This window comes from Natrix helvetica (assembly GCF_964273705.1).
Source record: "Natrix helvetica genome assembly, chromosome: Z".
In the NCBI taxonomy this organism is placed as follows: Eukaryota; Metazoa; Chordata; class Lepidosauria; order Squamata; family Natricidae; genus Natrix; species Natrix helvetica.
The window spans coordinates 3,512,495-3,577,867 of NC_138554.1; the positions used below are offsets into that span (position 1 = coordinate 3,512,495).

The 65,373-nt window shown below is 46.7% G+C and overlaps 1 protein-coding gene across 1 annotated transcript; it reads right to left on the bottom strand.

Moving 5' to 3' along the window:
• Nucleotides 1–12,433: 12,433 nt before the first annotated feature.
• On the bottom strand, nucleotides 12,434–50,869 carry LOC309381844 (copine-6-like). The gene is made up of 17 exons (XM_081933130.1): nucleotides 50,666–50,869; nucleotides 37,643–37,803; nucleotides 34,274–34,462; nucleotides 32,957–33,031; nucleotides 31,524–31,598; nucleotides 25,363–25,446; nucleotides 24,011–24,100; nucleotides 22,235–22,333; nucleotides 20,960–21,046; nucleotides 20,178–20,237; nucleotides 18,956–19,089; nucleotides 18,247–18,301; nucleotides 18,094–18,145; nucleotides 16,233–16,366; nucleotides 15,869–16,102; nucleotides 14,736–14,914; nucleotides 12,434–12,647 (listed from the first exon to the last, which is right to left on the bottom strand). The coding sequence occupies exons 2-16, from the start codon at nucleotides 37,793–37,795 to the stop codon at nucleotides 14,792–14,794; spliced, it is 1,644 nt and encodes a 547-aa protein (XP_081789256.1). The 5' UTR covers nucleotides 37,796–37,803; nucleotides 50,666–50,869; the 3' UTR covers nucleotides 12,434–12,647; nucleotides 14,736–14,791.
• Nucleotides 50,870–65,373: the final 14,504 nt, after the last annotated feature.

Consider the following 65,373-nt stretch of genomic DNA (forward strand, 5'->3'; position numbering starts at 1 on the left):
TGTGAAAAGGATCTTGGAGTCCTAGTGGACAACCATTTAAATAGGAGCCAGCCGTGTGCAGCAGCGGCCAAAAAAGCCAACACAGTTCTAGGCTGCATCAACAGACGGATAGAATCAAGATCACGTGAAGGGTTAATACCACTTTACAATCCCTTGGTAAGGCCACACTTGGAATACGGCATTCAGTTTTGGTCGCCACGATGTAGGAAAGATGGGGAGACTCTAGAAAGAGTGCAGAGAAGAGCAACAAAGATGATTAGGAGACCGGAGGCTAAAAGATAGGAAGAACAGTTGCAGGAACTGGGTATGTTTAGCTTAAGAGAAAGAAGGACTAGGGGAGACATGATAGCATTATTCCAATATCTCAGGGGTTGCCCCAAAGAAGAGGGAGTCAAGCTATTCTCCAAGGCACCTGAGGGTAGAACAAGAAGCAATGGGTGGAAACTAACCAAGAAGAGAAGCAACTTAGAACTGAGGAGAAATTTCCTGACAGTGAGAACAATTCATCAGTGGAACAGAAGTTGCCTCCAGAAGTTGTGAATTCCCCAACACTGGAAGTCTTTAAGAAGATGTTGGATAAACATTTGTCTGTTCCTCCCTCCTTCCCTTTTCCTCTCTCCCTCCTTCACTTTCTTCCTTCTTCATATCTTCCTTCCTCCCAGCTTCTCTCCTTCATTCCACTTTCCTCCCTCTTTCCCTCCCTCCCTTTCTTGTTTCTTTCCTTCCTGTCTTCCCTCCCTCCCTGCCTTCCTTCTTTTCCCCCCTTCCTATCTTCTTTCCTTCTTCCCTCTTTCATTCCTTCCATCTTTCTCCCCTCCCTTCTTTCCCCCTTTCTTTCTTCCCTCTTCCTATCTTCCTCCCTCCTTCATTCCCTCCCTCCCTTCCCCCTCCTCCTCTTCCTTCCTCCTCTTTCTCTCCTTCGTTCCCTCCCTCCCTTCTTTTTCTTTCTTTCCTTCTTATCTCGCTCCCTTATTCCCTTTTTCCTTCCCTCCTGCCTTCCCCCCGTCCTTTTCCTCCCTCCCAATCTTCCTTCCTTTATTCTTTCCTTCCTTCTTTCCCTCCCTCCCTTTCCTCCTTCCCTTGCTTTCTTCCTTCTTCCTCCCTCCCTCCCACAACCCTCCCCCCTTCTTTTTCTTTATTTCTTTCCTTCCTTTGAATCTTCCTTCCTTATTCCCTTTTTCCTTCCCTCCCTCCCTCCTTTCTTCCCTTCCTTTTCCTTCCTCCCAATCTTCCTTCCTTTATTCCTTCCTTCTTTCTTTCCCTCCCTGCTATCTTTCCTCCTTCCCTTGCTTTCTTCCTTCTTCTTCCCTCCCTTCCTCCTTTCTTTCTTTCTTTCTTTCTTTCTTTCTTTCTTTCTTTCTTTCTTTCTTTCTGTCTTCTTTCTTTCTTTCTTTCTTTCTTTCTTTCCTTCCTTCCCATCTTCCTTCCTTATTCCCCTTTTCCTTCCCTCCCTCCTTCCTTCCCTTCCTTTTCCTTCCTCCCAATCTTCCTTCCTTTATTCCTTCCTTCTTTCTTTCCCTCCCTGCTTTCTTTCCTCCTTCCCTTGCTTTCTTCCTTCTTCCCTCCCTCCCTTCCTCCCCTTTCTTTCTTTCTTTCTTTCTCTCTCTCTCTTTCTCTCTCCCCCTCCTCTTTCTTTCTTTCTTTCTTTCTTTCTTCTTTCTCTCTCTCTCTCTCTCCCTCCTCTTTCTTTCTTTCTTTCTTTCTTTCTTTCTTTCTTTCTTTCTTTCTTTCTCTCTCTCTTTCTCTCTCTCTCTCCCTCCTCTTTCTTCTTTCTTTCTTTCTTTCTTTCTTTCTTTCTTTCTTTCTTTCTTTCTTTCTTTCTTTCTTTCCTCCCTTCCAATCTTCCTTCCTTCTCCCCTTTCTCCCTCCCAAACAGAAAAGATAAGTGATGGACGTCGAGGAAACCTATCCCCCCTGGAGGCCCATGGTCCACTTCTGAGATGCTCCCGGCACGGCCACAATTCCAGAGACAAAAACACTTCCCCCCCACCCCCCCTGCCCGCCCCACTGGCTCTGCCTCCCAAGACATCTGCTGGATAAGCAGCTTCTCCATCAAAGAAGTCAGCAAAGGGATTTGTGCCAACAGTGGAGAACTCCTCCATTAATGGCCGAGGAGGGGAGGGAGGCTCTTCTGCTGAGCTGGCTGGCAGGCTGATTGTTAGATCTGGGCAACGAGAGACAGACTGCGGACACGAAGTAACTCAACAGCTCATTTTATTAGTGGTAGTAGTGATCCAGCTTAACCTGTGGTCGGAGGGTTCCCCTTTTATAGGGATGAGGCACGCCCATTGACCAATCAGATGAATACCTGTTTCCCGCTGTAGGAGCGGACCTGAGGGAAGACTTATCTCGATATATGCTAATATCTAACACCCCTCCCCTCCTAGATGGGACGTTGCGGTAGGTGACATAGTCCTTTAGGTAGGTGGGTGTTTGTCTTGCTCGGGAGGAACGTCGGAGTTCAGGTTGCGTTGAAGTACTTGCAGGACTGGTTTCCTGTTGGTTTGAAGTGGTTGCAGGATCGGGTGCTTTTTCTGTTTCTGGAGGTCTTGCGTTTTCGATGCTCTTTTCCCTGGTATCTTGTTCGGCTGCGATGACGGGGGGTTGCTCAGCGGCTGTGATGACGGGGGGTTGCTCAGCTGCGTGCGTGATGTCCTGTCCCCCGCTTAGCTCGCCGGTGTCGTCGTTTCCTGGGATGAAGTTTCCCTGCGGTTGTCTTTCTGTGGACAGGAAACTTTCGCCCTCATCCCGTAAGTTGGATTGTGCTAGGCGACCTCGAAGCTGATCGATGTGCCTTCTCCAATTCCGCCCATCTTCAAGCTCTAACAAATACGATCGAGGGCCCATGATGCCAATGACCCTCGCCGGTATCCACAATGTCCCCCCTGTGTAATTTTGAGCATAAACAGTGTCTCCTTCTCTAAAAGATCTGACCTTACTTGTAGAGTCTGGGGGAGCCGAGGTAGAATAATTCGGGTGGAGCCTGTCCAGGTGAGACCGTAGGCGGCGACCCATTAGTAGTTCAGCGGGGCTTCTACCCGTCGTTGCGCTCGGGGTAATGTGTTGAATGAGGAGGTAATGGTCAATGCGTGTTTGCCAATCCCCCGGGCCCATCCTGGCGAGGGCCTCTTTCGCGAATCGCACCATTCTTTCTGCCTGACCATTGGACGCTGGATGGAATGGCGCGATGAGGGCGTGTCTGATTCCCAACCCTGCTAAAAATGTTTCGAACTGCATGGCCGTGAATTGGGGCCCGTTGTCCGATACTAACAGATCTGGTAGACCATGGGTGGCGAAAAGCCGCCTAAGAACCTTTATAACTGCCTCTGCCGTGGTTGATGTCATTAGGACTACATCTAACCATTTAGAATAAGCATCTACAACTATGAGGAAGGTTTGACCCTGGAATGGTCCTGCAAAATCAATATGAATGCGTGACCAGGGTGCCTTGGGTTTCTCCCATTCTGTGGCGGGCGCTTCCGGGGGTGCTGGTCTCGACTCCTGGCATGGGTCGCAAGTGGCCACCCACTCCTCTATTTCTTTGTCCATATTGGGCCACCACACATAACTTCTCGCTAACGCTTTCATTCTCACGATCCCCGGATGACCCATATGTAAAGCATTCAATACCTTTTTTCGTAGAGCAAAAGGAATAACAACTCGATCCCCCCACAACAAACATCCCTGTAACACGGAGAGTTCGTCCCGTTTAGACCAAAACATTTTGAATTCCGGGCCCACATTTCCCTTCGGCCACCCCCTCCATACCCAAGTTTGCACTTGTTTTATTAAATTGTCCTTCGAGGAGAACCTTGCGACATCGTAAGAAGAAACCGGTCCCGAATCCAAACAGTCAATGAGCAATACCGGTACTTCTGGAGTGGGGTCTGGCAAAATGTCTGGTAATGGGCAACGGCTGAGCGCATCTGCGTGCCCTAGAGTGGAGCCCGGTCGATGAATTAACTTGTAAGAGTACGCAGCCAGGAAAACAGTCCACCTGGTCATACGTGGAGAAAGGGAGACCGGAGTGGGGCGATTTCCCGCCAAAAGTCCTAACAGCGGTTTGTGATCAGTAATGAGTTCAAAATCGCGGCCGTAGAGGTATTCATGGAAACGTTTCACACCTGCAACGGCAGCCAATGCTTCTCTGTCCATTTGGCTGTAGTTCCTTTCGGCCGATGAAAGAGTTCTGGAGTAGAAAGCAATGGGTGCTTCTTTCCCGTCGGGCATCCTGTGGCTGAGGACTGCTCCAACCCCGAAAGGCGATGCGTCGCAGGTCAATACCAGCGGGAGGGTTTGACTGTATTGCACAAGTAGTGAGTCAGTGGTGAGCAGGCGCTTTACCCCGGCGAATGCTGCAGCTTCGGCTCGTCCCCATCTCCATGGTGCGTTCCTCTGGAGTAGACGGTGTAGTGGCTCAGCAACGGTCGCCTTCTGTCTCAGAAAAACGCTGTAGAAATTAAGTAGTCCGAGGAAGGCCTGCAACTCGGTTTGATTTCGTGGTGTGGGGGCGTCCTGGATTGCCTTAATTTTCTTTTCAGTGGGGTGAATTCCCTGACCATCAATTCTATAACCCAGGAATTCTACACTAGGCACGTTAATTTGGCATTTTTCTTTTTTAAGGCGGAGGCCCTTCTCTCTGATTCTGGCCAAAACAGATCTGACTCTTTTGTTTAGTTGCTCCTCGTTTGCAGCGGACACCAAGATATCGTCAAAATATGGGACGACTCCCGGTATCCCTTGCAACAGTCGTTCCATGACGCTCTGGAACAATCCTGGAGCAATACTTACGCCGAATTGTAGCCGGTTGCATTTAAACGCTCCTCTGTGCGTCACTATAGTCTGGGCCTCCGCTGTGGCGCTATCTACTGGCAGTTGCTGGTAAGCTTGTGCCATATCTAACTTAGCGAAAACCTTTCCTGGCCCCAATGAGTGCAATAGGTGCTGTACTACGGGCACCGGATATGCGCTCTGTTGTAGCGCGACATTAATTGTGCATTTATAGTCTGCGCACAAGCGGACTGATCCGTCTGACTTAACTGGGGTCACGATAGGTGTCTCCCAACGCGCGTGATCTACCGGCTCAAGGATTCCTTGTTCCACTAACTTATCTATCTCTTTATCTATTTTTGGGCGGAGTGCAAAAGGCACTCGTCTCGGTTTAAGTCGGATTGGCGCCACATTTGGATCTAAATTGAACGATATTGGTTTGCCCACATACTTACCAAGACCGGAGCTGAACACATCCTCGAACTCCTTAAAGATCTTTTCAGCGCTGCTGTTTCTCACGGCGTTGATTCCGGTGACTTCTAATCCCAGGGCTTCAAACCAATCAAGCCCCAGGAGGTTCTGCAATGGCGCGCTGGAGATGGTCACGGGCAGCTGGGCTTCGATGTCCTTAAACTGGATGTGGAATGTGCCTTGGCCCACGATGGGGACTTGGTTCCCCTGGTAGTCTCGTAGCAGGACGTCAGGAGCGCGCAGTTGGCTCTTTCTGAGGCCGGGAATGGCCTGTTTCATGGATGCCCATGAAATGATCGTCAGGGTTGATCCTGTGTCAACCTCCAGCTCGCAGGGTGAGCCCTCCAAGAGGACTGTGACTTTCAGCCTTTTGGGCCGCTTAGGGCGGACCTGATGTATCGTGGTGAGATACGTTCGCAACTCCTCTCTCTGGGTCAACTCTATCTCATCGTCTATATCCTGAAAATACTCTCGTTGAGCGTCTTGGTAGAACGCTCTTTCGGCTCTCTGTGTGAATTCTCTCTGGGGATACGCTCGCTCACTTTCTTGTGAGTAATCTCTCTGGGAATACGCTCGTTCAGCTCTTTGGGGAGTTTCTCTCTGGGTAAACACTTGTGGATTTCTCTCTGGGCGCCCTTTTTGATTTCGCCAAGCCCCTGGGTTGGGCTTCTGTTGGCGGTACATGGGTGGCTGCCGTGAGGCAGGGACTCCGCTCCGGCACACTCGTGCGATGTGCCCAAGTTTGTTGCAGTGCGAACAAACAGCGTTCCTGAACCTGCAAGTAGACCTGGGGTGATTCCCTCCGCAGCTTGCGCAGGGCGGCAAGCGGGATCCGGGTTTCCCCCCAGGCCTCCAGTGACTGCTCTGCATTAGGTGACTGTCCTCGAACTCGGGATCCACGTAGTCGGGGCTTGCGTCTTCGTAGTGGACTCTGGTTTGTCTCGGTGCCGGCTGGGTTTCGTTGACCCTTCTTTGTATGGTCACTGCTGATTTCTCCGCTGATTCCGACGCTCTTGCTTTGTTCAATGCTGACTGTAGGGTTAGATTCGGGTTGGCTAACAGTTTCTTTTGCAACGAAATGTCTCTTACCCCACAGATGAATTGCTCTAAGATATGCTCTTCCAAATCCCTGTATTCACAGTGGGCTGCTATTCTTCGTAGAGCTGCAACAAATTGGTTAATGGATTCTCCCGCCATTTGAGTCCTCGTGTTGAATTCTTTGCGGCTGACATGGCGGGACGGTTTTGGCGCGTAATGTGTTTCCAAGGCTTGTTTCAGCGTCGCCCACGGTACTGCTTGTATTGGAGTAGGCGCGGTGAGGTCTCTGGCCGTATTGAAGACTTCCTTTCCGCAGTAGCCGAGGAAGATATTTTTCTTTCTTGCATCGGTGATCCCCGTGTACTCATTTGCTTCGAGGAAACACTCGAAGCGAATCATGAAGGCTTCCCATTCGTCGGTTGCTGGGTCGAAAGGAGCGGGGGGAGCATGCATCGCCATTTTCTCAGTTTGAATTTGCCGCGCTGCGGTGATCTGAGATGGCTGCCGGAATTTCTGCCGAATTCCTGGGCTGGATCAAATCCGGAGATTCTTGAAGTGCGCTCTTCGTCCTATCTGTCTCTCAATCCCATCCTCGTCGCCAATGTTAGATCTGGGCAACGAGAGACAGACTGCGGACACGAAGTAACTCAACAGCTCATTTTATTAGTGGTAGTAGTGATCCAGCTTAACCTGTGGTCGGAGGGTTCCCCTTTTATAGGGATGAGGCACGCCCATTGACCAATCAGATGAATACCTGTTTCCCGCTGTAGGAGCGGACCTGAGGGAAGACTTATCTCGATATATGCTAATATCTAACACTGATGCCCTCAGCAGGAGCAGCCGAAGATGGACCCTGTTGGCTCGGACCCCAGATGGGGGCTGGGAAGCGGGGAACGGGATTGGCCAAGCAGGACAGGACCGACTGGTTATGGGAAAGGTGGACGACGGAGCCGGATTGTGTCTGATTTCACCACGGTGAGCTTTGCTTACCCACGAGCTGAACCAGTTGTTGTCCAACCTTGGGACTCTTAGGATAGGTGGACTTCAACTCCCAGAATTCCCTAGTCAGCATGGTGGTTAACAACCTTAGTGACTTTGAAAGGGGTGGACTTCAACTCCCAGAATTCCCCAGCCAATATGGAGGTTAGTAACCTTAGTGACTTTAAGATGGATGGACTTCAACTCCCAGGATTCCCTAGTCAGAACTGGAATTAGAATTCTCAGCAATTTTAAGATGGATGGACTTCAACTCCCAGAATTCCCCAGCTACCATAGGAGTTAGCAACCTTACTTAGTGAGTTTAAGATGGGTGGACTTCAACTCCCAGAATTCCCCAGCCAATATGGAGGTTAGTAAGCTTAGTGACTTTAAGATGGATGGACTTCAACTCCCAGGATTCCCTAGTCAGAACTGGAATTAGAATTCTCAGCAATTTTAAGATGGGTGGACTTCAATTCCCAGAATTCCCCAGCTACCATAGGAGTTAGCAACCTTACTTAGTGACTTTAAGATGGGTGCACTTCAACTCCCAGAATTCCCCAGCCAATATGGAGGTTAGTAAGCTTAGTGACTTTAAAGTGGGTGGACTTCAATTCCCAGAATTCCCTAGTCAGAACTGGAATTAGAATTCTCAGCAATTTTAAGATGGGTGGACTTCAATTCCCAGAATTCCCCAGCTACCATAGGAGTTAGCAACCTTACTTAGTGACTTTAAGATGGGTGCACTTCAACTCCCAGAATTCCCCAGCCAATATGGAGGTTAGTAAGCTTAGTGACTTTAAAGTGGGTGGACTTCAATTCCCAGAATTCCCTAGTCAGAACTGGAATTAGAATTCTCAGCAATTTTAAGATGGGTGGACTTCAACTCCCAGAATTCCCCAGCTGCCATAGGAGTTAGCAATCTTACTTAGTGACTTTAAGATGGATGGACTTCAACTCCCAGAATTCCCCAGCCAATATGGAGGTTAGTAAGCTTAGTGACTTTAAGATGGATGGACTTCAACTCCCAGGATTCCCCAGCCAATATGGAGGTTAGTAAGCTTAGTGACTTTAAGATGGATGGACTTCAACTCCCAGAATTCCTCAGCCAATATGGAGGTTAGTAAGCTTAGTGACTTTAAGATGGATGGACTTCAACTCCCAGGATTCCCTAGTCAGAACTGGAATTAGAATTCTCAGCAATTTTAAGATGGATGGACTTCAGCTCCCAGAATTCCCCAGCCAATATGGAGGTTAGTAAGCTTAGTGACCTCAAAATGGGTGGACTTCAACTCCCAGAATTCCCCAGCCAATATGGACGTTAGCAACCTTAGTGACTTTAAGATGGGTGAACTTCAACTCCCAGAATTCCCTAGCCAGCGTGGGGCTTAGCAATCTTAGCCATTTTAAGATGGGTGAACTTCATAGTCCGGCTGGGGCATTCTGGGAGTTGAAGTCCACCCATCTTAAAGTTCCCGGTTTTGAGAAACATCGATCTGCAATGTTTACAAGGATGGGCTAAACCAGGTTATTTTTTTCTTAAAAGGGAGTTTGAACGGAGTTTGCCGGGGAGAAGCACGGCCTTCCTTCTCCACGGTTTCACCACCTCCCATGCCTCGCTCTTTTGAGCTCTCTCGCGCCCGCCTCTTCCCTGCGCCAACAAAAGCAGCCGGATTAATAGCGCTTTCTGAACCTTGGCCATAAATGAAGTGCCAGGGAACGCCGCAAAAGGAAGGCAGGGGGAGAAACCACAGGAAACGTTTGTGGAAGGAAGAAAAAGCCGCCAAAATTGACCGAAATTAGCTTTTGGGGTTTAGCAAGAAAAAGAAAACCGCGTGATTCGCACCAGGAGCTGGCTGCAAAATTTGTTAGTGTTTTAAGTTTTTCTTCAGTGGTCCCTTGGGTGAGGTGTGCTTAGGATGGGTGGCCACTGAAGTGGGAATGGGATCCCCTCTGCCTATGCTCAGAGGTATTGCCGCGGAGGGTTGAGCCCCCATAACGAAGGACAAGCTGAGAGGCCAAAGTTAGATCATGGTTTAGAGCTGGCCTAGTGCTTCCAGAAACACCAACTTGTCATATCCTGGCTAGATTAGGATCACCAAGATCTAACTTTTTTAAAAAAATGTAGTCTCCAATGTAGTTCAAGGTCTCCCAGATGGCTTTCTTGACTAGTCTAGAACTCCCCGTCTCCTGGTGATTGGCCGAAAGTCACCCAACTGACTTTCATGCCTAAAGTGGGACTAGAACTCCCAATCTCCTGGTGATTGGCCCAAAGTCACCGAACTGACTTTCATGCCTAAAGTGGGACTAGAACTCCCAGTCTCCTGGTAATTGGCCCAAAGTCACCCAGCCGCCTTGCATGCTGAAGGTGGGACTAGAACTCCCCGTCTCCTGGTGATTGGCCCAAAGTCACCCAACTGACTTTCATGCCTGAGATGGTGCTAGAACTCCCAGTCTCCTGGTGATTGGCCCCATGTCACCCAACTGACTTTCATGCCTAAAGTGGGACTAGAACTCCCAGTCTCCTGGTAATTGGCCCAAAGTCACCCAGCCGCCTTGCATGCTGAAGGTGGGACTAGAACTCCCCGTCTCCTGGTGATTGGCCCAAAGTCACCCAACTGACTTTCATGCCTGAGATGGTGCTAGAACTCCCAGTCTCCTGGTGATTGGCCCCATGTCACCCAACTGACTTTCATGCCTAAAGTGGGACTAGAACTCCCAGTCTCCTGGTAATTGGCCCAAAGTCACCCAGCCGCCTTGCATGCTGAAGGTGGGACTAGAACTCCCCGTCTCCTGGTGATTGGCCCAAAGTCACCCAACTGACTTTCATGCCTGAGATGGTGCTAGAACTCCCAGTCTCCTGGTGATTGGCCGCATGTCACCCAACTGACTTTCATGCCTAAAGTGGGACTAGAACTCCCAGTCTCCTGGTAATTGGCCCAAAGTCACCCAGCCGCCTTGCATGCTGAAGGTGGGACTAGAACTCCCCGTCTCCTGGTGATTGGCCCAAAGTCACCCAACTGACTTTCATGCCTAAGGTGGGACTAGAACTCCCAGTCTCCTGGTGATTGACCGAAAGTCACCCAACTGACTTTCATGCCTAAGGCGGGACTAGAACTCCCAATCTCTGGGTAATTGGCCCAAAGTCACCCAGCCAGTTTTCATGCCTAAGGCAGGACTAGGACTCCCAGTCTCCTGGTGATTGGCCCAAAATCATCCATCGGCTTTTGTGCCTAAAGCTAGACCAGAATTCACCAACTCTTGGTGATTGGCCCAAAGTCACCCAGCTGGCTTTCATGCCTGAGACAGTACTATAACTCCCAGTCTCCTGGTGATTGACCGAAAGTCACCCAGCCGTTTTTCATGCCTGAGGCAGTGCTAGAACCCCCAGTCTCCTGGTGATTGGCCGAAAGTCACCCAGCCGTTTTTCATGCCTGAGGCAGTGCTAGAACTCCCAGTCTCCTGGTTTCTAGACTGATGCCTTAACCGCCACACCGAACTGGCTCTCGTGTTGATTTGTACAACCCATCATCCTGGGGACGATGGGTATCCCAAAAGCAAGCCTCCGGGGTCAATAGTCCTGGGCACCACCCTGTAAATGTTCGGCATCCTATTGGCCCAAGTCAAAACTCCAATATTAACGGAAAATCACGATTAACTATTAAAATCACGATTAAATGGGTTTATTTATTTCTATTTTTTTAAAAAAGAGCTAAAATACTGTTTTTCAACCTGGGGTACGTGAAGACTTCAACTCCCAGAATTCCCCAGCTAACCAAGGTTGAGAAGCATGGACCTGAACTGCTTCTCATCCCGGCCAGCATTAAGGGTAAACTAACCAGGTTATGAATTAACCAATTTAGCCTATCTCTGCATTTGAGATCCCGATTAACTTTTTACCAATTTTTATCTTACGCCAATAGTCAAATTTGGGAATAAAACTCCCTTTGAGAATAAACATTTCCACCACCAAGTCAGTGAAAAGGGATAATAATAATAATAATAATAATAATAATAATAATAATAATAATAATAATAATAATAATAATAATAATAATAATAATAATAATAATAATAATAATAATAATAATAATAATAATAATCAGTTTTTAAACAGCTAGGTAGTCCTCACTTTACGACGGAAATAACTGGCTGGAATTTCCTCACCGTTGAGCCAAGCGGCGGCTAAACGACTCGCCCCTGATTTTATTTTATAACCCTTCATTGCTAGTATTCTTCAGCAAATCACCACAGATCGCCGTTAAGTGAACCTGTGGTCATTAAGCGAATCCGGATGTCCACCATTGACTTTGCTGGTCGGAAATTGGCTGGAATGGTCGTGAATGGTGATTATACGACCCCAGGGACACCGCACCCATCCTCAACGCATGCCCGTTGCCAAATACCTGGATTATGGTCATGTGATTGTGGGGGAAGGCCGCGAGGGTCATAAATATGAGGACCAGCTGTCGTAAGTGGGAGGATCAGCTGTAAGTGCGCAGACTGGCTGTTGTAAGTGTGAGGAACGGCCATAAGTGCAAGGACTGGCTGTAAGTGCAAGGACTGGCTGTAAGTGTGAGGACCGACTGTAAGTGCAAAGACCAGTCATAAGTGTGAGGACCGGCTGTTGTAAGTGTGAGGACCAGCTGTAAGTGCGCAGACTGGCTGTTGTAAGTGTGAGGAACAGTGATAAATGTGAGGAATAGCTGTTGCAAGTGTGAGGACCAGATGTAAGTGCGAGGACTGGCTTTAAGTGCAAGGACTGGCTGTAAATGCAAAGACCAGTCATAAGTTCTAGGACTGGCTGTTGTAAGTGCAAGGACCGGTTTATAAGTGCAAGGACCAGTCGTAAGTGTGGAGGTCAGTCATAAGTATGAGGATCGGCTGTAAGTGTGAGGACTGGCTATAAGTGTGAGGACCAGTCATAAGTGCGAGGACTGGCCATAAGTGAGCACCGACCCTAAGTCAGTTTTTTCCAGTGCTGCAGCAACTTCGAACAGTCACGTAACTGAACGGTCGTATGTCGAGGACTCCCTGTGTCTCCGTCCGGCAAGGAGCCTAGGCAAAGAATCGAGAATCTCAGGAGGATTTCACGGTGTTTATTAAAGGATGTTGGGGTCAGTCCCGGCAAGCTATTTTGGGGGGAGGGGGGGTTTCAGGCAAAGATCTGGGAAGGCAGAGAAGGGGGAACATTGGGGGGAGGGGGTGCCCGATGCCCGTGGTGCCAGCTGACGTCCTGAGTCGCTATTGGGAGGCCTGATGCCGCAGAAGATGGAGGCAGCTCCCCGTTCGTGCAATCTCTTTTTCCCCCCACCCGAAGGGACCGTGGGTAGGTTTCCGAAGGGGCCGGAGACTGGAAGACGGAAGTGTGAGGACAGAGAAACAGGCACCTGGTGGTGGGAGAGAGAGAGAGGGGGAGTGGAGGAAGGGAGGGAGGGAGGGAGAGAGAGAGAGAGAGAGGAAGGGGGGAGAGAGAGACAGGGAGGGAGGGGGAGAGGGAGGGAGGCAGGGGAGATAGAGAGGGAGAGAGGGAGAGAGGGAGGGGGAGAGGGGAGAAAGGGAGGGAGGGAGAGTGAGCAACAGAGAGGGAGGGAGGGAGTGGGAGGAAGATCGAAAGGGAGAGGGGGAGGGAGAGAAAACGAGACGGGGGAGACACAGAGGGAGGGAGGGAAGGACAGGGAGGGAATGGGAAAGAGAGGGGGAGGGAGGGAGAGAGGGAGGGAGGGGAAGGGAGAGAGAGAAAGGGAGGGGGGAGAGTGAGCAACAAAGAGGGAGGGAGGGAGTGGGAGAGGGAGGAAGAGGGGGAGGGGGAGGGAGAGAGAAAGCGAGACAAAGAAAGAGGGAGGGGGAGACACACACACAGAGGGAGGGAGTGGGAGAGTGAAGGGGAGGGATGGGGCGAAGAGAGAGAGACAAAGAAAGGGAGTGAGGGAGGGGGAGGAAGAGGGGGAGGGAGAGAAAGAGAAAGTGAGACAGAGAGGGAGGGGAGACACACACACACACAGAGAATGGGAGAGAGAGGGGGAGGGATGGGGAGAGGGTAGGGAGGGTAAGGGAGAGAGAGAAAGGGAGGGAGGGAGGGAGTGGGAGAGGGAGGGAGAAAGCAAGACAGAGAGAGAGGGAGGGGGAGACACACACACAGAGGGAGGGAGTGGGAGAGAGGGAGGGAGGGATGGGGAGAAGATAGAGACAGAGAGAGGGAGGGAGAGAGAGGAAAGAGAGAGAGGAAGAGAGGAAGAGGGAGGGAGGGAGAGAGAGAATGATGCACAATGGTCACTTGCAAAATTTGCCGATTCACACAATCCACTAACCCGGGTTCTTGCTGTTGTGGGAAAGCTGGGCCTCTAAGGTCCCCAAGAGTCTCCCAAGTCTTTTCTTTTTAAGATTTGCCTCATGCTTTGATGCCCTCCTGACGGTTCGCACAACCCACAAACCCACCGATTCGCACAACCCCTTATCTCTACACCTGAGTTCTTGCACAGATGACCTCTGGAGTGCCCAAGGCGTCCCCCGTTTGGCATTCTCCCCCGTGACTGTTTGCTCTCCTGTCCTCTATGAGGATCGTGGGGTGGTTTCCCCGGGGTTTTTCTCAGCAAAACGCTGAGCTTGCGATCAGAAAGGTCGGCAGTTTGGTGGTTCGAATCCCTAGTATAGATCTCCTGCGTGAGCAGGAGGGTTGGACTAGATGACCTCCAAGGTCCCTTCCAACTCTGTTACTGTTAAGAAACGGGGGCAACAGACCAGGTTCAAGATGGTGGCTCTCTCCTTTCCCTTCCAAAGGGAAGGGAGAACTGCAATTCCCAGCATTCCGGCCATTAGCGAGGCAGAGGAACAGGGGGAGCCTGTTCCCAGTGCATGCATGCGCAGAGCTGCCAGAAAGCGACTCGGGCGTACGGCTTGGAGATGATTGGCCCCTCCCATAAGACATAAAAGAGGAGCGAACGGACGTGAGCTTTTGCAGGAAGCAACTCGGTTCGTTTTGGTCGGTTTTAAACTCTGAAGCTCCGTTTTGACTCTGTGCTCCGTTTGGCCTTGCAAAACCAATTGGCAATTAGGGAGAGAAAGGCGGGTGCTTATCAGCCTTCTCCCGAAAGACTTTGGCAGACTTCTGCCGGACTCTTCACAGACTCATTACGGGCTGGGAATGACCATAATCCACAGCCGTTGAAAAAAAAAAGAGGGTTTGGGGGACTAAGCGTCTGCTTTTTACTGCCTCAGGAAGCCTAGGCCAAAACAGCGCCGCTCGGCATGCTGGGAGTTGAAGTCCCCGCCATTCTGAGGCCTTCTCGAGTTGGTGCAGCCCTCGGACTCTATTTTTGCTCATTCTCACCCATTTTTTTTCATCTCCCTCCACCCAAAATTTATATCTCTACCTCTCCCCTCACCCCCCCCCCCGCCCCCAAACCAGCCTCTTGGCAACTGGAAGTCCAGCCTTCTCCGAGCCGTCATGTTTGAGCACCGTTGCTTTGGACACTCACATTTAGGTGCTGGACAGATCATGCCCACAGGGGGGGGTGTACTTGGGGGGTGGGTCTCACTGGGGCAGTGGAGAGGAGGATTTCTGTGTCCCCGGAGGGATTCCTTTGCTCCCATAATATTCCACCACTTGTTTGGGAACTTCAGCCAAAACGGTCTTTGCCAGGGCATTGGGGCCAGCCTGGGAAGAAAAGAAAGAAGAAGTGTGGGAAGGAAGGGAGGGAGGGAGAGAGGGAGGAAAAGAGAAGTAGAATGAAAGGAAGAGAGGGAGAGAAAGAGAGAGGAAGGAAAAGAAAGGTAAGAAAAGGAAGAGGAAAGGAAAAGAAAGAAGGAAGGGAGGGAGGGAGGAAAAGAGAGGTAGAATGAAAGGAAGAGAGGGAGGGAGAGAAAGAGAGGAAGGAAAAGAACGGAAGGAGGGAGGGAGGAAAAGAGGTAAAATGAAAGGAAGAGAGGGAGGGAGAGAATGATTGAAAGGAAAAGAAAGAAGGAAGGAAAAGGAAGTGGAAAGGAAAAGAAAGAAAAGATGGAGGGAGGAAGGAAGGAAGGAAAGAGAGGTAGAATGAAAGGAAGCAAGGGAGAGAGAGAAAGAGAGGAAGGAAAAGAACGGAGAGAGGGAGGAAGGAAAAGAGGTAAAATGAAAGGAAGAGAGGGAGGGAGAAAGAGAGAAAGGAAAAGAAAGAAGGAAGGAAAAGGAAGAGGAAAGGAAAAGGAAGAAAAGATGGAGGGAGGAAGGAAGAAAAGAGAGGTAGAATGAAAGGAAGCAAGGGAGAAAGAGAAAGAGAGGAAGGAAAAGAATGGAGGGAGGGAGGAAGGAAAAGAGGTAAAATGAAAGGAAGAGAGGGAGGGAGAGAAAGAGAGAAAGGAAAAGAAAGAAGGATGGAAAAGGAAGAGGAAAGGAAAAGAAAGAAAAGATGGATGGAGGAAGGAAAGAGGTAGAATGAAAGGAAGGAAGGGAGAGAGAGAAAGAGAGAAAGGAAAAGAAAGAACGGAGGGAGGGAGGAAGGAAAGAGAGGTAGAATGAAAGCTCCAAACCTTTAACCTCTCTTGGCGGCCGGGGTGTCTTCCACCTACCTCCCCCCCCTTTCTTGCCCAGCCGAGCCTGGCACAGCCTGGCAGCGCCCGTCCCGTCCCTCACCTTCTTAAACTCCCGGACGGGCACGAACTGCACGATATCCCGCACGGCTCGTCCTTCCTCCGTCTCCAGCATCCCGCGGTCCCCGTTCAGTTCCCGCATGTCGGAGAAGTCGGCGTTCCCGATGCCCACGATGATGATGGAGAGGGGCAGGCGGGAAGCCCGCACGACGGCATCGCAGGCCTCGGGCATGTCGCTCACCACCCCGTCGGTCAGGATGAGCAGCACCCGGTACTTCTGCGGGAGAGGGCAGAGGAGGGGGGGTGTCTCAGAGCCCACAGGGGCCACACACGGGACGAGAGATCCCCCCTCCGCCTCTGCCCCCTTCGGGTAGGTCCTCTTAGATGGTCCAGCCGGGTCCGCTTACTGTGGGCATCCCGCTTTTCTCCTCCTCGGCTGCAGGCCCTGCCACCTTGTTGATGATGGGTGCCACGTTGGTAGGGCCGTATAGTTCGATTTGGGGCAGGCAGCGCTTGTAAGCTTCGATCACCCCGAGAATCTCTGCCAGGGAAGGAAAGAAAGAGATCTGGAATAGGTTAACTTCCTTCCTTCCTTCCTTCCTTCTTTCCTTCCTTCCTTCCTTCCTTCCTTCCTTCTTTCCTTCCTTCCTTCCTTCCTTCCTTCCTTCTTTCCTTCCTTCCTTCCTTCCTTCTTTCCTTTCAATATTTCCTCTTTTTTAAAAAAAACTTCCTTCCCTTCCTTTCTTCTTCTCCCTCCTTCGTTATTCCTTTTTTCTTTTCCTTCCTGCCATTCCTTCCTTCCTTCCTTCCTTCCTTCCTTCCTTCCTTCCTTCTTTCCTTCCTTTCTTCCTTCTTTCCTTCCTTCTTTCCTTCCTTCCTTCTTTCCTTCCTTCCTTCCTTCTTTCCTTCCTTCCTTCCTTCTTTCCTTTCAATATTTCCTCTTTTTTTAAAAAAAAATCTTCCTTCCCTTCCTTTCTTCTTCTCCCTCCCTCGCTATTCCTTTTTTCTTTTCCTTCCTGCCATTCCTTCATTCCTTCTTTCCTTCCTTCCTTCCTTCCTTCCTTCCTTCCTTCCTTCCTTCTTTCCTTCTTTCCTTCCTTCCTTCCTTCTTTCCTTCCTTCTTTCCTTCCTTCTTTCCTTTCAATATTTCCTCTTTTTTAAAAAAAAACTGCCTTCCCTTCCTTTCTTCTTCCCCCTCCCTCGCTATTCCTTTTTTCTTTTCCTTCCTGCCATTCCTTCCTTCCCCCCTTTTTCCTTCCCCCCTCTCTGTTCCTTTCTTTATCCTTTTTCTTTCTTTTCCTCTCTCCCTCTTTAATATTGTATCTTTTTTAAAAATTCTCCTTTTTCTTCCTTCCTGCCTTCCCTCCCTCCTCCCTCTCTCCTTAATATTTCCTCTTTTTTTTAAAAAAAAAAATCTCCTTTTCCTTCTTTCTTTCCTTTCTTCCCCTACCTTTCTGTTCCTTTTTTCTTCCTTTCCCTTCCTTCCTTCTTTCCCTCCTCCTTCTTTCTCTCATCTATTTCTTTTTAATCCCTTTCCTTTCCTCCCTCCCTCCTTAATAGTTTATCTTTTTCAAAATTCTCCTTTTCCTTCCTGCCCTCCCTCCTCCCTCTCTCATTATTTCCTCTTTTTTTAAAAATTCTCCTTTTCCTTCCTTCCTGCCTTCCCTCCCTCCTTCTCTCCTTAATATTTCCTCTTTTTAAAAAAATCTTTTCTTTTATTCCTTTTCCTTCCTCTATTCTTTTTCTTCCCTTCCCTTCCCTCTCTCCCTCCCATCTCCCTCCCTCCTTAATGTTTTCGTTTTTTAAAATTCTTTTTCCTTCCTTCCTTCCTCCCTCTCTCCTTAATATTTCCTCTTTTTAAAAATCTCCTTTCCTTCCTTCCTTCCCCTCCCTCTCTATTCCTTTTTTCTTCCCTTCCCTTCCTTCTCTCCTTCCCATCTCCCTCTCTCCTTAATGTTTTCGTTTTAAAATTCTTTTTCCTCCCTCCCTCTCTCCTTAATATTTTCTCTTTTTAAAAATCTCCTTTTCCTTCCTTCCTTCCCCTCCCTCTCCATTCCTTTTTTCTTTCCTTCCCTCCCTCCTTCCCACCTCCCTCCCTCCTTAATGTTTTCGCTTTTAAAATTCTTTTTCCTCCCTCCCTCCCTCCACCCAACTCCACCGTCACTTTGCCTTGCCCAGGGTTTTCAATCCCCCAAAACTTTCTTTAAAAAAAAAAAAAAAGATCCCAGAATTCCACCCCCTCCAAAAAAAGATCACAATCCTTCCTACTTTCGCATTCGGGGTTCTCCGGATCGAAGTTGATGGCGAAATCGTGAGACACCTGTCGGAGAAAAGAAACATCAAATAAAACAGGAACGAAGACTCGAACTCGGAGCACAAAAACGGAAACGATTCGGCTTCCTCGGATCACAGGGCTCGTACCTCGAAATCGGGAGGGGTTCGCGCTCCAAAGCCAAAGGCCGGGAACCGTTTATCGCTGGAAGAGAAAACGACGTTTAGTTTTTCCATCCGGACTGGGGGGGTGTTCTGACCCCCCCTCTTTATTTACCTCTTGTGAATTAACCCACCGAAAAGCCCAGGCAAGAGTCCTTCAAGGAGTGAACTGCAGCACAGACCTTATCAGTTCCTTGCGATCATTGCAAGGCCCTGAGCTCCCAGCTGAAATTAAGTTCTGGCAAGCAGTCTTTGAAGCATGAAACACGATGAGCAAAATCTTCAGAAATACGAACTGTTGTCTCCTACGACCACTAATTCCCTTTGCTTCTATTTATCCCCGAGCCGGGGAGAGGTTATTCAGCATCCACGTGTGCTTTGCTCCCTGAGTCGACTCCTTGTCCTCTGTTGTTCTTCTCTCCTAACTGCTCTGCGCATATGTGCATCTGGAGCAGGCCCCAGCTGTTCTTTCTCCCCACTCCTAGCAGCCTCCAAAGGCAGCTGCTGCCTCTCCGGCGGCTGGGAAATGTCGGACGACCCTGGCTGTATCTCAGCGTCTGACGTCATCCCAGCCTTCCCCAGACACTAGAGCTGGCCCAGGTTCCTCCCCAACCCCCTCATCGTCCGAGTCTGGCAAGCCACAACAGGGACAGGGGAGTTATAGTTTTGACATTCCAGGCGCAAACGTATCCTGTACCTGTCGTAATCCTGGCAGATCTCGCCCACCGACGACAACGTTTTCAGGTACTCGTTGGGTTCCCGGGGGTTGATGAAATGGAGGGAATGTTCACTTCGGGGGTCACCGTTGGAGGCTGTGAAGTCAATGGCTACCTGGGCAAGGGAGAGAGAGGAAGAGAGGCAGCGGTGTAGCCGAGGGGTTATAGCATCGGCGACGTCAAACCAGCAGCCTGGCATTTTCCGAGTCTCCTTTAAGGCACGAAGCTCTCCACGCGCGTTTCAAAAGATGCTCAGAAGGAGAAGCTGGAGGAATGATGGCTTATTGTTACAACAGTTAAACTGTTTCGGTCAAATACAGCTAAGGAACATGAGCGGGCGGGCGGGCCCTCCGAAGCACCGTACCGGGGCGTACCGGCTGAAACCCAGCACCCAGCTGAAGCAGGGTGCTGGGCTAAATGACCTCCAGCTCTATTCCATTCCATTCTACAATTCATACAGGTAGACAATAAATTATAATAATAATTGATAAGAATAATTAATAGTACCAATAATTGATAAGTAATAATAATAAATAATAAGCAGTAACAATTACTAACAATAATTAACAAGTAATAACAAATAATAATAATAATAATAATAATAATAATAATAATAATAATAATAATAATAAATAGTTAATAATAATAATCAATGATTAATAATGATTAGTAATAATTAATAATGAGTAATAATGATTAAATAATAATAATAATAATAATAATAATAATAATAATAAATAACAAATAATAGTTAATAATAATCAATAATTAATGATGATTAATAAATAATTATTATCAGTAAAATTAATAATTAATAATAACCTATAAGTAATAATGATTAATAAGTAATATGATTAATAAGTAATATGATTAATTAGTAATAAGTAATAATGATTGATAATGATTAAAAATAAATACTAATAAATAATAGTTAATAATAGTTAATAATAGTTAATAATAATTAATAGTTAATAGTTAATAATAGTTAATAGTTAATGATGATTAATGATGATTAATGATGATTAATGATGATTAATGATGATTAATGATGATTAATGATGATTAATGATGATTAATGATGATTAATGATGATTAATAATGATTAATGATGATTAATAATGATTAATAATGATTAATAATAAATAGACAACAGCATGTCTAAAGATCCCTCCTTTGTCTTAATTCTTAATTTTAAAAATTTACCGTGAAGGAGATCTGTAATCCACCCATGATATAATCCAGGAAAGTGTGGACTTTCTCCATCTGTAGAGAAAACAACGATCAGTAAGGACGACAGGGGCGACGGTTAGCCGTCTTCCGCATCTTCGCTTTCTCCCAAATAGTAATACAGCTAGTCCTCCACTTACAACATTTCTCTTAGCGGCCATTCAAAGTTACAACGGCAATGAAAAAAGGACCGTTTCCCACACAGCATCCTCCTAGTAAATCCGGAAGCTTGACAACCGATTTACGACAGGTTGTTACGGAATCCCGGGGATCAGGTCGCGATCCCCTTTTTGCGACCAGCAATGTCAACGGAAAGCTGGATTCACTTAACAACCGTGGGACTAATTTAACAACGGCCGCGATCCTCTTAATGATGGTGGCAAGGAGAGTCCCGAACCAATGAAGGGAACTAATGGCCTCCTGCAAACTCCATTCCCCAGGCGCTCCCTGTTTTCTTTCCTCTGGGAGGAGCAATTCCTCGTCCACCTGTAGCTTTATTCCCAAATTGATTATTATGCCTTTCCAGCAATTGAAGCCTGACAGGTGATCCATAACCTTGGAAACTTTTTCCCCCCCAAGCATAGGAATATTTTTTTATAATTGGAAGATTGAATTGCTGAGCCGAGCAATAACTGGCATTTCCCGTGGGAGAATTTCAAAGCGGAAAAAACCCGGAATTTAAAAAAAATCCTTTTTCATAATAATTCTTACCTAAACCGGGCCAGAAATACGGGAACGAGGACTGCGAAAAAGCTCACCTTGCACTGAGTGAGGACGATGTAGCCCGAATTTTTGTAATTTTTCTTCTTTTCTTGATACTTGTGGTTAATGCACTCCCATTTCACCTGCCGAGAAAAAAATAACAACATTTTTTAAAAAATCAGATTATCATGCAAATTCTGGCTGGACTAAGAATTTTTTTTTTCAACTAACCCCAGCAGTAAAAAACAATTTTAAATTAGATATTTTGGAAAATATATAAATTCCTAAAGGTTGATTTTCCCCACAATATAAATTATTGACGGTATATACTACCTCCACTTATGATCATTATTAAACCTTGTTCCTTCCTTCCTTCCTTCCTTCCTTCCTTCCTTCCTTCCTTCCTTCCTTCCTTCCTCCCTCCCTCCCTCCCTCCCTCCCTCCTTTTCTCCCTTCCTTCCCGCCCTCTTCCCTTTCTTTTTCTTCCTTCCCTCCCTCCTCCCTCTTTCTCTTTTTGTTCCTTTCCTCCCTCCCTCTCTCGCTCCTTTTCTCCTTTCCTCCTTCTTCCCTCTTTCCTCTTTTTCTTCCCTCTCTCCCTTTATTTTTTTTTCTTTTTCTTTTTTGGCCTTTTTCTTTCTTCCTCCCTTCTTTTTCCTTGCTGCCTATCCCTTCCTTTCTTCTTCTGTTCCTTTATTTTCTTCTACCTTCCCTTTCCTCCCTCCCTCCTTTCTTTCTTTCTTTCTTTCTTTCTTTCTTTCTTTCTTTCTTTCTTTCTTTCTTTCTTTCCTTCTTTCTTTTTCTTTTCTGTCTTTCTTGCCCTTCTTCCTTCTTCCTTTCCTCCCTCCCTTTCTTCTTTTTCCTCCTTCCCTCCCTGCTTCCTACCTCCCCTGTTCCTTTATTTCTTCTTCCTTCCCTCCCTCTCTCATTCCTTCCTTCCGTCCTTCCTTCTTCCTTCCCTCCCTCCCCCTTTCTTTCTTTCTTTCTTTCTTTCTTTCTTTCTTTCTTTCTCTCTTTTCTATTCTTTTTTTCAAGCCCTTCCTTCCCTCTCTCCTTCCTTCCCTCCCTCCTTCCTTCTTCCCTCTCTCCCTCCCTCCTTTCTTTCTTTTTTCTTTCTTCCCTCCCTCCCTCCCTGCTTCCTCCCTCCCTCCTCTGTTCCTTTATTTCTTTCTTCCCTCTCTCCTACATTCCTTCCTTCCTTCTTCCCTCCCTCCCTCCCTCCCTTTCTTTCTCTCTCTCTCTCTCTCTTTCTTTTCCTTTCTTTCTTTCATGCCCTTCTTCCTTCTTCTCTCCCTCTCTCCTTCCTGCCTTCCCTCCCTCCCTCCTTCCATTACCTCTTTGCCGGAGGATGCCTGCAGCATCTCTTGAAAACTTGTGCTGAACTCCCCGATGTAATCGTGCTTCCCGCTGGAGTCGTGGTCGTAAACCACACACTGGAAAAGAGAACGGGGAGAGTGACAAGATGCCAGAAATACAGGACAGCATTTGCTCCGCCTGGTTCCTTCTGAAGGAAACTGCCTTCAAATCCAATTAAAAGTCAGGTTTCATGGGAGGGGGGTTCCCCCTCCTCCAGGACCAGAGAAATAAAAACAGATGGAAAATGGGTTCTGCTTACTGAATCGCTACCTTGGTTCTTCCTAATTGTTCATTGTAATTTTGGGATTATTTTCAGATCTAACGGAGTTTTTCTCCAATTTACCAAGTTGAAGGCTGGTGGACTTCATCTCCCAGAATTCTCCAGCCAGCACTGGCTGAGGAATTCTGGGAATTGAAGTCCACCAGCCTTCAACTTGCCAAGTTGGATCAACACGGATGGAAATCCTTTTATATCGTTCTCTAGAATGAAACAAACTTTTTTCACACAGGCAACCCTTTTATTTATTATCCATCATCTATCTATCTATCTATCTATCTATCATCTATCTATCTATCTATCTATCTATCTATCTATCTATCTATCTATCTTCTACCTACCTACCTACCTACCTATCTAGCTCTATCCATCCATCCATCCATCCATCCATCCATCCATCCATCTATCTATCTATCTATCATCTATCTATCTATCTATCTATCTATCTATCTATCTATCTATCTATCTGTTATCTATCATCTATCTATCTATCTCCATCCATCTATTATTTGTCCATCCATCCACCCATCCATCCATCTGTTATCTATCTATCTATCTATCTATCTATCTATCTATCTATCTATCTTATCTATCTATCTCCATCCATCCATCCATCCATCCATCTATCAATCTATCTATCTATATCTATCTCAATCCATCTACTATCCATTCATCCATCCATCCATCCATCCATCCATCCATCCATCCATCCATCCATCTATCTATCTATCTATCTATCTATCTATCTCATCCATCCATCATATCTATCTATCTATCTATCTATCTATCTATCTATCTATCTATCTATCTATCATCTATCTATCATCTATCTATCTATCTATCTATCTATCTATCTATCTATCTATCTATCTATCATCTATCTATCTCCATCCATCTATTATTTGTCCATCCATCCATCCATCCATCCATCCATCCATCCATCCATCCATCATCTATCTATCTATCTATCTATCTATCTATCTATCTATCATCTATCTATCTATCTATCTATCTATCTCTCTTATCTATCTATCTCCATCCATCCATCCATCCATCCATCCATCCATCTATTATTTGTCCATGCATCCATCATCTATCTATCTATCTATCTATCTATCTATCTATCTATCTATCTATCTATCTATCTATCTATCTATCATCTATCTATCTATCTATCTATCTATCATCATTATCTATCTATCTATCTATCTATCTATCTATCTATCTATCTATCTATCTATCATCTATCTATCTATCTATCTATCTATCTATCTATCTATCTATCTATCTATCATCTATCTCCATCCATCTATTATTCGTCCGTCCATCCATCCATCCATCCATCCATCCATCCATCCATCTATCAATCCATCAACCCAGCCAACCCTTTCAAAATCGCTATTTCTCACTCAGTTCATCCACCCCTTCCTTAATTTTTTTTTTTAAACACGGCTCTGAAGAAAAAGAAAATCCTTACCCGTATTGGCCGGTCGGGATCACAACTGCACAACGATTGCAAAGAAATCCGGAAGGGTTGCCACTGAGGACTGAGGTTATTCTTGACCACCTGGTACACAAAACAGAGGAACAGAGTCACATGGGACCTTGTAGGTCATCTAGTCCAACCCACCCACCCACCCAAACACCGGTTGAGAAATGTCCAAAAACCATGAGAAATTGTCTTTTTTTTTTAACCCTTAAACCTTAAAGCCCCTGTCCCTTTGGCTGTCCTCTCTTCTTCTAAGCTTAGCTTCACGGACTTTTTGGTGGTGGCTCTTAAAATCACCACGTTTCCCACGGCAAAATCTGAAAAGGGGCCTTGTCTAAGCAAGCCTTCACATTTATATTTTCCTCTGATGATGATGAGGCAGCTGGGTTTTTGCTTTTTATTATCTCTTTTCCGTTCCGGCTCGCTTCGCTTGAGGTTTTCCTCATAATACAATACAATACAATACAATAGCAGAGTTGGAAGGGACCTTGGAGGTCTTCTAGTCCAACCCCCTGCCTAGGCAGGAAACCCTACACCGTTTCAGACAAATGGTTTATCCAACATCTTCTTAAAGACTTCCAGTGTTGGGGCATTCACAACTTCTGCAGGCAACTTCTGTTCCACTGATTCATTGTTCTCACTGTCAGGAAATTTCTCCTCAGTTCTAAGTTGCTTCTCTCCTTGATTAGTTTCCACCCATTGCTTCTTGTTCTACCCTCAGGTGCCTTGGAGAATAGCTTGACTCCCTCTTCTTTGTGGCAACTCCTGAGATATTGGAAGACTGCTATCATGTCTCCCCTAGTCCTTCTTTCTATTAAACTAGACATACCCAGTTCCTGCAACCGTTCTTCATATGTTTTATCCTCCAGTCCCCTAATCCTCTTTGTTGCTCTTCTCTGCACTCTTTCTAGAGTCTCCACATCTTTTCTACATCGTGGCGACCAGAACTGAATGCAAATATTCCAAGTGTGGCCTTACCAAAACATTATAAAGTTTATCATTTTTGTTTTGAACAAATTTTATTGAGTTCTAAAGTACTAGCTGGCTACCCGTGCTCCGCTATGAAACTATGTTTTTATGAAACTATGATTTTTAAGGAAAGCCTTAAAATCGCAAAAGGCGAATATATTTCTAGAACATTAATGAGATCGCACGGATCTATTCAGCTAGCCGGTTAACCCATCGGCCCGCTCAACGGTTTGCAAAGCGTCTCCTGGCTCCTCTTCGTTCCAGCCTGTTTTAATTTTTTAATATTTTCAATTCCCCCCCCTTCAAACAAACAAACAAACAAACAAACCCCTCCCATCAATTTTTCCGGAGGGCCCTTGTAATATCCTCACCTCTGTCCTCCAAACCAAATTCTCCGACTCGCCAACGCTAACTTTATATATTTCCAGGAAAGGATCGGATTTGCTGAAGAAATCCTGGAAAAGAGAAAAAAAAGGAGAGCATATTTTTCAAAGAATAAACGGCAAATCAGCAATTTTGTGACACCCCGGGGAGGGGGCGGCGAATCACCACAATCCAGATGTTATATTACACCAGCTGTTCTCACACGACTCACCAGAGGTTCTTTAAGGTCCTCTAACAAACCCTTGCCACCTTTCTAAAGGCGGTCCTCGATTTACGACCACAACAGAACCCCCATTTCTGTCACTAAGCGAGACATTTAAAGCAGCTTTGCTCCATTTAGCGAATTTTCTTGTTTCACAACTGTGAAGTGCACAACGACTGCAGTTGTGAAGTTAGTCACGCCGTTGTTAAGCAAATCCGCCTCCCCCGTCGGCTTTGCTCGTCGGGAAGGTGCAAAAGGGATCAGGTAACCCCCTCCGGGAAATAGCGACCGTCATAAATACGAGTCAGTTGTCAAGCGGCTGAATTTTGATCCCGTGACCATGGGGAATGTTGTAACGGTTGTTAAGTGTGCCAAACGGTCATAAGTCGCTTTTCTGATCCTTCCTAACTTCAAACGGTCACTAAATGAATAAGTCAAGGACTGCCTGTGGATCCCCAGCGTAGGAATAAACTTTAAAGTCTTCCACTGCTACCCTGCTGTTAAAGAATACAGCTGGTCCTCGACTTACGATAGTTTGTTTAGTGACAGTTCAAATTTACAACAGCACGGGGGGAAAAAACAAAATTTGGATGCTTGGCCACTAACTCCTACTTATGACAGTTTGCAGTGTCCCGCGATCACCTTTTGCGACCTTCTTACCAGCCGGGAATCCTGATTCACTTAACGACCGTGTGACTCGCGTCCTTGAAGAAGTGACCAGAAAGGTCTTAAAACAGGGCCGCGTTTGCTGAACGAATGTCTCACTTAGCGACATAAAATCTGGGCTTCATTGTGGTCGTACGTGGAGGACCGCTCACATTTTATTTATTCCCTATTCTGTCCTTCTCTGAGCTCAGCCTTAAGATAGGCAAAATATTTTCCCCGAAAATAAGACCTCCCAAGATAATAAGCCCAATCGGGCTTTCGAGCGCATGCGCTAAAATAAGCCCTCCCTGAAAATATTGCAACACAGCAGCAGCCATGAGGTGACCACGCTCGCCGCCTCCTGCATCTCAAAAATCATAAGACCTCCCCGAAAATAAGAAGCGCTTATTTTTGGGGGGGGAGTCAAAAGAAAACAAGACCCCGTCTTATTAACCAGGAGGAGAATGGATATTGTCTTTCCCCGAAAATAAGATCCCGTCTTATTAACCAGGAGGAGAATGGATATTGTCTTTCCCCGAAAATAAGATCCCGTCTTATTAACCAGGAGGAGAATGGATATTGTCTTTCCCCGAAAATAAGACCCCCGTCTTATTAACCAGGAGGAGAATGGATATTGTCTTTCCCCGAAAATAAGACCCCGTCTTATTAACCAGGAGGAGAATGGATACTGTGTTTCCCCTAAAATAAGACCCCTTCTTATTAACCAGGAGGAGAATGGATACTGTCTTTCCCCGAAAATAAGACCCCGCCTTATGAACCAGGAGGAGAATGGATATTGTGTTTCCCTGAAAATAAGACCCCGTCTTATGAACCAGGAGGAGAATGGATATTGTCTTTCCCCGAAAATAAGACCCCCGTCTTATTAACCAGGAGGAGAATGGATATTGTCTTTCCCCGAAAATAAGACCCCGTCTTATTAACCAGGAGGAGAATGGATATTATCTTTCCCCGAAAATAAGATCCCATCTTATTAACCAGGAGGAGAATGGATATTGTCTTTCCCCGAAAATAAGACCCCCGTCTTATTAACCAGGAGGAGAATGGATATTGTCTTTCCCCGAAAATAAGACCCCGTCTTATTAACCAGGAGGAGAATGGATACTGTGTTTCCCCTAAAATAAGACCCCTTCTTATTAACCAGGAGGAGAATGGATACTGTCTTTCCCCGAAAATAAGACCCCGCCTTATGAACCAGGAGGAGAATGGATATTGTGTTTCCCTGAAAATAAGACCCCGTCTTATGAACCAGGAGGAGAATGGATATTGTGTTTCCCTGAAAATAAGACCCCTTCTTATGAACCAGGAGGAGAATGGATATTGTGTTTCCCTGAAAATAAGACCCCGTCTTATGAACCAGGAGGAGAATGGATATTGTCTTTCCCCGAAAATAAGACCCCGTCTTATTAACCAGGAGGAAAATGGATACTGTGTTTCCCCGAAAATAAGACCCCGTCTTATTAACCAGGAGGAGAATGGATACTGTCTTTCCCTGAAAATAAGACCCCGTCTTATTAACCAGGAGGAGAATGGATATTGTCTTTCCCCGAAAATAAGACCCCGTCTTATTAACCAGGAGGAGAATGGATACTGTCTTTCCCCGAAAATAAGACCCCGTCTTATTAACCAGGAGGAGAATGGATATTGTCTTTCCCCGAAAATAAGACCCCATCTTATTAACCAGGAGGAGAATGGATATTGTCTTTCCCCGAAAATAAGACCTGGTGTTAGTAACCAGGAGGAGAATGGATATTGTGTTTTCCAGAAAATAAGATCCCTTATTTGTGGGGAGATCTCTGAGGATTCCCGTGGACAGGAAAGAGAGAGAGAGAGAGAGAGAGAAAGGGAGAGGGACGGAGAGAGGGAAAGAGAGAGAGAGAGAGAAGGAGAGAGAGAGAGAACGGAAAGTCAAATGCACGCAGGCTGGAATGCAATTTTCACCCAGCGGTGCACTTTTGCATTTTAAAAGTCCTGCCGAGCGCAGGTTTTCTCCAAATGAGCTCAGCCCCCCTGGGAAATCCGCAGGAAAACAGGCTGGCCAAATTAACTGGGGCATCCAGAAACTGACGCAGCTGCATCGCACCAGCAACTCTCACCATCTTGCAAAACGGAGGAAAGATGGCGGGGAGGCACACAACGGTGGGGACGACATAAAAAGCGGGGGAAGATTGACAGCCTCTCCCCAACGTCGAGAACTGGTGGGCTACGCCTGCCGACTCCTCACCAATAATCCTGTTTAAGGGGATCAAAACCGTACAGTGTTTTCCCCCGCCCCACCTGGACCACTTTAAGAGGGCTTGGACTTCAACTCCCAGCATCCCCCAGTCTAGACTGAGGAATTCTGGGAGTTGAAGTCCACCCCCTCATAAAGCAGTCCAGGTTGAAAAACACTGGGCTGGAATGCTTCTAAGCACGGACAGTGTTTTAGCAAGACGGCTTCGTGATTTTAAGACGGGTGGACTTCAATTCCCAGAATCCCCCAGCCTTGACTGAGGAATTCTGGGAGTTGAAGTCCGCCCATCTTAAAACAGCCAAGGTCGAGAAAGATTGCTCTAAAAGGCAACGGACAATTTGGGGCAATCTAACAAAGCAGATTCGTTTGTGAAAAACTCAATCCTTCCAAAGGATGCCGTGTTTTGTTATGCAACTTCAAATATGTTGTAAAAAGATATAAATATAGATATAAATAATATAAATATAGATATAAATAAATATAAATAATAATATAAATATAGATATAAATAAATATAAATAATAATATAAATAATAATATAAATGTAACTGTAATGACTATAACTATAACTATAACTATAACTATAACTATAACTATAACTATAACTATAACTATAACTATAACTACAACTACAACTACAACTGCAACTATAAAAAATATAAATATAAATAAATATAAATATAAATATAAATATAAATATAAATATAAATAATATAAATATAAATATAAATATAAATATAAATATAAATATAAATATAAATATAAATAATATAAATATAAATATAAATATAAATATAAATATAAATATAAATATAAATATAAATATAAATATAAATATAAATATAAATATAAATATAAATATAAATATAAATATAAATATAAATATAAATATAAATATAAATATAAATAATATAAATATAAATATAAATAATATAAATATAAATATAAATAATATAAATATATTCTTTTGCAAGGCTGAATGCAGGGAGGCCTCTAAAATTCAGAGGGAATCTTTCAGAGATTAAAATTCCTACCAGAGGAATGAATTTGCATGCTGGAATAGAAAGATTCACACAATCGCTTTATATAACCAAGCAGCAGATCCAGAGACTAGAAAGGGGAATAATTGAACGTAATCTAAACAGATCATACAAATTGAATGCTTCCAAGATAAAACCAATTTCGTTGTGTTTGTTTTGTACAATGACAATAAAGGCCATGCTACTAAACGGGGAAAAAAAGATGATTCGGGCACTGCAGGCTAAAACATACGAAGAACGGTTGCGGGAACTGGGTATGTCTAGTTTAATGAAAAAAAGGATTAGGGAGACATGATAGCAGTCTTCCAATATCAATGGAGCTGCCACAAAGAAGAGGGAGTCAAATTATTCTCCAAAGCACCAAAAATCAAGACAAGACAAGAAACAATGGATGGAAACTAACCAAGGAGAGAAGCACCCTAGAACTAAGGAGAAATTTCCTGACCGTGAGAATAATTAACCAGTGGAACTCCTTGCTTCCCGAAGTTGTGGGTGCTATACCATTGGAGATTTTTTTAAAGAAGAAACTGGACATCCATTGGTCTGAAATGATATATGGTCTTGTGAACAGGGGGTTGGACTAGAAGACCTCCGAGGTCCCTTTCCAATTCTTTTTTTTTTCCTGTTTACTTCTCACTTTATTCTTTCCCATTTAAAAAAACCAACAATCCATGAGATAATGCCTGATTTAAAATTTAAGACTAAATTTAAGGGATGCGGTGACTCAGTGGTTGAGCTTGTCGCTCAGAAAGGTCGGCATTTTGGCGGTTCAAATCCCTAGGGCCGCTCAACGGAGTGAGCTCCCGTGACTTATCCCAGCTTCTCCCAACCTAGCAGTTCGAAAGCATGTAGAAATGCAGGTAGAAAAAGAGGGACCACTTTGGTGGGAAAACAACAGCGTTCCGTGAGCCTTCGCCGTTTAGTCCTGCCGGCCACATGACCACGGAGACGTCTTCGGACAGCGCTGGCTCTTTGGCGTTGAAACGGATATGAGCACCACCGCCTCCTAGAGTTAGGAACAACTAGCACATATGTGGAAGGGGAAGCTTTACCTTTAGACTAAATTTAAAGAGAAGATCTGATTTAAAAAAAAAACATGTGAAAAACGGTTGCAGGAATTGGGTTTGGCTAGTCGAGAGGAAAGAAGGACTAGGGGAGACATGATAGCAGCCTTCCAATATTTGGGAGGCTGCAACAAAGAAGAAGAGGGAGTCAAGCTATTCTCCAAGGCACCTGAGAATAGAACAAGAAGCAATGGGTGGAAACTAATCAAGGAGAGAAGCAACTTAGAACTGAGGAGAAACTTCCTGACAGTTAGAACAATTAATCAGTGGAACAGAAGTTGCCTCCAGAAGTTGTGAATGCCCCAACACTGGAAGTCTTTAAGAAGATGTTGGCTAGCCATTTGTCTGGAACGGTGTAGGGTTTCCTGCCTAGGCAGGAGGGGGTTGGACTAGAAGACCTCCAAGGTCCCTTCCAACTCTACTATTGTATTATTGTATAATTAAGGAGAATGAAGGAGAAACTTCCTAACAGTGAGGACAATTAACCAGTAGACATTGTGGGTACTTCATCACTGGACGATGAAGTTTTAAAGAAGAGATTTGTTTGAAATGGTGCATAGGGACCTCCTGCTGGAGCAGGGGGTTGGACTAGAAGACCTCCAAGGTCCCTTCCAACTCTTTCATACTGTTAACTTGCCACATTATTCTTCCCGGTTTGAAAAAGCAATAATCCACGAGGCGATGTCTGATTTAAAATGCCGCCAGTTTCTAGGTTGCACAGATCTCTTCCCAGCCAAAGAGTCCCGTGACAGTGGCTAAGACACTGAACTCGTCGATCAGAAAGGTCGGCGGTTCGGCAGTTCGAATCCCTAGCATAGGTCTCCCACTGTGAGCAGGGGGTTGGACTAGATGACCTCCAAGGTCCAACCCTGTTACTGTTAACCCCCCAGCCTCGATGTTCTTTTTCTACAACGTACTGTCTGTTTTTTTTAACCCTTCCCCTTACCTTGTCATCCAATTCTTGACCGCAAAATTCCAGTTGTACAAATTCATTGGTTCGCGAGACCTCTTCCGCTTCGATCTGCCAATAAAAATGACCCCAAAAAGTTCATTTCAGGAGAGGGGGGAAAACGCCAAGATAACCCGCCGAAACCATTTTCTCACGACCCCCATCGGGAGCAGAATTTTCTGCTAGGGAGCTGTTAAGTGAGTCACGTCAGAACGCGCGATCTGTTTTGCCACGGTGGTGAAGCCAATCCTTGCAGTGGTTAAGTGAATCACCCAGTTGTTAAGCGAGACCAGCTTTCCCCCCTCACTGACTTCGTTTGCCTTTCTTCCCATGACCCCTGCAACCGTCGTAAGTACGTGCCAGTCGCCAAGTGTTCGAATGGGGATCATGCGATCGCGGGGGATACTGCAATGGTCGTAAGTATGAGGACCGATTGTCAGCCTCTTGGTTCATTCGGTGGTCACTTTGAATCAGGGATGGGTTTTGCATCATTTTACCGCCGGGGCGCTGCGCACCGAAAATGCGCCCTTCTGCACACATGCTTTGCTCGCGCACGAAAGAACACGGCTTAGAAAACAAGACTAAATAGGACGTCGTAGCGGCGAGTCGCGTCGGCGGCCTGCAGATCGCCCCTAGCGGTTTGCTCAAACCGGTACGAACCGGCTGAATATCACTACTGCTTTGAACGGTTGTGAAATGAAGGTCGTAAGTTGAAGATTGCTTGCATTCTCGTCAACTCTTCTCCGTGATATTTGATTTTTACTAAACATAATACGTTCTCAGATATTATTACTCATTTGAAGTAGGTGCCCACCCCCTCTCCCGCCGTATATTTGAAATCTGTGGGGCTTCCATGCCCTCGCGCCAGGGGTTGACGGTCGTTAGATGGGAACAGTTTAGCTCACATCCCTATTTTTCCTGTTGCAGCCCAGGCTACCTCACAAGGTTGTGGTGCAGATAAAATACAACAGAAGGGGAATGCAAACCACCTCCAGAAAGGCAGATTGCAAATATTTGCAAAAGGACGAGAAGAATCTGTGTTCGCCCATTGACAGAATAGACAACTCTTGTAAGTGAGCCAAGCTGCACCCCAGGGAAAGAAAGATAAATGTTGATTACCGGAGGATAACTCTGGTGGGGCCAAGGCCAGCTTCACTTAGCTGTTATGGGACATGGGGTCCCAAGGCAATCTTGGCTTTCAATTAAAATAAAATTTCGCCCAAGGTTGTAGACCACATGACCGGCCAGAGATCGTATTTCAGATCAGATCACGCTGTTTCCGTCACTCCTACAATTCCCCGCTTTAGGCCATGACCCCGGTCTCTCTCCCCCCCCTCCCGAATTATCCTTGGTTTCCTCTTGGTCTTCCCTAAAATTAAGATGATTTCCCATTTCTCTTCTCGCCTGCCCCTCCCCCTGGATGTATCTACCGTGATGGTTGAATTCTCCAAAATCTCTCCGTTTGGCAACAGCAGTTCCTTGGTGACCTTGGTTTGGGAGACAATCTGGAGATGAAAAGAGAGAATTAATATTTGGAAGAATTAATGGATTGATGGATGGATGATTAGAAAGATAGGGAGGTGATTGATAGATGATAGATAGATAGATAGATAGATAGATAGATAGATAGATAGATAGATAGATAGATACTAATAAAGATAGATAATATGGATGGATGGATAGATAGATAGATAGATAGAGCTAGCTAGATAGGTAGGTAGGTAGGTAGGTAGGTAGGTAGAGGTAGAGGTAGAGGGATAGATAGATAGATAGATAGATAGATAGATAGATAGATAGATAGATGATAGATGGATGGATGAATGGATGATAGATAATATAGAAATACGGTAGATAAACAGATAATATAGATAGATAGATAGATAGATGGATGGATGGATGGATGGATGGATGGATGGATGGATGGATGGATGGGTAGGTAGGTAGGTAGGTAGGTAGGTAGGTAGGTAGGTAGGTAGACAGACAGACAGATAGATAGAAAGATATAGATAGATAGATAGATAGATAGATAGATAGATAGATAGATAGATAGATAGATAGATAGATAGATAGATAGATAGGCAGGCAGGCAGGCAGGCAGGCAGGCAGGCAGGCAGGCAGGCAGGCAGGTAGGTAGATAGATAGACAGACAGACAGATAGAAAGATATAGATAGATAGATAGATAGATAGATAGATAGATAGATAGATAGAGGTAGGTAGGTAGGTAGGTAGATAGATAGATAGACAAACAGATAGATAGATAGAAAGATATAGATAGATAGATATAGATAGATAGATAGATAGATAGATAGATTGATAAGATAGATAGATAATAGATAGATTAGATAGATAAAAAGATAATGATAGAATGCTATATAGATAATCAATAATTGATAGGATGATACATAAGTGGATGATAGATAGAAAGATAGATAATACATAAATAGTTGATAGATAAAGATAGATAGATACATGATAGATAGATAAAAAGAATGATTGAATGATTGATATATAGATAATCAAAAATTGATAGGATGATACATGATGATGATAGATGATAGATAGATAGATAGATAGATAGATAGATAGATAGATAGATAGATAGTATAAAAATAGGTAGACAGACGGACTGACAGACTGACAAGGAGGGAGGGAGAGAGAGAGAGAGAGAGAGAGAGAGAGAGAGAGAAAGAAAGAGAGAGAGAGAAAGACAGGCAAAGAGACCATCCAAGGCAGATTCCCCTCCTACCTGCCCCAGGGTGCATTCAATGATGCCCGCCAGCGTGCCAGACTCACAGCCCAGGTCGGAATCAGTTTCTCCATTGGCATCAAAGACCTTGAATTTCAAATTTTGCATCTCCTCGAAGAAGTAATCCAGGGCAAAGACGTGGCCGAAAACGGGATTCCGGGAGCCATGCAGGACTTCTGAACGCCCCACCTAGGAATTAAAAAGAGAGATGGGTGCCAGTATGCCCAGAGGGGATTTTATTATTTTATTATTTCATTATTTCATTATTTCATTATTTTATTATTTTATTAATTTATTAATTTATTAATTTATTATTTTATTAATGTATTAATGTATTAATGTATTAATGTATTAATTTATTAATTTATTAATTTATTAATTTATTAATTTATTAATTTATTAATTTATTAATTTATTAATTTATTAATTTATTAATTTATTAATTTATTAATTTATTAATTTATTAATTTATTAATTTATTAATTTATTATTGTTTTATTGTTTTATTGTTTTATTGTTTTATTGTTTTATTGTTTTATTGTTTTATTGTTTTATTGTTTTACTATATTATTTTATTAATTTTTGAATTTATTAATTTTTAAATTCATTAATTTTTGAATTCATTAATTTTTAAATTCATTAATTTTTAAATTCATTAATTTTTAAATTAAATAATTAAATTAAATTAAATTTTAAATTAAATTAAATTAAATTAAATTGAATTGAATTGAATTGAATTGAATTGAATTAATTTAATTATTTAATTTTGTGTTTAACAAAAAAAGAACATTGTAATGGAATGCTTCTAAGTTTCCATCCCACTGTTGTAAAATAACACACTCACTTCAGTGTTGGGTACGCTGCTCGTGGTCTGTTTGTGCACGCGCCTGACGGGCGCTGTGCAAGCATACACACTCTACCGCCCCTGTGACACCCAGCTACTCGCCGGAGGTCACGCAGGATCCACACACTGTGCGCGCGGGCGCAATTGTCCCGGTTGCTTCAAAAACAGGTATGGAACGCGAGAGGGCAGATGGTCCAAACGCGCCATCATACCGGTACAGTGGCCGCTGCTCCCGACTACTACCGGTACGGCCAGAACTCAATACAATACAATACAATACAATACAATAGTAGAGTTGGAAGGGACCTTGGAGGTCTTCTAGTCCAACCCCCTGCCTAGGCAGGAAACCCTATACCGTTTCAGACAAATAGCTATCCAACATCTTCTTAAAGACTTCCAGTGTTGGGGCATTCACAACTTCTGGAGGCAAGCTGTTCCACTGATTAATTGTTCTCACTGTCAGGAAATTTCTCCTCAGTTCTAAGTTGCTTCTCTCCTTGATTAGTTTCCACCCATTGCTTCTTGTTCTACCCTCAGGTGCTTTGGAGAATAGTTTGACTCCCTCTTCTTTGTGGCAACCTCTGAGATATTGGAATAATGCTATCATGTCTCCCCTAGTCCTTCTTTCTCTTAAGCTAAACATACCCAGTTCCTGCAACCGTTCTTCATATGTTTTAGTCTCCAGTCCCCTAATCATCTTTGTTGCTCTTTGTTGCTCACCTCTGATTCACTTGACATTTAACATTAGACTAAGAAAACAAACATAACATATGCTCATTTGTCTTCAAACATACATTCAATATTTGTCATCTTTCAGAATCTTTCATGATTCTGAATTTTAGACCGCATGGCCGTGGGGGGAGGCTGCAACGGACGTTAAGTGTGAGAAATGGCCGTCCCTTTATTTCCTACCAATCGGTCACTAAATGAACAGTTGTAAGTCGAAGGCTATCTTCTAGGTGTGAAATCAAAGACTGTGACTTTTTGATTGGCTGTGTAGTTGAATCCTGATTGGTAGAGGGAGTTGATGTTTGTAGATTGGTTGGCTGTTTCATATCGTCCTGTGTGGCTGAGGTGCTGGCTGTGTGTCCGTTGTTCTTTTGTGTTGTAACGACCTGGGTGCTGGATGGGCTTTGTTTGTTGACAAGGGCTGGTTTCCAGATAGGATACCTCCCGCCTACCTTTTCCAGGTAGGCGGGAGGTATCGTCACGTTTATTCATGTTGTGGGGGTGTTTCTCTATTTCGAGAGCTTCCATAATTATTCTCTTTTTGAAGTGTTCTGGTTTGGAGATTAATTTGGTTCCTTCAAAATGAATTTCATGTCCTGTTGCTTTAAGGTGCTGGAAAAGGGAGGAAGTTTTTTCTTTTTTTCTTTTTTTTCTTTTTTTCCTTTTTTCCTTTTTTTTTGTTCTGCATTTTTTTTTGTTCTGCATCCCAGAACACAAGAACGCAGTCAGAAAAAAAGAAAAAGAAAAAACTTCCTCCCTTTTCCAGCACCTTAAAGCAACAGGACATGAAATTCATTTTGAAGGAACCAAATTAATCTCCAAACCAGAACACTTCAACAAGAGAATAATTATGCAAGCTTTACTCGCACAAGCACGAAGCCGAAAACACCAGCCTGAAGATGGCGAGTGGGACCTCGCCGAAACGTTGCCAAGACAATCTCAATCTTACATGGGAAAAGACCTGAATACAACAAGACCTACACACACACACATACGTCAATTGTAAAAACTCACATGTATGTATGTATGTATGTATGTATGGTGTCACAACCCCTGGTATGCCCAAATATGCTTCCCTTTTCTGTTTTTCGAGACCATCCAGGAGACCATCCAGGCAGAAAACCATATTTTTAATGTTGCCTTTGTTACATTTGTGTTGTATTTGTGCTGATAAATAAAGAAAGGGAGACTAGTATAGATCTATTTCAAGCTATTTAGCTCTCGTCAGCTAGCCATACCCTTACTGGGATTTGAACCTGGGCTGTATTACATATTGGGCAGATGTATTAGCCACTAAGCCACAGGCTCTCCTCCTTTATCAGCTAAGCCAGGGAAATAGGTATGTATTGTGTCACAACCCCTGGTATGCCCAAATATAGGAGGGAACACACTGCTTCCCGTTTCTGTCTTTCGGCTCATTCCAGGAGACCATCCAGGCAGAAAACCATATTTTTAATGTTGCCTTTGTTACATTTGTGTTGTATTTGTGATGATAAATAAATAAAGGGAGACTATTATATATATATATGTTATATTTGTACTGATAAATAAATAAAGGGAGACTAGTATAGATCTATTTCGAGCTAATTAGCTCTCATCAGCTATATTATATATATATATATATATATATATATATATATATATATATATATATATATATATATATATATAATATAGCTGATGAGAGCTAATTAGCTCGAAATAGATCTATAAATAAATAAAGGGAGACTAGTATAGATCTATTTCGAGCTAATTAGCTCTCATCAGCTATATTATATATATACATACATACATACCTCGTTCCACTGTCCATCACTGAGCAGCTGAATAACCAGACACGGATCAGGTTTAATGCTGGCTTCTCTCTCCGGCAGGCTCCAGCAGGAGACTCGCAGTTCGACCCGCGACGCCCCCAAAGCCACCGGCTGGGAATCAGCCCCTTCCGACATGACGGAACCTAAAAGGAGAGAAGGAGAAAAAAATAGGAGAAAAACAGATGGAGGGACGGGGGAGGTGGAAGTTCTTCCCGCGGGAAGACGGAAGAGCAAAGAGAAAGGAAGAAGCCCACTGGCTGTGGATGGTGGGGAGTGTGATCCTGCAGGTTTGGAAGAGGCCTGCTTGGGAACAATTGAGAAAATCCACCCGTTTTAAGATGGCTGGCTGGGAGATTTTGGAAGTTGAAATCCAACCATAGTTACATTGCATTAAAGGGGAAGCGAAGTGCTTAATTGCTGATTGGGAATATTTCCTTCCTTCCTTCATTTCTTTCCTTCCTTCCTTCCTTTTTTCCTTCCTTCCCTCGCTCCCTCTCCCTCTTTCCTCCCTCCCACCTCCCTCCCTTCTTCCTTTGTTCCTTCCTTCCTTCTTTCCTCCCTCTCTCCTCCCTGTCCTCCCTCCCTCCCTTCTTCCTTTCTTCCTTCCTTCCTTCTTTCCTTTCCTTCCTGCCATCTCCTCATTGAGGGGATTTGAGCACTGAAATCCAGAGGCCAGAAAGAGGAAGGGGAAGGGAAGGGAGGGAAGGAGGGAGGAAAGAAGGAAAGAAGGAAAAAGAAAGGAACAAAAGAGGAACAAGGGAAGAAGAAAGAAAAGAAGGGAGGGAAGAAAAGAAAGGAAGGAAGGAAGAAAAAGAAAGAAAAAGAAAGGAGGAAAGGAAAGAAAAATGGAAAAGAAGAAAGGAAAACAGGAAAGAGGAAAGGAAAATAGATGAAAGGAAAGGAAAGAAGGAAAAGAACATGGAAAAGAAGAAAGGAAAACAGAAAAGAGGAAAGGCAAGGAAAAGAGAAGAGGAAAGGAAGATAGAAAAAGGGAAGGGAAGGAAAGGAAAGGGGGAACTGGGGATCCAACCGTTTGGAAGGATAAACCCAGCGTGGTATTCCCACTGATGCCAACTCCAGCCAGAGATCCGGGATGGCGTAGGGGGTTGTAAGGGACAGCCTCTCTGAGCCGGGAACCGAGCGATGGACGTGGCAACTGTTTTCCTGGCAGGCCACGGGTTTTCTAGCGTTTCCGCCCCTCCTCTCCGGCCACGGGACGGGAACGCGTGGGAGGCCAGCTGGCATTTCCAAATTGGCACCTGCATTTTGTGAGCCCAGAGGGTGCTGAGTCAGCTGCCCAGATTTTGATTAATTACAGGGGGGATTTGAAGCTGCCACGGGGGATGTGAGTCAGGTCAAATCCAGGATATTCCCGCAGCAGCAAAATAATACTAATAATAATAATTAAAAACTGTTTAAAGATGTGCCTTGCAATTTGGACGAGAGCCGGTGAAGATTTCAAGGGACCGAAAATGCGCCTTCTGAACCTGGTTAAGATTTCCAGGGATGTAACATGGTCATTTGGAACCCGGTTAAGATTTCCAGGGATGTAACATGGTCAGTCTGACCCCAGTTAAGATTTCCAGGGACGTAAAATAGTTAATCGGAACCCGGTTAAGATTTCCAGGGATGTAACATGGTCAGTCTGACCCCAGTTAAGATTTCCAGGGACGTAAAATAGTTAATCGGAACCCGGTTAAGATTTCCAGGGATGTAACATGGTCAGTCTGACCCCAGTTAAGATTTCCAGGGACGTAAAATAGTTAATCGGAACCCGGTTAAGATTTCCAGGGATGTAACATGGTCAGTCTGACCCCAGTTAAGATTTCCAGGGACGTAAAATAGTTAATCGGAACCCGGTTAAGATTTCCAGGGGATGTAACATGGTCAGTTTGAACCCAGTTAAGATTTCCAGGGATGTAAAATAGACAATCGGAACCCAGTTAAGATTTTCAGGGATGTAACATGCTTCGTTTGAACCCAGTTAAGTTTTCTAGGGATGTAAAATAAGCAATCAGAACCTGGTTAAGATTTTCAGGGACGTAAAATAGTCAATCAGAACCCAGTTAATATTTCCAGGGATGTAACATGGTCAGTTCAAACCCAGTTAAGATTTCCAGGGACATAACATGATCAGTCTTAACATAGTTAAGATTTCCCGGGATGTAACATGGTCCGTCATAACCCAGTTAAGATTTCAAGGGATGTAACATGATCCGTCTTAACATAGTTAAGATTTCCCGGGATGTAACGTGGTCCGTCATATAACCCAGTTAAGATTTCAAGGGATGTAACATGGTCAGTCTTAACTCAGTTAAGAATTGCAGGGACATAACATAGCCAATCGGAACCCGGTTAAGATTTCCAAGGGCGTAACATGCTCAGCCTAAACCCGGTTAAGGTTTCCAGGATGAGAAAAACGACTCTTCGATCCAAGACTTCTCCTCAATCTACTAAGGGTTCTTTCAACTCGGTAGCAAAATAGAGCCTCCATGTTTCACGGCAGTACCTTACTTCCCCGAAAAGAAGACCTCCCTGGGTATTTATCCCAATCGGACTTTTGAGCGCATGCATTAAAATAACCCCTCCCCTGAAAATAAGCCCTCCCCTAAAATATTTAAACGCATGCGCAGCCGGTCCCAGCCATTTCCCGGGGGTGAAAAGGGGGGGAACATGCTCCACGCGCCCACATATGCACCTGGCATCAACGTGAATCGGCCCCGCGGAGGCCGCTCCCGCAAACCTGACCTCCCGCGCCCCTTTGCTTAGTGGCGGCCGCAAAAAAGAATGGCAGGCCCAGTGACGCTAGGGCTGGCAAGAGGGCACCAGAAAGTGAGACAGAACGTCCGGCCCTCTATGGATCAGCTGATCCGCGGACCGTGAGCCAAGGTTAAGGGGCCTCCTGCACCTCAAAAATAATAAGACCTCCCCGAAAATAAGGCCAAGCGCTTTTTTCGCGGGGTGAACAGAAACTAAGACTCTGTCTTATTTTCGGGGAAACGCGGTATAGCTTGGGACACCAGGATGCCGGCGGTGGGTGGGAGAATGCGAAACAGCGAAGGAAAAGCAAGCTAGGCTTCCTCATCTCTGATTTATGAGCCTCGTGGCCGCCTCGGCGCTGGAAATAGGACGCTGGAGTAAATTTACTCTGGGCCTGCTCCAGCACGGCTCTCTCGAAGCGCCGACTCAGCGTATCCGGATGAAGATCAAATGCATTTGTAGAAGCTCCGATTTTCTCTGGGAACGCCGGGACATCAACAGCAAATCAAAGCTGCAGCCCACCTCAGATTGGGTTTCTGAGAGGGGGTGGAGGGCCTTGGCGGGGTGGGTTCAGCTGCCATTTTGACTTTTTTGACCTACTCCGAAGTAGGAGGAGCCGAGAGGAAGCCACGGAGAGTTGGAAAAGCTGTTTTTTCCTTAATGCTCCGAGCTCAGCATTTGTCATAAGATGATGGGGTTGGGGCAGGGGGGGGGAAGGAGAGCACCCATGATTTATGTACGTGTGTGCGTTTGTGAGTCCAGGTGGGAAGCGAAGAGACTTTGCTGACCTCCCCCTAGAACTAAAAAAGTAAATCGGGAGTAAATGAAGAACCGTAGTCCTCGCTCTGCGAGGTTTTCCTTTCAGTGCCGTTCACGGAGGAGTGCAGGGATTCACGTAGGTTTACCATGAGCTCGCCGCTGTGAACCGCTGTGGGTGCACACTGGCATTGCGTGTGCATGCGCCTTCCATGCATGCACTTTGCTCATGCGCACAACGTGTGCGCAGCATCAAAATGAGGCTACATAGGACATTTGGGAGCCGAACTGCCCACTCGCAGTTCGCCCAACCGCTTCAGGCAAACCGGCCCAAACCATCTGAATATCACCTCCGGGTGGCACCCTGCATGAGTTTCCGTTCTCCAAAGAAAAAAAAAAACACCCTGTTCTCCATGGTGTGTATCATAAAATACACCAGGAAAAGCTCGCAATGTGCTCCTCGCAGTGCTGACTGAACAGAGACTAAAATAAGACCGAGGAGTCAAACAGAGATTCAACAGGGAGCCTCCCTGATGTCCTGTATTGTTTTTAAAATATTATTCTCGTCTGGGTATGCGTGATACCGACAGGACAGGATTGGGGGACAGGTGCCCTGAGCCCACCCACCCCAATAAATACAGTTAGTCCTCAACTTACGACTATAATCGAACCCCAAATCCTGTTGCTAAGCGAGATGGCTGCTAAGCGAATTTTGCCCTTTTTTCTCACGGTTGTTAAGCGAATACCTGCCGTTGGTTAAGTTGGGAACGCCGTTGTTTGGTGAATCTGATATCCGCGTCGACTTTGCTCTTCGAAAGTTTGCACAAGGGGGTTCCTGGGGACTCTGCGACCATCCTAAATACGAGTCAGTGGCCCAGCGTACAAATTTTGATCGCGTGACTGTGGGGCGTAAGTGTGAAAAACGGTCGTAAGTCACTCTTTTCAGTGCCGTTGTGAATCGAGGGGTCCCTGAACTGAATTACTAATTAGTCCTTGACTTGCAACAGCTCGTTTAGTGATGGTTTAAAGCTACAGCGGCACGGAAGAAAGTGACTTATGACCATTTCTCACACTTACGGCCATGGTCACGTGATCAAAATTAAAAGGCTTGGCCACTGACTCACATTTACGACGGTCGCAGCTTCCCAGGGGGTCATGCGATCTCCTTTTTTTTTTTGCAACCTTCTGACCAGTGAAGTCCACGGGGAAGTCCGATTCACTTAGCAACCGTGTTACTAACTTAACCACTGCCGTGATTCACTTAACAACGGTTGCCAGAAAGGTCGCAAAACACGGGGCAAAATTCACTTCTCAAACGCCTCGCTTCGCGACATAAATTCTGGGATTCCATTGTGGTTGTAAGTTGAGTGCCGTCAAAGCTTGTTATACAGAAGGATATTAAGATGATTAAGTTATTAATTATCTTAATTAACGCCCAAGTATGACATTCTTTAAGGCTACAGGCCAGCCTTAGGAAATCGGTCCAGGATGTTGAAAAAGCCAAAATGACCGCCCTAAGCATGCTGTGGAAATTTCCTTCCTTGGCTACAATCTGAATTATTATTATTATTAATTTTAGCTGTATTCAGAAGATACCCCGAGATAAAAACTGGAAGTTTGTAAAAAGATGTTGGATAACCATTTGTCCGAAGTGATGTAGGGTTTCCTGCCTGAGCAGGGGGTTAGACTATATGACCTCCAAGGTCCCTTCCAACTCTGTTTATTCTATTCTATATCCCACCCCCCAACACATGGATGGTGGTTTGTGGCAATCAGTGAACTGCAAAAATAATAATAATAATAATAAAACAAACTGACTTAGTTTGAAAAACCGAAAACCTAAGCAAGTGTGTTTTACTTGAACTGAATTTCGTATAACTGTATTTTTAAACTGTATTTCTCCCGCTCGGGTGTGCGTTCTGTGTGTATTTTCACACCCGCTCTGAATTTCACCAACCTAAACGCTAGGAAGGATCAATGCATAAGGAACACGTAACAAACACAATGAAAAGAGATGGCATATATTTAGAAAGCAATAGAGATGGAAATATTGTATCTAGATGTATATATGGTAAGAATGAGAAAGTAAACAAAGAAGAATAGGAATAAAATAATAGAATGAAAAATGGAAAACCCAAAATCAGAAAAATAAAAAAGAAATACCGATAGCAGAAAGCTGTAAAAGTGTAATTGTGATTTTCATGTTTGGAAAATGTCAAATAATATATATATGTCGGATAAGTTGGAGGGAAAAAATGCAATTTAATTTAAAGAAAGAGATTTTTTTTTCCAAGTGAAGAATCGCAGCCTTGAAAAAAGGCATGATTAAAAAAAACACGACCAAAACACTCATAAGGAGCAGATTAAAGTGGAACTCATTTCAAATTAAAAGGGCCGGCTGTGCAATCTTTGGAGAATTACAAAATCCATCTCCAGGCGGCAAGGGAAGAAAGTGGCTTATTGGAACTCTTCAGGCAACGACACCCAGTTCAGATATTGCTAAGAACCCCCACGGATTCTCAACGGGAATAATATGATTAATAAAATCAAATTCATATCCCGGGGATGCATGGTCTTTAAAAGAAATACCCAATGGAATCTAGCCCGATTTAAAAACAAAAACAACAACAAGTTACCGATGCGTAGGGAGGGAAAAACACAGATTGAAAGGTACCTTAGAGAACATCTAGACTAACCCCCCCCCAGTGCAAATGGTCCTCTCGATTCACCCCTTATCTAGTGCAAAAGATCATCTCGATTCACCCCTTATCTGGTGCAAAAGATCATCTCGATTGATCCCTTATCTAGTGCAAAAGATCATTGAGACCAGTGATAGCGAACTCTTTCGGCACCAAGTGCCCAAACTGGAATGTATACCTGTTTTCAGACTGTTTTCGGACAGTTTTCAGGCCCTTTTACGGGCCATTTTTGGGGCTGTTTTCAGGCCATTTTGGGGGCTGTTTTCAGGCCATTTACAAGCTGTTTTTAGGGCCATTTACAGGGTTTTTTTCATGCCATTTTTCTGGCTGTTTTCAGACACTTTTTGAGCCATTTTCAGGCCGTTTTGAGGGCCATTTACAGGTTGTTTTTCAGGCTGTTTTTGGGCTGTTTTTCAGGCTGTTTTCGGGCCATTTTGGGGGCAATTTTCAGGCCATTTTCAGACAGTTTTCGAGCCATTTTCAGGTCGTTTTGAGGATCATTTTCAGACCTTTTTTCAGGCCATTTTGAGGGTCATTTTCAGACCTTTTTTCAGGCTGTTTTTCAGGCCATTTTCAGGCTGTTTTCAGGCCATTTTTTCCGGCTGTTTTCGGGCCATTTTTTCAGGCTGTTTTCCATTTTTTCAGGCCGTTTTCAGACAGTTTTCGAGCCATTTTCAGGCCATTTTTGGGGCTATTTAGAGGTTGTTTTTCAGGCCGTTTTCAGGCTATTTCCGGGCCATTTTTTCAGGCTGTTTTTAGGCCATTTTTGAGCCATTTTTCGGGTCATTTTCAGACCATTTTTCAGGCCGTTTTTGCGGCCATTTTCAGGCCATTTTTTAAGCAATTTTTCAGGCTGTTTTCAGGCCATTTTTGAGCCATTTTGAGGGTCATTTTCAGACCATTTTTCAGGCCGTTTTGGGGGCCATTTTCAGGCCATTTTGGGGGCCATTTTCCAGGCTGTTTTCAGTCCATTTACCAGTTGTTTTTCAGGCCATTTTTTGAGCCATTTTGAGGGTCATTTTCAGACCTTTTTTCAGGCCGTTTTTCGGCCCATTTCAGCCCATTTTGGGGGCCATTTTCCAGGCTGTTTTAAGTCCATTTACTGGTTGTTTTTCAGGCCATTTTCCCGGCTGTTTTCCGGGCCATTTACAGGCGATTTAGGGGGGCCATTTTCAGGCCATTTCCCAGCGCTCTGGTGCCTGCGAAGACCAGCTGGCCAGTGCGAATGTGTGCACCAGACACAAGGAGAGCATCTGGCGATGCCCACATGCCCACAGAGAGAGCTCTGGCACGCATACCATAGGTTCGCCATCCTGGATCCAGACCAGTAGTTCCCATTTAGGTGGATTGCTATCGGCATGAGTGCCAGTTCGGCGCGCAAAACATTTTGCACCTAAATAGTTCTGCACGTGCGCACAATGTTAGAAAAGGATGGGGGGAATAAAATTTTTGCAATGAAGAACCAAAAATCAAGATGGCGCCAACGAAAATAGAACCGGTTTAGGGGCATGGCAGGCCGAGTTACTACCTTCTCGGACGAACCGGTGCGAACCGGTAGGGACTCACCTCTAGTCCAAAACTTGGTTTGGCCATGTCCCATCTAAGCATCTCTTCAAATCATCTCCTTACAATACAATAGTAGAGTTGGAAGGGACCTTGGAGGTCTTCTAGTCCAACCCCCTGCCTAGGCAAGAAACCCTATACCGTTCCAGACAAATGGCTATCCAACATCTTCTTAAAGACTTCCCCTGTTCCCCTGCCTCCCCCGTGACATATAATCCTTACTTTACTCCAAAAGTGAACTCTACTCACGCGGAGGCCATGGACTTGGTTTAAACCAGGTTCGAATTGCCCCCCCCCCTTAAAAATCACATGGGGGGGAAACAGAAAAGAAAGTACTAAATACACAAGTATGTGTTCAAGAGTGAGATATAAAAGGGGGGGGGGGGGAACATAGTTAGGATAGATTAGAGCGAAGGCAAGGGAATAAGAAATGATACTGAATCATATCTGGGTTTGCGGAAATCCCATCCCAAGGAAACATAACCTGGGATTTGAAATGGACACCTATAACCGCAGAAAAAGAAAGGGAGAGAGGAGGAGAGAACGAGAGGAGGGAAGGAAAGAAGAGGTAAGGAGAAGCGGGTGGAAGGGAGAGGAAGAGAAGGAGGGAGGGTAGGAAGGGGAAGAGGAAGTGTAGGAGTAGGAGAAAGGGAAGGGAAGAAGGAAGGAGAAGGAGAAGAGGAAGGAAGGGAGAGGAAGAGAAAGAGAAGGAGAGAGGGTAGGAAGGGGAAGAGTAGGAGTAGGAGAAAGGGAAGGGAAGAAGTAAGGGGAAGGAGAGGAGGAAGGAATGGAGAGGAAAAGAATGAGAGGGTAGGAAGGGGAAGAGGAAGAGTAGGAGAAAGGTAAGGGAAGAAGAAAGGGGAAGGAGAGGAGGAAGGAAGAAAGTAGAGAAGGGAGGGAGAAAAGAAAGGGAGAGAGGAGGAGAGAATGAGAGGAAGAGGAGGGAAGGAAGAAAGAGGTAAGGAGAAGTGGGTGGAAGCGAGAGGAAGAGAAGGAGAGAGGGTAGGAAGGGGAAGAGGAAGAGTAGGAGTAGGAGAAAGGGAAGGGAAGAAGGAAGGAGAAGGAGAAGAGGAAGGAAGGGAGAGGAAGAGAAAGAGAAGGAGAGAGGCTAGGAAGGGGAAGAGTAGGAGTAGGAGAAAGGGAAGGGAAGAAGTAAGGGGAAGGAGAGGAGGAAGGAAGGGAGAGGAAAAGAATGAGAGGGTAGGAAGGGGAAGAGGAAGAGTAGGAGTAGGAGAAAGGTAAGGGAAGAAGGAAGGGGAAGGAGAGGAGGAAGGAAGAAAGTAGAGAAGGGAGAGAGGGAGAAAAGAAAGGGAAAATAAGGTGTTATTACAACAGATGGAAGGGATGGTAAATAAAGCAACCCAAACTGTATATTATAACCTATTAAATGGAATAACAAATGTATAAGAATGATAAATGTAAAGAAGAATAACAATTAGGTGAACGTACACTTACAATGGTATGTAAGAGAATAATTTCTTTTTTAAAAAGTTATTTAAACAAAATCAAATGGGCCCCATGTTGGGAGCCACTGATCTAGACTCCCCCCCTCGCCTCGCTCAAAAGATCATCTATTCTAGACTCATCCCTTATCTGGTGCAAAAGGTCATCTAGACTCACCCCTTGCCTACTGCAAATATCCAGAGGAAGAAAAGCTGGAAACTCAGGGAAAAATACTTGTTTAAGCCTGGCCAATTGTGCATGTCTTTAATTAACTTATTGGGAAAAAAAATCTAATCCTTTTCCAAAAGGAGAAATAAACCGCCAGCTGAACAGCTCTCAAAAAGGAGGAAAAATAATCCCATGAGTTTGTGAATTCTTATATATGGTTTTGTTATCGTGTTTTGCTCCCGGTTTAAAGTCCAGGCGGTTCTCGACTTACGACCGCGGTTGAGCTCCAAATTTCAGTTGTTAAAGAGTTGTAACTATTTTGGTTTTAGAGATTTTATGAACTGACTTTTACTTAGAATGCGTCATAAAAGTGTCATGTTATTGGAGGATTTTTGAAGTCGCGAACGAATGCCATTATGTGGTTGTGTCTTTTAAGTATGAATGATTTGAGGTGAAAGCACGCTCAAATAATTGTAGTCAAATGAGAATTGTGGTATATTGGTAGTAAGATATACAAAGATTTTTTATTTAAAGTGTATAATCTAATATGAACTCTAAGTAATGACCGTGGAAGAAATGCACGAAAGTTATCTGTAACCAATCGACACGCTTTCTACAAGACGTAATGAAGGGTGATTCTTTTTTGTGTGTTTTTGTTTAATTAAAATTTTTTTAAAAAGAGTTGTAACTATTTTGCCCTCTTTTACCACCTTCCTTGCCACCGTTGTTAAATGAAAACACTGCAGTTGTTAAGTTAGGAAAGCGGTTGTTAAGTGAACCACTGCAGTTGTTAAGTTGGGAACACGGTTGTTAATCTGCTGGTGTTAAGTTACTCTCACGGTTGTTAATCAAATCTGACTTCCCTATTGACTTCGCTCGTCGGAAGTTCGCCAAAAGAGGATTGCGTCATAAATACCAGTCGGTTGCCAACCGTCCGGATTTTGATCCCGCGACGACGGAGATACCACAACGGTCTAAGGAAGTGTGAAAAAACGGTCATGAGTTGCGATTTTGGGTGCCGTCGTGACTTCGAACGGTCGCTAAATGAACTTTTGTAAGTCGAGGACTTATCTGTATAGTTAGACACGCCTCTCCAGGGTCGGGCATTTTGAGATGGATGTTCCTAGATAATTAATACCTCAATAAAAATAATTGTCAATATCCAGGATACCATTAAATTCCATATTTTTCTCTGTTGTGTGAAAAAAAAAAAAAACCAACCCACAACTTTCTCCCGTCAATTCACCACAACAAAGAGTTCCATGGAGCCACAAAGCTCAAAGCCCAGACCGCACAACTATTATTTTAACAAAGTCTCTCTCTCTCTTTTTTCTTTCCCCTTCTCTACTTGCAAATCTTTCATTGCTGTACTGTGTATTAAATTAAGACAGCCGAGGACAAATTTGGAACATTGCAGGCAGCGTAATGAATCAACAATCAGTTTCTCAAGATCACACCACACACAATGTGCCGGTCGCACATGCCCTGAAAGAGAGAATGAGTGTGTGTGTGTGTGCGCAAAAAAAGGTAGCAAAATTGTGTTGCGTCGCCACGAAAAAAAACCCCCACAGAGCGGGAATCTTCCCCTGCAAAATAAGCAAAAAATAATAATAATAAGCAAGATTTGCTCATTTGATTATCGCTGCAAATAAAAATAAAAAACAGGCCCAAAAAATGTGCGTGCGACACAACCAGCGCGAAGGGACCCAAACTGTGTGGGCGTTGTCACCCAGCACAGCTAGACTCTTTTTAAAGCCACAAAGCTGTGACGTTGTTTGCATTGGAAACAAGTCCGGGTGGGTGGGTGGGGTGGAAACCCCAAACCCCAGCAAGTCACAAACGCGTGCAGAGTGCAATTGCACACTTGTACACTTTGCTGTCGTCAATCAGGCTGTCTCCGGAAACCAACCACACCCCGGGTTGCAAAAATCCCATTTTTCACACACACACACACACAACACCACAATCCAATGCATCAAATCTAGCAGGAGAGAAGAGCGGCGCTTCCATGGGCCAAAGCAATCTATCTGATAACCAGAGCCGGGGAAAAGGGAAAAGGTGTGTGTGTGTGTGTGTTATTTCTTTCTTCCTAGAAGGAAAAAAAAATGGAGGGTAAATGAAGGAAACCCCCGCCCCCCAAAAACCAGAAGAAAAGGATGGATGCCCCCCCCCCCGACCCCTGAAATGGGGGAAACAAGGAGTTTTCTGAGTAACAAAAGTTGTGTAGCCTCTTGGAAAAAAAAACTACACAACGTCCACCCATTGCATAATACAGTTATGCAACAACCCTCTATGTAACCCAAAGGAAGGGGGGGGGGGAGACGGTTCCTTTTGGCTTCGCCACAGCCTCCCGAGCCCCTTCTCAGATAGACTGCTCCTGAATCAGGAGGCTCTATTTTTTTTTTTGCTGAATTCCAATTAAACCAGGTTGGCTGGGGCAAAGCTTTCTCCCCCAAGCCCCACCCCAAGGAAAGAAAGCCGCTTGGCTTGCTAGTGGGGGGGGGGGCATCCCACGATGCCCCCATCCACCCAAGAGGGCAAATCCCCAGGGAGAGAAGGCACATGGGTAAGGGAGTCCTCCCGCTGGGAGCAGGATGATGGGAGAGACCGTTTGGCCAAGCTTCAAACCAGCTTCCAGGGACGGACCCCAAAGTCCCTCAAAAGGGAAGGCAGGAATTCCCAGTGCCGGCTCCGGCTGGGGAGCATGGGGCTTGCGATCCCTCCCTCCCCCCAACAGCAAAGAAACCTGGAGGGAAAGGAGGTTGGGAGGCGCAGGAGGTCCGGTCCGGTCCGGTAGGAGGGAGCCCTGCGCGCCCCTGTAGTGGCAACGTTCCGCGCAGCGACCGGAGTCCCGAAGCGCGCAACGGCGGTCGTGGGAAAGCGGCCAACCTCGGGAAAAGCGGGGATTTTCCCAAGCCGGGCTGGGGTCTTGTGTGGGTGTGTGTAAGGGGGGTCTTGGACGCCCTAAAATTGCCTCTCCCCGCCAGGAGGAGGAGGGAGGGAAGCCCATCCAACTTGGGGACCACAAAGCCCATCTTCCGCGCAATGGCGGTGGTGGCAAAGCGTCCCAACAACTCGGAAAAGCGGGGATTTTCCCAAGCGGGGCTGAGCTCCAATGGAGGGACTACAAAGCCTATTTTCCCCCTTTGTGCGTCCTAAAATTGCCCATCCCAGGGAGATCCCCCCCCTTCCCCGCGAGGAAGAGGAGGAGGAGGAGGAAGAAGAGGAGAAGGAAGGGAGGGAGCCCCATCCCATTTGGGGACCCCAAAGCCCATCTTCCACACAACGGCAAGCGTGGGAATGCAGCCAAACTCGGGAAAAGCGTGGACCCTTTCCCCAAGTCGGGCTGGGGGGGGGTCTCTCTCCATAATTTGGGGGGTGGGGGGAGGGTTGAGCGCCCTAAAACTGCCCCCCCTCCACGCGAGGAAGAGGAGAAGAAAGGAGGCAGCCCCATTAGAGAAATCCTTCCCCCCGACTCGCGGACTACAAAGCCCATCTGCCACAGCCCTACCCCCCCCTCTCTTCCAGGATGCAGCGGACGGGACACACCCCAGCAGAGGGCAGCGGCCCGCGAGCTCCGGTCCCCGCATCAGGACCAGCATCACTCAGGACTCACCTGGGCCGGGGATGATGGGCTTGGCTCCTGCTCTGGTTGGGTCCTCGAGGTCCGCTGCCTGGCGGGGAGAGACCCCCGCCCTCAAATTCTCAGCCCGGCCCGCGACCCCCGCTGGATAGGCAGCTGCTGTCCTCCCCCTCCCCTCCTCCGCGCGCGTCTCTCTCCTGCTGCCTGTCCGGCGGATGCTCTCTGAGCCGCGTTGGGGTCTCCTGCCGGTCCCACTACTCCCCTCCAGCCCCCGCCCCCCCAATCCCAGGCTCCTCCCCCTCGCCAGACTCCGCAGTGCACGGGGCGGGAGGGAGGAGGGAGGAGGAGGAGGGGGGAGGGAGGGAGGGGGAAAGAGGAGGGAGGAGGGGGAAAGAGGAGGGAGGAGGAGGGGGAGGGAGGGAGGGGGAAAGAGGAGGGAGGGAGGGAGGGGGAAAGAGGAGGGAGGGAGGGAGGGAGGAGAGCCTCTCCCCCCCTTCCTCCCCAATCCCGTGGAAGACACCCCCTCCCCCCCCCCCCCCAGTTGGGTACCACTCCAGGAAGGATGCTTTCATCCCGGAGATGGATGGGGAAGGGGAGAGGGGACGAAGATGCCTTCCCACGACCCAGCGTGAGGATGGCAAGGAGGAGGAGACCCCTGGGGTGGGGGTCTCCAGGCAGGGTCTCCGCGACGCCCCGAACCCCCAAACTCTGCCAGGGAGGGGGGAGGGGGATTGATAGATTAATAGATCTTTCATTCGTTCCTTCCCTTCTTTTTCTGTTCCTTTATTCCCTCCCTTCCTTCTTTCCTCCCTTTCTTCCCTTCTTCCTTCTCTTCAGTTTGTTTATTTTCTTTCCTTCCTCCCTCCCTTCCTCCCTCCATTCTCCCTTCCTCCTCCTTCTTCGTTCGCCTTCTGTTCTTTTATTTCCTTCTTCCTTCCTCCCTCTCCCTCCCTCTCTCCTTTCGTTACATCCTTGCTTTCTTCCTTCGCTTCCTCTTCTGTTCCTTTATTTCCTCCCTTCCTTCTTTCCTCCCTCCCTCCCTCCCTTTTCCCTCCCTTCCCTTCTTTCTTCTCTTCTGTTCCTTTCTCCCTTCCTCTTCTGTTCCTTTATTTCCTCCCTCCCTTCTTTCCTCCCTCCCTCCCTTCTTTTTCCCTCCCTTCCCTTTCCTTCTTCCTTCTCTTCTGTTCCTTCCTTCCTTCCTTCCTTCCTTCTCTTCTGTTCCTTCATTTCCTGCCTTCCTTCTTTCCTCCCTCCCTTCCCTTTCCCTCCCTTCCCTTCTTTCTTCTCTTCTGTTCCTTTCTTCCTCTTCTGTACCTTTATTTCCTCCCTCCCTTCTTTCCTCCCTCCCTCCCTTCTTTTTCCCTCCCTTCCCTTCTTCCTTCTCTTCTGTTCCTTTCTTCCTCTTCTGTACCTTTATTTCCTCCCTCCCTTCTTTTTCCCTCCCTTCCCTTCTTCCTTCTCTTCTGTTCCTTCCTTCCTTCCTTCCTTCCTTCCTCTTCTGTTCCTTTATTTCCTCCCTCCCTTCTTTCCTCCCTCCCTCCCTTTTCCCTTCCTTCCTTCCTTCCCTTCTCTTCCTTTCTTCCTCTTCTGTTCCTTCATTCCCTCCCTCCCTCTTCTCAATGCCCCACTTCCCCCAGGATGGAAAATTAGCTCCATCTTCTGTCTTGGTTTCCAGATTTCCTTGCTGATCGGAGACGGCATTGGGTTCACGCTAGAGAAATGTTGAAAAGCCTCAAAAATGCTTTTCAGTCCGGGGCCCTCAAAACCTGCAGGGCCCCAAAACTTTGCCCCAGTTTAAAAAAAAAAAATTTAAAAAGGGCTTTTAAATTCACTTCTACAGGTACCTTCATCCTGTCCAAAATACTCTTATCTAATTTCCTTTTTAAACTTTTGTAATATGTTTTTTTTTTTTTAATGTTGTACGCCGCCCTGAGTCCTTTGGGAGAAGGACGGCATATAAATCCAATAAACAAACAAAACAAACAACAAAACCACAAGTACCACAATCCTGGCTTTGAGCGTTGGGATTTTACAGTGTTTACTTAACCACCGGCAACTTTCAAATATGCGGACTTCAACTCCCAGAATGCATGGCTGGCTGGGGAATTCTGGGAGTTGAAGTCCGCAGGTTTAAATTCACTGACATGAAAAAACCACGACGACACAATTCAATTGTGTTCAGCTGCAATATGACTGCGCTTAGAGCAAGGCGGGGCCCGTAGGTTAATTTAGGGATCGGTTTTGTTAATTCAGATGATCTAAATCAGCGGGCGGCAATCTTAAAACACTCAAAAGAGCCACAAGAATCTTCACCGGAAGCCTCCCCCACCACCGCTCAATTCTGGAGCCGACCGGAAGTCCAGTTCCCCCGCCATAGAGACTTCTCCTAGCGTGGCATCCTTTTTCCCTCTTCCTATCCCAATCTATCAATTGTGGAGCCGACCGGCGACAGGGACCCACAGTAGAGGGATGAGAGAGCCACTCCAGAGCCCTGATCTAAATTATCTATTTTGTTCATTCAGTTCGTCTTAAACGGGTTGCGGCTTCAGAGCGAGGCCAGTTTGACCAATTCCGAAACGGATCCTTGCCAAGGTAGAACTCCGACATTTTCCCCCCCTGCGATATCTAATTGCCAATTAGTTTTGCAATGCCAAACGGAGCACAGAGTCAAAACGGAGCTTCAGAATTGAAAACCGACCACAACGAACAAAGTTGCTTCCTGCAAATTCCTCATGTGCCTTTACTCCTCCTTTATGTCTTATGGGAGGGGCCAATCACCTCCAAGCCTTACTCACGAGTCACCCCTTTTGTCTTAACCGTTCTTGCCTTCTGGCAGCTCTGCGCACGCGCACACTGGGAACAGGCTCCCCCTGTTCTTCTGCCTCGCTGAAGTCAGACTCTGGAGGCTCCGAAGGCAGCTGATAACTGTCGGACGGCCCTGGCCCCCTCTCTGCCTCCAATGTAGAGCCTTCCCCAGACTTCAGGACTGGCCCATGTTCCTCCCCAACCTCCTCGCTTTCTGACTCAGCTGCCAGTTCCGCAGGCCATCAAAGGACCACAGCACTAGCAGGGACTAAGCCCTAATGCATCCTTTGGAGCAAAAATCAATATAAGATCCATCTTATTTTCGGGGAAACACGGTAAGCAGGATTGGTAAATTTGCACGGAGGAGTAGCAACACTTCAGGCATTCTAGATGAATTTAGACTCATGTTTTAATGCTTCTTCTGGGAACTGCCAGATAGTTAAATATTCCTCCCTAGTTTGCAGCTCTATTAATCTCTCTTAATCCCATTTATCCAAATGGCGGCGGGCATCCTTTTCTCGCATCCGCCTAAATCCCCAGAGTCAAGATCCCCAGATCCCACAAAATTTAGGGACCAAATTCTCGTGGGAATTTTCTGCCTGGGGAGTGGGGAGGAGATAATTGCATGCGCAGCATGTGAGAACGGCGGGAAGTCTTGACCTTTTTCTCCCCCTGGTTATTTCTATTTTGGGAGAAGCGGGATTCGCTCCTACCTCACGGTATGCTGCAAATACCAGGAATCTTATTCCTAATTTACGGAGGGATCCTGGGAATTACATAAGCCAGCGGTGGCTAACCTTTTTGTTGTTGCCTTTCCGAAAGCGCCCGCACCCATAATGCAATACACGTTGCCCCTCCATGCTCCCGCGCATGCATGCACGACCCCCTGTGCCCCATTTTGGCTTCCGGGTTGGTGCGGGAAGCCTTCCAGGCCCAAAACGCGGCACGTGCCCCCTCGTGCCCTATTTTGAGCCTGGAAAGCCTTCTGCACCAACCTGGAAGCCAAAACGGGGCACAGGGATACTGCGCGAGGCCCCAACATGCAATGCGAGTACCCCCGTGCATGCGCACCAGAGATCTGTCTTTATTCAGAGGGGCTCCTCCTCGTCCCCCTCCTCTTGTTATGGTGGGCCAAGAAGAGCGTTATGCGGTAGTGGCCATATTAGATACCCGCCTGTGGCGCAGCTGCGTTCTGTGTCTCGTATTGCGGAAGGGATATCCGTTGGCAGAAGCGCCATAAGTGGCCCGAGAGGATGTACATGCGGATAGGTTGCTTGCTAGATTTTATGGAAACAACCCAAGGAAGGCGGGAAATCCCCGGAGCCACACCAGGCTATCCCTGGAGGCTCACTCACTTTGATCTTTCTATTTCAGAGATCGTCTCTGTGGTAGGAGGGCAGCATGTCAGCCCTGGAGCTCTCAGCGGCTCGGGGCTGCTATTCCGTTGGTGGGGAGATTCGTGACTGGGGTGTTTCGTGACTTGGATTGCTGCTGTCAATTAGGGGTTCTTTCGGAAACCTGGCACCACACTTGTTTCCCTGCCGCGCCAAGAGCTTGAAGGACCTTTGGATCCTGCAGTGACTTTCAATGGGGCCCCAGGGGACCTGGCCACCATCTACCTACGGCCCCCAGACCTTTTGAAGTCACTAAGGCTATTAACCTCCATATTGGCTGGGGAATTCTGGGAGTTGAAGTCCACCCATTTTGAAGTCACTAAGGTTATTAACCTCCATATTGGCTGGGGAATTCTGGGAGTTGAAGTCCACCCATTTTGAAGTCACTAAGGTTATTAACCTCCATATTGGCTGGGGAATTCTGGGAGTTGAAGTTCACCCATTTTGAAGTCACTAAGGTTATTAACCTCCATATTGGCTGGGGAATTCTGGGAGTTGAAGTCCACCCATCTTAAAGTCACTAAGGCTATTAACCTCCATATTGGCCGGAGAATTCTGGGAGTTGAAGTCCACCCATCTTAAAGTCACTAAGGCTATTAACCTCCATATTGGCCGGAGAATTCTGGGAGTTGAAGTCCACCCATTTTGAAGCCACTAAGGTTATTAACCTCCATATTGGCCGGAGAATTCTGGGAGTTGAAGTCCACCCATTTTGAAGCCACTAAGGTTATTAACCTCCATATTGGCTGGGGAATTCTGGGAGTTGAAGTTCACCCATTTTGAAGTCACTAAGGTTATTAACCTCCATATTGGCTGGGGAATTCTGGGAGTTGAAGTCCACCCATCTTAAAGTCACTAAGGCTATTAACCTCCATATTGGCCGGAGAATTCTGGGAGTTGAAGTCCACCCATCTTAAAGTCACTAAGGCTATTAACCTCCATATTGGCCGGAGAATTCTGGGAGTTGAAGTCCACCCATTTTGAAGCCACTAAGGTTATTAACCTCCATATTGGCTGGGGAATTCTGGGAGTTGAAGTCCACCCATTTTGAAGCCACTAAGGCTATTAACCTCCATATTGGCTGGGGAATTCTGGGAGTTGAAGTCCACCCATTTTGAAGCCACTAAGGCTATTAACCTCCATATTGGCTGGGGAATTCTGGGAGTTGAAGTCCACCCATTTTGAAGCCACTAAGGCTATTAACCTCCATATTGGCTAGGGAATTCTGGGAGTTGAAGTCCACAAGTCTTAAAGTTCCCAAGTTTGGACACCCCTGATTTAAGCAGAGACCTGAAGTCTAGCTGGCCGGCGGGAGGTGCGCAGGCATGCGTGATGGAGCTGGGCTGGGGCGACGGCTGGCATGCCCACAGAAAGGGCTCTGCGTGCCACCTGTGGCAGCGTGGTATAGGTTCGCCATCACGGACATAGGTCGTCCTCGGCTTACGGCCATAAGGAAGCGCAACATTGATGTTGCCACGTGTTAAAGTGATTTTGCCCCATTTTACGACCTTCCTGGCCTCAGTTGTTAAGCGAATGCTTGCAATAATTCAGCGAGTAAGACGGTTGTTAAGTGAATCTGGCTTCCCCATGGACGTTGCTTGTCAGATGGTCGCAAATCAGGATCACATGACCCCGGGACAGCCCGACCGTCATAAATCGGAGTCAGCTGCCAAGCCTCTGAATTTTGATCCTGTGGCCCTGAGGATGCGACAATGGTCATAGGTGTGAGAAATGTTCATAAGTCCCTTTTTTCATTGCTGTTGTAGCATCCAACGGTCACTAAATGAACTGTTGCAAGTCGAGGATTACCTATATTCCTAGCCTATTGAAGGATGATAGGAATCGTGTTCTTAATCTATCAGGGATTCTGGAAATTGTGTCCCCAACCTACTGAAAGATCTGGGAATCATACCCCTAATCTCCTGAGGAATTTGGGAATCATATTCTGGACCTACTGAGGGATCTGGGAATCTTGTTCCTAACCCACTGAGGGATCTGGGAATCATAACCCTAATCCCCTGAGGAATTTGGGAATCATATTCCGGACCTACTGAGGGATCTGGGAATCACGTTCCTAACTTATTGAGGGATCTGGGAATCGTGTTCCTAACCCACTGAGGGATCTGGGAATCATATTCCGGACCTACTGAGGGATCTGGGAATCGTGTTTCTAACCCACTGAGGGATCTGGGACTCGTACCCCTAACCTACTGAGGGATCTGGGAATCCTGTTCCTAACCCACTGAGGGATCTGGGAATCATATTCTGGACCTACTGAGGGATCTGGGAATCGTACTCCTAGCCTACTGAGGGATCTGGGAATCCTGTTCCTAACCAACTGAGGGATCTGGGAATCATACCCCTAACCCACTGAGGGATCTGGGACTCGTATCACTAAGCTACTAAGGGATCTGGGGATCATGTTCCTAACCCACTGAGGGATCTGGGAATCATACCCCTAACCCACTGAGGGATCTGGGACTTGTATCACTCAGCTACTGAGGGATCTGGGAATCCTGTTCCTAACCCATCGAGGGATCTGGGAATCATATTCTGGACCTACTGAGGGATCTGGGAATCGTACTCCTAGCCTACTGAGGGATCTGGGAATCCTGTTCCTAACCAACTGAGGGATCTGGGAATCATATTCCGGACCTACTGAGGGATCTGGGAATTGTACCCCTAACCTACTGAGGGATCTGGGGACTCGTATCACTAAACTACTGAGTGATCTGGGAATTGTGTTCCTAATGCACTGAGGGATCTGGGACTCCTACCAGTAACCCACTGAGCGATCGGTGAATCATGTTCCTAACCTACTGAGTGATTTGGGATCCATATCCCTAGCCCACCGAGTGGTCTGGGAACGGTGTTTCTAACCCTACCAGGGAATCCATTGGATTCCCACCCCATCCGGAGCTGTAAGATAGGTCTGCAGAGGGACAAAGCCGATATATTTTTTTTCCCGTGAGGAAACGCTTGGAGTTTCGCTCCACGGCTTCTGCTTAGGGCGTCCCTGAAGGGTCCTGGCGTGGGCGTGGGACAGCAGCTGCCTCTGCGCAGGCTGGCATCCCACTGGTGTGCACCACAAGGGGTCCCCGGCCTGCCATTTCACGCCAAACAGCTGCCGAGGCCTCTTTGACGAGGGCGGATCGTCTCCCGCCGTTCAAATGATGGTCTTCCTGGCGGGTCTTTAACTCCCAGCTTCGCCCTCCGCCAGAGGAGTGGGAGGAATCGAACGCAGGGCCTGGAAGGAGGAGGGGGGGGCATTTGGCAGTGGCTGCTGGGCTTGGGGAGTGGAGGATTTCTGCTCGTCCATCCGTTCCCATTTCTCGACGGGAGGGGAAGGGAAGAACCTTCCAGAAAGATTTCCTCTGAGCGACTCTTTTCAACGACCGAGCTGGGCCAGGTTTTCCGTCAGGACTCAGGAGAGAGTGTTTCTGAGCAGGTGCAGAGCGCTCTTCCTTCCCCGGCAAGGAACGGCGGCTCTCCATCACCTCCGCTCAGGATGGCGAACATTGGGAGTTTCTCCCCGAAACTTTCTTTCATCTGATGCGGCCGACGTGCACCAACAAGCCACGAATAAATACAGCTCGTTTAGTGACCACTCGACGTTAACAACGGCGCTGTAAAAAGTGACGTAGGGCCGATTTTCGCACTTGCGGCCGTCGCAGCCTCCCCCGGTCACGTGGTCAAAATTCAGGTGCTCGGCAAGCGACTCACATTTACGACGGTTACAATGACTCAATTCCCCTTTGGCGATCTTCAGACGAGCAAAATCACTTAACAACCATGTTCCTAACTTAACCGCTGCGGACGTTCGCTTCATAGCCGTGGCCAGGGAAGGCCGAAGGGAGTCAGGAGAGGGATAGGGAAGGAAGGAAGAAAAGATAGAGAAAGAAGGAAAGAAGGGAGGGAGGAAGATGGGTGTAGGGAGGGGGAAAGAAGGAGATGGGAGGGAAGGAAGGGAAGAAAGGAGAAGAGAAAGGAGAAAAGGGGAAGAAAATGAGAGGGAAGGAGGGAGGGGAGGAAGGAAGGAAAGAAGGGAGGAAGGAGATGGGTGTACGGAGGAGGAAAGAAGGAGATGGGAGGGGAGGAAGGAAAGAAGGGAGGGAAGGAGGAAGGAGAGAAAGAAGGAAAAGGGAAGAAAATGAGAGGGAAGGAGGGAGGGGAGGGAGGAAGGAAGGAAAGAACGGAAGAAGGAGATGGATGTATGGAGGAGGAAAGGAGATGGGAGGGAAGGAAAAAAGGGAGGGAGGAGAGAAAGAAGGAAAGGGGAAGAAAATGAGAGGGAAGGAGGGAGGGAAGGAAAGAAGGAAGGGAAGGAAGGAAGGAAGAAGGAAAAGGAAAGGGAGGGAGGAAAGGGAGGAGCGAAAGAAGGAAAAGGGAAGAAAATGAGAGGGAAGGAGGGAGGGAAGGAAGGAAAGAAGGAAGGAAGAAAGACGGAAAAGGAAAGGGAGGGAGGGAGGGAGGAGAGAAAGAAGGAAAAGGGAAGAAAATGAGAGGGAAGGCAGGAGGGAAGGAAGAAAAGGAAGGGGAGGAGGGAGGGAGGGAAGGAAGGGAGGGAGGAAAGAAAAAAAGAGAAGGGAAGGGAGGGAGGGAGGAGGGAAAGAAGGAAAAGGGAAGAAAATGAGAGGAAAGGAGGGAGGAAAGGAAGGAAGGAAAGAAGGGAAGAAAGGGAGGGAGGAAAGGAAGAAGGAAAAGGGAAGAAAATGAGAGGGGAGGGAAGGAAGGAAAGAAGGAAGAAAGAAGGAAAAGGAAAGGGAGGGAGGAAAGGGAAGGAGGGAGGGAGGAGAGAAAGAAGGAAAAGGGAAGAAAATGAGAGAAAGAAAGGAAGGAAGGAAGGAAAGAGGGAAGAAAGGGAGGGAGGAAAGAAGGAAAAGGGAAGAAAATGAGAAGGAAGGAGGGGAGGGGAAGGAGGGACGAAGGAAGGAAGGAAGTTAAGTTGATGGAAAGCAGAGATTTTAAAGAAAAGAAAACAAGAATGGAAAAAGGCAGAATAAATTCTGCACTTGATGTTCTCAGCCAGATCTTTCTGCAGCGCCACTGCTGCCCTCTGCTGGCTGATTCGGAATATCACAGATCGGTTTATCCATCTCTCCTTTGCTCTCAGGTCTGGAGTTTTGCCCAGAGGTTCAGATTCAGACGGTTCGGATCGGTTCGCCCGAACCGGTGGCAGAAATCATGGGTGGGCTTGCCCACCTGTCCCGGCTCGATGCCGTTCTATTTAGGCACGTTTTTGAGGCTGGGCGCATGCGTGGAAGGCCCCTTGCGGAAGCAAAGCGCATGCCGGGCACATGCGCGGAAGGAGAAGTGGGCGGGGTGCGGGCGGGGCAACCTGGTGGTAACAAAATGTGAAACCCACTTTTGCCCCATTTTATGACTTTTCTTGCCAGAGTTCCTTCCTTCCTTCCCTCCCTCCATTTTCTTCCCTTTCTTTTCCTTCTTTCCCTCCTTTCTTCCTTCCTTCCCTCACTCCATTTTCTTCTGTTTTTCTTCTTTTCATTCCTTCCCTCCTTCCCTCCATTTTCTTCCCTTTCTTTTCCTTCTTTCCCTCCTTTCTTCCTTCCCTCCCTCTCTCCATTTTCTTCCCTTTCTTTTTCTTCTTTCCCTGCCTTCCTTCCCTCCATTTTCTTCCCTTTCCCCTTCATTCCCTCCTTCCTTCCTTCCTTCCCTCACTCCATTTTCTTCCGTTTTTCTTCTTTTCGTTCCTTGCCTCCTTCCCTCCATTTTCTTCCCTTTCTTTTCCTTCTTTCCCTCCTTTCTTCCTTCCCTCCCTCCATTTTCTTCCCTTTCTTTTTCTTCCTTCCCTTCCTTCCTTCCCTCCATTTTCTTCCCCTTTTCCTTTTTTCCCTTTCTTTCTTCCTCCCCTCCCTCTCTCCATTTTCTTCCCTTTCTTTTTCTTCTTTCCCTTCCTTCCTTCCCTCCATTTTCTTCCCTTTTCCCTTCTTTCCCTCCTTCCTTCCCTCCATTTTCTTCCGTTTTTCTTCTTTCCATTCCTTCCCTCCATTTTCTTCCCTTTCTTTTCCTTCTTTCCCTCCTTCCTTCCTTCCCTCCCTTACTCCATTTTCTTCCCTTTCCCTTCCTTCCTTCTTTCATTCCCTCCCCATCTTTTCTTCCTTCCTTTGTCCCTTCCCCCCCTCTCTCCCCTTCCCTCTTTCAACCTTTTCTGGCCACAGCCGTTAAGTGAATCATCAACATGGTTAAGTCAGGCACACGGTTGTTAAGTGAACCTGGCTTCCCTTAGAAGGTCACAAAAAAGGGGAATCCCGTGACCCAGGAATACTGACACCGTCATAAATATGAGTCAGTTGCTGGCTGGATTTTGATCATGTGACTAGAGGGATTTTACAAGGGTCATTAAGTGCGAAAAACAGAGTGTTGCAGTGGCCTAGAGGGGGAGCTCTCACCTCACAATCGAGGCTGTGAGTTTGATCCTAGGTAGAGGCAAATATTTCTCTCTCCAGGCACAATGAAAATATATCTGCTGAACAAAACTCTGCATCGGCGACAGGGAAAGGCATCCGGCCAGTAAAACGGTCTGCTAGCTCCATTCAGTTGCCCAGACTTCACCCCGCAAGGGATTATCGAGTCGTTAAAAGACGTTGGTTAAGTGCGAAAAACGGTCGTAAATCACTTTTTTCAGAGCTGTTGTAACTTCGAACAGTCCCTTAAAGGAATGGTCGTAAGTTGAGGCCTATCTGTATCGTTCCACGACCTCTGAGACAAGTGGGAATCGCCCCAGAAATTTGAAGGCGGAAGGTCGAATTTTCCGAGGAGAAAACAACCCAAGACTCAATATATATATTTTTAAACGTCCATATATAATTTATTACGGTTCTCTTTTCTTTTATACAAGCTGAAAATAAACGGCGGACGGAAGAAGGATGGCGGGCAGGCAGGGATGGGGGGGGGCAGGTTTGAAATCCAGGACCACCAGGATGGGGAGGGGAAGGAAATCGGGGTCCAGAGGAAAGGAAGAGATTTGGGGAAGGGACGGACTAAGAGAAGGGGGGGCTTCCCCCCCCTTACGGGGACAGGTGGAAAAGGAGGATAGTTTGTGGCTTTGTTGATTTTCTCACCACCCTGCTTAAAAACGAATCTGGGTGGGGCGGGGTGGGACGAGAATCTCCACCCCACCCCAGGCATGAGAGGGGTGGGCTTTTGACCAAAAAGTCAGAGAAGAAAGAGGCACAAATGGAAGGAAGGAACGAATGAAAGAATTCCACTAGGAACTTTTTGGAACCTCTTTTTTGGGGTGAGGGGGGGCGGCGGCTTGGAGGAGACCCTCTCCATGGTTTGCCCCTCCCCCTCGATCTTCCGGCCAGACGGTGGGAAGTTTTCGGAGATTCGTCTCGATATCCCCTCCAGGAAAGGGGTCCCCCCGTCACTCTGCCCCAGTTCGGGGACTTCCTGCGGGAAAGAAAAGACGATCAAAGGAGAGAAATATTGGAGCGATGCCCCCCTCCCAACCCTGGGGGGGGGTCTCCCCGAAGGTCGTCTATACCTACCCCCATGCCGGTCTGCTGAAAAGAGATGAGAAGGAGGAGGAGGAGGAAGAGCGGGGCGAGATTTCCAGCCGGGCGGGTCGAGTAGAGGGGGAGGAGGAGGTGGGTCAGGCAGGGGGAAGTCACTGGCACCTGGGTGGGAAATTGAGGTGGGGGAGACAGGGAGAGAGAGATGGAGTTAGCCGGGGGAGGAGAACCGGGGTTCGAGGGGAAGGTCACGACACCAAAAGCTCGCCTCTTCAATCGCTGTGGGATCCCCCGTGTGAGCCGGCGGCTTCCCTGGTGTGCCTCGTCTTTCCGACTTCCCGAGGAATAAGTTACACAAAGTTTTTACGAAATTTCGCAAAGATTCGCAAAGATTCGCAATATGCATACAGCAGGCGCACAGGCTGCCCTCGACATGCGACCACAACGGAGCTCCACATTTCTTATCGCGAAGTGAGACCACGAAGTGAACTTTGCTCCGTGGACGACCTTTCTTAGCCCGGTTGTTAAGTCAATCACCCGCAGTTCAGTTAGCAACTTGGTTAATCAATCGAATCTGGTTTCCCCACCGAATGTCTTTGTCAGAAAGACACAAAAGGGGATCAGACCAACCGCCGGGGCACACCAACTGTTGTAAATACAGGCCAGTGGCCAAGCAGCTGGATTTTGATCATGTGACCTTGGGGATGCTGCAACCGTCATAAGTGTGAACAGAGGTCATCAGTCCCTTTTTCCCCCCAGCACTGTTCAGTGGTCGGTTCCAGCCGGTACGGCTTGGTACGGCCGTACCGGTAGTAGCTGGGAGCAGCAGCCAACGTACCGGTACGGTGGCTTGTTTGGCCTGCCAGCGTTCCATGCCTGCTTAGAATGCGACCGGCCAATTGCGCACGCGCGCACAACATGCGGCACTTGCGCGACCTCCACCGAGCAGCTGAGTGTCGCAGGGGTGGTGGCAGGCGAATGCCTGTGCAGTGCGTGTGCGCAACTAGGGCGTTCAGCCCTGTGCGCAGCGTACCGGTAGCGATAGGGAGCGGAACCCACCACTGGCACTGTTGTAACATCAAACGGTCACTAAACGAATGGTTGTGAGTCGAGGACTGCCTGTGCAAACAAGAGCATGCACCGAGGGCTTTTCCCTTCCCCAGCAAATCTGTACCGCCTATCCCAGTTCAACCCAGTTTCTTTTTTCCTGCAAAAACCTTTTGTCACATACGAAGATTCAATTTAGCTGCTCCATTGCTGAAAGCCCATGCGCAGGAATCTTCCCAACTAACCACGCAAATCGAAAGACGTTCGACTTAGTTCATTTGCGGCTACGTAGAGATTCAAGGCTGTTTTGACTCCACCCCCAGTTTTCCGTCACTCCTTCCCTACAGCTTCGCTGCTCCTCGCTCTAAAGGTCCCCCACCCACCACCACCCACCCCGCATACCTTCTGGATCCCACGAGCGTGGGAATGCCAGCCCTGTCGTACCTCCAAATCCCGGGTTCCGTCCCCGATCAGACTCCAGCTTGTCGCAGGACTGTGCTCGCCGTGTTCTCTTTGGTTTGAGAGGCGCCGTCTTCCGTCCCACCTCGGGTTCCCCTGGAATGGAAAGAGGAGCATCAGAGAGTCCTGAGCCCCAGAGAGAACTTGTTGGTTAAGGTGACTCTCTCTGGGATGTTACAAAAAGCAAAAAAAATAATAATTCTGGGGGCCACTAGAGGGCAGCAGAGCATTCATAATTTTTCCTGGGTTGCTCTTTGCTGCCTCCTGCTGGGAAGGTTTAAGTAAGTGTTTAATAAATAATACAGGTAGTCCTCGACTTATAACAGTTCGTTTAGTGACCATACAAAGTTACAATGGCCCTGAAAAATGTGACTTACTACCAGTTTTCACAGTTATGATCTTTGCCGCATTCCCATGATCGTGTGATCAAAATTAAGATGCTCGGCAACTGACTCATATTTATGACAGTTGCAGTGTCCTGGAGTCATGTGATCCTCTTATGCGACCTTCTCACAAGCAAAATCCAGGGGGAAGCCAGATTCACTTAACAACCGGGTTACTAACTTATCAATTGCAGTGATTCACTTAAAACGAGTGTGGCAAGACAGGTCGTAAAATGGGGCAAAATTCACTTAACAAATGTTTTGCTTCATGTTCTGACCCAGGCTTCCTTAGAAAGCAAAAAGCGAAGTCTTGGTCCCGACGAAACCTACTACAGGTTCGCTCGTGCACAGAAGCGTCTGGGCAGGTGGGCAGAGGCATCTCACCACCGCCACTACCGGTTCGCCCAATCCGGGGCGAACGGGCAGAAACCCAACTCTGGACGGAATGAACGAATTGTTTCCTGCAAAAGCCCACTCCCCGTTTGTTCCTCTTTTGTTTCTTATGGGAGGGGCCAATCACCTCCAAGGTGTGGCTTTACTCCAGTGGTGGGTTCCGGATCCCGTTGCAACCGGTACTCATCGTATGCGACGCTCCGCAACGCCTCCGCGATGCTCCAGCTGCTCGGTGGAGCGTCGCGCAGGCGCCGTACACTCCGTGCGTGTGCGCGGAAGCCCCGAAGAGTTCAAATACAGGTAAGGATGGCCGGCGAGCAGGTGGGCCCTCTGGAGCACTGTACCGGAACGGTACCCGGTGCTCCGGGCAGGCACCGGTACGTACCAGTCTCAACTCACCACTGCTTTACTCTGAAGTCGATCCTGCTTTCTTAGTTGTTCTTGTCTTCTGGCAACTCTGCGCATGCGCACACTGGGAACAGGCTCCAGCTGTTCTTCTGCCTCACTGCGGTCTAATGCCCTCTCTGCCTCCGACAGAGAGCCCTCGTCTGAGCTTTCCTCACCCCCAGGACTGGCCCATGTTCCTCCCCAATCTCCTCACTGTCCGACTCTGTTGCCAGCTCTGCCGGATGCCAGTGGGTCACAACACAACAGAAATTTGGGGCTCAATTGTAGTCGTAAGTTGAGGACTGCCAGTATTGTATCTCTCCATCTCTTTTTCTCCTATACCGGTATCCTCGACTTACAACAATTTACAATACAATACAATAGTAGAGTTGGAAGGG

Bases quoted from the DNA above. Each gene is read 5' to 3' on its own strand.
- LOC309381844 (XM_081933130.1), bottom strand. From the start codon at position 37,795: ATGTCGGAAGGGGCTGATTCCCAGCCGGTGGCTTTGGGGGCGTCGCGG. The intron at 31,599-32,956 runs GTAGATACATCC...TTTTATTGGCAG, and splicing joins TGGAGAATTCAACCATCACG to ATCGAAGCGGAAGAGGTCTC. The intron at 22,334-24,010 runs GTAAGGATTTTC...TCTCTTTTCCAG, and splicing joins ATCCCGACCGGCCAATACGG to TGTGTGGTTTACGACCACGA.